Raw genomic sequence first — 72,089 nt, forward strand, 5'->3', positions numbered from 1 at the left:
TAAAATAAAATAAATAAAACAAAATGAGGCTAATAAGGACCATCACACTAAAGAAAACCCCCACATATGCAGGAAGTCACTTTCTAAACCCAGATGTGTTTTATAAACAAAGCGGATAATAATCGGCGAATGAGGAAAGTTGAAGGGAAGGGGTCAACAGGGACTAGAAGACCAATAATACAGCCAGAGAGAACAGTCTCAGACGGGGTTCGTTCCCCGAGCTGTTTCTAGAGTAAACTTTGCTGGAGGGCTTCTAAACCCCTTTCCATTTCTTAGCAACAGTTACAAAAAAGCAAACTTATTTCTAGCAATATATTTTTTTAAAGCCCTGCCTTTCCTTCTGTGTTTGCTTCTGGTTCCCCTTTTCTGTCCAACACCTTTCAGTCGTGCCCAGGCCACGAGCCGCCATCTGCCAGGGACGCGCCGTGGTTCCCACCTTCCCCGGATGCTCACTCATGGTTCCCGACGCAGTCAGGGCGATTTTAGAGTGAGTTGGTGACTGGCAAGAATCAGGGACACTTGACAACTGTAATTAAAACGGCCAGGTTCACCTCCTTCTGTCACAGAACAAACGTATTTTCCAGAGCTGCATATCACAAAATGTGCCCCCCACCCCCTACCGCCACTTGAAAATAAAATCAGAGGTCACATTCCAACACGGTATAGGCTTTCTCGTTAATAAAACCACCGGATGCACACAGCCTTTCAGACACCGTGGCGGGCTGGACACATTCTTAGGAGCAGGGCCCGGGCCAGGGCAAGTGGCAGGGGGATCCAGAAGATGGCCCTTGGCACCGCCAAATGGGGGTGGAGACTGGAATGACAGAGCCAAGCCCAAATCTGAGCCTGTGGAGCCTTTCTCGGCGGTGGAAGGGCTCCGAGGAGAGAAGAGCCAACAAGAGGTAGCCATCCCCAGGAGACATGTGGCCAAAGTGGTGACCTCATGCACCTGCCGTCCTTGGCTGGCATGCCTGGGGTGTGTGAGAAGACAAGGGGCCTGGACGCCGTGTCACTGTGACTCCATTCACCCTGTTGCGGGGATGCAGAGAGGGCAGGCAGGTTTCCAGCTGGGGACCACCAGACACAAGCACACGGGCTCCAACCAGCGGCTGTCATCTGCTTCACTGATGTGTCACCGACATTTCCTGTACCTACGTGACAGCTAAGATCTAGCTCATTATCACCCAAGTGTCAAACATCCCCCCCACCAATGGTATGGCCCTTGAGAAGATTCAACATAACTTAACTCTTAAGTAAATTGGTTTTTTTCCCCTTGTGTTGGGCTCCGTGCAGCATGGAGCTGACGTGCCCTGTCGGCATGAGGTCCCGTGCAGCACGGGGGACGTCAGCCTGTGTGGCCGGGCCACTTGCCCGAGCTGGAGAGCCACCTCTGATAGAGACTTCGGCCACAGTCAGAGCACAGTTGCTCAGGTAGTTTTCCTGATGAGGCCCTGGAAGATTCTCGTCTACTTTAGCGTGCTGCCCCATCATGGATGCCTCCGAATCCACACCGGGAGTGCTGGCTTCAGCAGTCAGCATGTGAATCACACCCCTCTCTTGTGTCCCCAGCCATTGGCAGGACTGGAGGGCCCATGTGCTAGAAAGGCAGAGGTCTGTGACCTCATGCTGCGAGGCTCTTATGCCCACATACATTGCATTGCTCGCTTTTTGTTTTTATTTATTTATTTGTTTATGTATTTATTTTACTAAACACAGTTGGTAATAGGTGCGCAGTGGCACAGATACAGTAGACAGAGCTTCAAGAGTAAAGATAATAGTAAAAGGTAGTAAAATGATTAGGAAGTGAAGAGTTTTACTATTAACTGCCTTTGTTTTTAATATAGTTTCTTTTTTTTGCATAATAATAACTATCATTTATTGCATACCTTTTAATCTTATGTGCCTAAAATTTTTTCTCAAGTTCTTTTTTTTTAAATATGATTTATTGTCCAATTGGTTCCCATACAACACCCAGTGCTCATCCCAACAGGTGCCCTCCTCGATGCCCATCACCCACCCTTCCCCTCCCTCCCACCCCCCATCCACCCTCAGTTTGTTCTCAGTATTTAAGAGTCTCTTATGGTTTGCCTCCCTCCCTCCCTGAAACTTTATTTTTCCCCTTCCCCTCCCCCCTGGTCCTCTGTCAACTTTCTCAAGATCCACATATGAGTGAAAACATATGGTATCTGTCTTTCTCTGACTGACTTATCTCACTTAGCATATCTTCCAGTTCCATCCACGTTGCTACGAATGGCCAGATTTCATTCTTTCTCATTGTCGTATTCCATTGTATACATAAACCACATCTTCTTTGTCCATTTGTCAGCTGATGGACATTTAGGCTCTTTCCATAATTTGGCTACTGTTGCAAGCGCTGCTATAAACATTGGGGTACAAGTGCCCCTATGCATCAGCCCTCCTGTATCCCTTGGGTAAATTCCTAGCAGTGCTATTGCTGGGTCATAGGGTAGTTCTACTACCCTATGTTTTGAGGAACCTCCACACTGTTTTCCAGAGCGGCTGCACCAGTTTGCATTCCCACCAAGAGTGCAAGAGGGTTCCCGTTTCTCCACATCCTCGCCAGCATCTCTAGTCTCCCGATTCGTTCATTTTAGCCACTCTGACCGGCGTGAGGTGGTATCTCGGTGTGGTTTTGATTCGTATTTCCTCTCTTTTTGTTTTTAAATTAAGACTTTTTTTTTAGGGCAGTTTTACGTTCACAGCAAAATCGAGGGGAAGGTACAGGGATTTCGCAAACACCCTCTGCCCCCCAACCTTCACCACTGTCAACATCCCCACGGGGTAGTACGTTTATCACAATCAGTGAGCCTACAGGACATCATCACCCAGAGTTCGGGGCTTACATTAGGGGTCATTGTCCGTGTTGCACATTCTACGGGTTTGGACAAATGCGTAATGATACGTATCTACCGTTAGTATCGTATGGAGTAGTTTCAATGCCCTAAAAATCCCTCCTCCACCTCCCCCCTGGCAATCACTGATCTTTTACTCTCTCCATAGTTTTGTCTTTTCCCAAATGTCTTATATTTGGAATCATATGGTATCAGAGCCTTTTCACAGTGGATCTTGCATTAGTAAGATGCATTTACGTTTCCTCCAGGCCTGCTCGTGGCCTGATAGCTCATTTCTTTTTAGTGCTGCTTTGTCTGGATGGACCACAGCTGATTTTTTCCATCCACCCACTGAAGGGCACCTTGGATGATTCCAAGCATCGGCAACTATAAACAAGCTATTATTTTTAATGAGTGAATCAAGCAATGCCTCTCAGGCTTTTCTATCAAAATGTCTTTACTGACAAAAGTGAACAGAAACCTTCAGCAGGTCATGAGGTGGTTTGGGGTCATCTGCCACAAGAGATAGGTTCTGGGAGTTTCCTATTTTATGTAAATATTTCTGGCAAACTTGTATCCTAATCTATTGTTTTACTATTAAAAATAATTATACCTTTTTATTATTAAAAAGTATACGTTTCCCAAATTTGTTTCCCAGGGGGGAAAGGATGTTTTTTCTTTCCCCAGAGTTGCAGGTTTTTGGGTAGAATCCTGTTACGCCCTGATATTCTGAAATTATCGTGATCAATCAAAGCATTAAAGTATACAGATGCCAAGTAAATATATGTACCCTGTCTCCTGCAAACAAAATGAAATCCTTAAGTTATTGAAGTTGGCTAAGTGGGCTCTTGATCTCCTATGTGTTCTATTCTAAAAGGAAAGCCCCAGAACACCATTTTGTGAAGAATTTTAGTTGATTTGACTCGAGTGGACATTTTTCTTCTGAATGAGGACTTTGGCAACAGATGAGTCAGCGTTTCATGCAATTAATTGAGGGCCACTTAGAGGCGGTGGGGTACAGAATAGCAATGTCCGGCGATCGCTCTGCTAATCCAAACTCGAAATCCATTTTGGTGAGTCTTGTACGGGAGCTCAAATCAGCAGTTCACTGTCGCCCTTCCGTTACCTTCTTCCTAATTACACCATAATTAGATCAGGATAATTACTTTGATTTCTATTATTTCTGCTCAGAATGCCTTAGACTCTTAGAACCATAATGTCATCTGGGAACTTAGAGTTTGTCCCTTTTAACTCCCATATGCAGAGGAGGCGAGGGAAACCAGAGATTTTAAGTGATCTGTCCAAGGTAGGGTCACACAGATAGCTATTCACACTATATAAATTAGCCATATTATTAAATAGTTGAAATACTTAATCACGTACCAGTATCTTGAGTGTAGAACACCCATGTGTGCCAGTATTTGGAAACAGAATGCCAGTCTTTTTCATTTCTCTGCATGTACCTTCCAATCCTTGGCTGAAGTTACTTGAGCCCTTATTCGTGTTCTAATACTGCCCTGTCACCACCGTGCTGTTGGCTCCTTTAGAAATCAGCACTTGCATTTCAGCCTTCATTCCCTGAGATCCCCACCTAGTGCCTGAACCCTGATGGGGGCACAAGAAATCGGTGCCCAATGAGTGGTGATATTCCTAACACTGGTGTGCGGAATTCTGTCACGCACATCTTTGCCCTCTGTCTTTAAATTAGACCCATCTCCTTGGTGGATCACTAACTGATCACCTGGGCTGACAACCGTAAGATTGAGTTTGGAGTCCCGTGGGCAATGTCAGCCCTCCATCAGTCCATGTACGTAGGCAGTTCTGGAAGGTTGCTCTGTCGGCCCCTCTCACGGGGCCATCGGCCACTGTTCTGTGGAAGGGAATGGCTGCAAAGCCCAGGGAAGCCCAGGATGGAGTGGTACGTCCAGAAACTGTGCTTTCTCCTTCCTCCTACTCAATAAAAGGTGCCTGAGGTTGTCAAAACACTCTCCCCTGGAGTAAGGCGGGCAGGGCAGGAATCCCATGGGTGCTAACTCTCAAGAACCATTATGTGAAGGCATCAATATGAAACTGTGGAGCACAGCACAGAATTCAAGAGCCAGGAGCAGAAGCCACGCAGCTCAGAGTCAAGCTCGGGAATTAGACCGTGAGGTGAGACACCCACACTGCACCCCGGCTGCCCTGGCCACCTCTGGGAGGGACGCGACAGCAGAGATGAGACTGTCCTTCCTCGCAGGGACCGTGGATCCCTGAGGACACCACAGTTTCCCGTGTTGGGTTTGAGGCTCTTTTTCAAAAGCAGCTTCCTCGCGGCGTCAGGGCCTCCCATGAGGCTGAGAAATCTAATAATCTTTGCAAATATGTCAGTCACTTGGATGGAATTTTAACAGCCTGTTAGTGAGGTTTAGATGGAGAGCGAAAGTCTAGTTGGTATTTTTAGAGCCGTCTTCCTCTGAGATCCCGCTCACTTGCCCGTAGAGTTGGCCTGCTCTTTTCAGCCTGCTCTAAAAATGTGGGTGGAAGCTTCTCTCCTCTTCATGTTTGGCCCTATTGCTTAAACGCGTTCAGTATCAAGGGTAAATTTTTTGGACGCATCTATAAGAAGAATAAGAGATTTCAACTCTAAGCTTAGATGCTTTAGGTAAGATTCTATACCTTTTGGCAGAGAAGGTAAAACCGCTTTGCAGGGGCAGATATGGAAGCGGGGAGGCTGGCACTGCCCTGGACTTTGTCACCTAGAGGAAGTAGCCACACGATGGCTTCTTGGCTCGACAGCCAGAAATCGCAAGTGCTGACACACGTGCCCTGAGCTCAAGGTCTTTCCCCGGAGTCCACGTTCCTGTGTATCATTTCCACCTTCCACTTCACATCTAATTAGTTTTACTGAGACATTAATATCCATCTTAGCCAGTGGGCAAACACAATTTAGTGTAGTTTAGACCTTGATTATTGAAAATATGTTAATTTTTTGAATAGCGGGCGTTTCATGGTTATTAAGATGCGATTCATTGCTCTGGCCTCCAACTTGATGGCCTCTCCCGCCGGACCGGCCAACAGCCACCTGTACGTGCTGAGGGAGGGGAGCAGAGATGTGAGGACTCTATGGAGAAGAGCTTGGCCGCCACCATTTTAACAAATTCAACCAGATTTTCAATGCTAAGTTGCTCTGGGGCGGTTCCAGAGGCTCTGTGAAGCTGCCCGGCAAATTGGGCACAGGGACCCCAGTGGGCTGGGGGGACAGGATGTGACAATGTGTCTGTTGGGGGGGGGATCTAACCATGGGAAGCACAGCGATAGCCCTGGAAAGAAGCAGGGAGAAGAGGCCAACAGCTTCCTCGGAATGGCTGGCCACCAATGGGCTCTTGTGAGGTGACGGGTGCGTAATGTGTTCTATCATTATTATTTTTTTTAATGTTTATTTATTTTTTGAGAGAGAGAGAGAGAGAGACAGAGCGTGATCAAGGGAGGGGCAGAGAGAGAGGGAGACACAGGACCCGAGGCAGGCTCCAGGCTCCGAGCTGTCAGCACAGAGCCCGACGTGGGGCTCGAACCCACGAACCGTGAGATCATGACCTGAGCCGAAGTCGGATGCTTAACCGGCTGAGACACCCAGACACCCCTAATGTGTTCTATTATGATAGTGTCTAATCACATACGCCCTAGATGTGAGACTGTACATGAAAACACATGTACCATAACATATGGACTCCAGTATAACACACTGTACATAATATATAACATATGGTATAATGTGGCATATAATATATGAGCTATATTATGATATACAGTATATACAACAGGAAATAGACATTATATCTTATATAAATTATGTAATTCAGATATTTTGTAAATTATTATATAATACATGACACATATTATGTTAAAATATGTAATACGGTAGGGGTGCCTGCGTGGCTCCGTTGGTTAAACATCTGACTCTTGGTTTCAGCTCAGGTCATGATCTCACAGTTCGTGGGATCGAGACCCATGTCAGGCTCTGTGCTGACAGTGTGGAGCCTGCTTGAGATTCTCTCTCCCCTCTCTCTCTCTGCCTCTCCCCTGTTCTCTATCTCTCCCCAAATAAATAAATTCACAATAAAAAATATATATGTATATAATATATGACATACGCATTATAATGGCATAATAAAATATAATATATATATAAATTATATAATACAGCCAATCTATATACAATATATGTTATATAGTGATTATATTAAAATATAATATAATTATCGATTATGATAAAATAATAAATTATATTAATGTAATACTATTAATTATCCGTGTCTAGTTATAATGCTATTTTAATTACATATATGATCTATGTATGTATATATCGTAAAAATTCCCCAGGAGGAAGTAGGTTTAAGTTGAGTAATGAGATATTTTTTAGGAGACACTGACAACGCAGCTGTGTTTTTGTGCTGTACATGTAACTTCTCTCTAACTAACACCCTCAGCGGTCACAAGGCCCCGAGTGCCCCGGGGGCGGACCGTGCATGCAGTCCCACCGTGCTCTGTGAGTCCTTTCTCCACCTGGCGGACTCTCCTCTCCCTGCTGGCCACCTGTCATGGTTCACTACTGGCAGAAATTGCACATATTGTATGAACAATGAACGCGCTGGTTTGGCCCATTCATTTGGAAGAAAAACATGCGGGCTTTTGTGGGAATGAGTTCCAGCTCGGAGCTCCTGGCACCATCACAAATCTCTTCAGTGCAAAGCCGGCTCTTGGCCTCTGTCCGCCCCGAAAGGGCTGTGCGTGCGCCTCGCCGAAGGGCTTCCACTTCCTCTCCTAGACACCTGCCGACCGGGAGTGTCAGCAAAATCGCTTTCACCAAAGTGTGCTGCACACTAAGAAATGGTGATTTGGGTAGTGGTCTAGAGCAGCTCCCTGATGACTCGTATGACAAAAATGAAAACCCTCTCATCATTCCTCATCATCGCTGCGCGTGAAACCGTCTCAATCCAACCCCAGTTTCATCCGTGAAGCCCGAGGAAATATAAAAGTCTGATGGTCCTATCACAGTGATACCTACGGCGGTGGTGTTTCAGGAGAGATCATCTGACCCAAAGGGTTCTGCCGCTGGCTTGTTGGATGACCCCGGGCGCACTACTCTTTGAAGCTCGCAAGGTTCTGAGAATGATGGAGTGACGTAATGTATAGAATAGTGCTTTTCCAGCCTAAATAAGCATGAACTAGGCATCGGTTACTTTCACGTTATTAGACAGTGTCATACGCTTGCTATGTGTTGAGCCGGACACCTGGGCATCGAGTAATTCACATTGTACAATATGTCTATGCACAAAACAGATGCTGAAAAACCTTTAAATATATTGAAATTGCAGGCTAAACACATATATACCCTCTTACAAACTCAGGATTATTACTGAATAGGATTTTTGTTAGACAGAAGGACACTTTTCTTCTTATTCGTTCTTTTTTTATATATATTTTACTTTTAAGAAAATTCAAGTAAAAAGATTCCACCGTATCACTTTGAAGGAGCAAACCGTGCAGTCAGTAAATAACTTCATTGTAAAATGAGTATTTTAGGGAGCACTTTGCACAGAGAAAGGCCTACGAAAAATGGTTTCTTAGCCCCGCGGACTGACTCCCTATCTTTGCTGATTTTTCCATATGGAATACTAATTTATGAGCTGATTATGGATTTGTTCAACAAATACTTAAGCTTCTACTATGTGCTTGGTAGAACTGACTGGGCACTGAACTCTGGTCTCTGAAGGCTTGTTCATGTCGTAATTTGGATGTCAGAGGAGAGGGTTCTCTCCCCATTCACTGAGCCTCAAAGTCCCCCCCCCCCCCCACGTTAGAAACAGTGTCAGGAATGTGCCAGCGAGAAGTCTTCTTCTGACGGAGCTTTGACTCAGTGCCGTGTATTTGCAAGATAAACTTGTAGGGGAGGAAGTACTTCCTTCTGCCCTCTCAGATTCTGTGGCTGAAGAATTACACTGCCATAAGGGGAGTCTTCGGAAGGAAAATGAAAATCCGAGGAAGCTAATTGGCCCCAAAGTTGCATAACTTTTGCACAAAGAACGGCCTGTTGTGGGGATGTCACAGGAAAAAGGGGCTGAGGCTGGGGCAGTCAACGGTGGGACAAAGATGGGGAGATCTCGTGGAGGATTAGGGCTCTCTTAGTAGGTGTGGTTACACGGTTTCATTTTGGCATCAGTAAGAATATGCTGCTGTTCCTGGTGCTGGGAGGGCCTTTCTCGTGGAAAATACGATGACCGGCTTTTAGCTCGAGAAAGGGAGGTCAGCCAGTCCGTCCTGTGTGTGCTGATTCTCCAGGGCTTCCATCTCCAGATAATCAATAGGCCAAAGTGTTATATCTTGGTGTGGCACGTTCTGAACCACTTCAAGCTTTAGAAACTCATACCTCAGTAATAATCGTCAAGGAGCCTTAAGAGCAGAAGCTGTCTTGCATAACTTCCCGAGATTGATGGGCAGCGGTGAGAGGTCTCTGTCTTGGAAACAGCCTCACTTGCTGGTCTCTGATGGCCAGGAGCAGAGCACAGTCGCTCATCAGCATCTGGTGATAGTGAGAAAAGCAAGACCGTTGTGGGTGAAATCTGCATCCGGGTGCATCAGCCTCCTGGGATTTATGGCCCCAGAACAGACCTACAACCAGATTCTTGTAGGAAAGCCTGCTGCCTATTTATGGGAAAGTCCACACTGAATCTTGCAGGCCTCGGAGTTTTAGATAACGAGCTATTTATTTAAAGTTGTATCCCCGAGTCTGTACTCCAATCTGCACCGCAAATATTTGGCCAGACAGTGAAATACTAGGCTTACGTTGTATCTCGATCCCCTGGAAACCTCATTTATTTTAGCTGACTCTTTCCTTCTGTAGGGGCCCCAGCACAGCAGAGAGAGCCCTTCGTAAAAGGAAAATAGAAGTTTTGAATTCGTTTTCTTCATAACTTTCAATGAGATCACCTTCCTTCTGGTAAGATGGAATGTGCTATTCAAAGCCATAAAGATAACGTGATTTTTTATATAGTCTAGGTACAAAATATTCCCCTCTTCGTGTTCAGGCAAATGACGTTAAGTACACGGAGATCCTGTGTCAAGCTTTAATTCCAAGCAGTGATGATGCGGTTATTGAATTTATTTCAGTTATTTGCCTTTTTGCTGTGCGCTTCTCTGCTTAATCATAATTGCTGCCAGTAGATAAGAGAAGCTAACAAAAAATAAGCAACAAGTTTGGCAATTTAACCATTTGATTTTCTGTACCTGTTGGGAAGGGGCAGCTTGTGATACGTACTTCCTAATTTGAAGGAAAACTCTCTCTCTCTCTCTCTCGGGGCGCCTGGGTGGCTTGGTCGGTTAAGCGTCCGACTTTGGCTCGGGTCATGATCTCACGGTCCGTGAGTTTGAGCCCCGCGTCGGGCTCTGTGCTGACCGCTCAGAGCCTGGAGCCTGCTTCAGATTCTGTGTCTCCCTCTCTCTCTGCCCCTCCCCTGTTCATGCTTTGTCTCTCTCTGTCTCAAAAATAAATAAACGTTAAAAAAAAAAAAAAAAGAAGGAAAACTCTCTTGATCTAATCCTAGTAGGCACTGGGGACAGCATTCTGCTATAAGGATAGAAGGGACGAGAATATTAAAATCACTGAAGGTAAATTATTCTTAGTTGTTTTCTAAAGGACACCATGTATCCTGATTTCCAATTCTGTGATAATGTGAAACCAGTGTCCTCCATCGATGTTTCATCTCTTCGGAAAAATGTAAAAGGGATTCAGGCTCGTAGTTCTAAGTGTGATCCTCATTTTATTTTGTCTTTTATTTCTTTTTTGACTCACGTTAATTCAAGCATCCGCATCATGACATGTCACGTGTGAACACGTCACGACTTCCTCTAACTTCTGCGCCAAGAGACATACCTACTTCTGGTAATTTCCTGGTATGGTCAGGGTAAAATCGCTCTTTTGACCTAATCACTTTCATCCTTAGAGACCTACATGTGTGAAAACGGACCCTTCCTTCACCGAGACGTGGTGTAGGTTTCCAAGAGGCCAGCGAATCAAGTTGGAGACATTAGTGTGTTGGGAATTACTACCTGCTTGAGGTCAAAACATGCCACCGTTTCCCCCTTGAAGACTTCAGGCACGTTGCTGGAATTGTGCTGCGTGTGCTTTCTACCAGGGAAGTGAATAAGCTAACTAAGCAAGGATCCACGGGGAGCTCTAGGCTTGCTGGTTCCTGTTCGGAATCGGATACTCAGTCTCAGGGAATCATATTACCAAACTTCCAGAAATCGGAGCTACACACACTTGGAGAATCTTACTTATCTGTTGCTTAAAAGGGTATCATGTCCACAAAACGTGAAAATCACAAGGACAAGAGGTAGTCCCAACAAATGCATGTGAGGCAGCCGGGCACGTCAGGGCCCAAATGTACATTATGGAGGGCACCGAGGGGTCAGAATGAGGACAAAGAGGGCAATCGTGCAGAGACAAAACAGCCCCCGAACATTTTACGTACTTTGTGATATTTATTCTCACGTGATGCAATACAGCGTGTAGGGCGGGAGGCTGTCTAATGGACCATCGTCTGCATGTCTGTCTTGAAATAGAGTATTAATAGTGATAGTAGTTATTAGGCCAGGAGTGGGCAGATGGGGCTGAATGTGACTCAAATGGGATAAAAGTCCAGGCAGGAGGGGGCAGGAGGGCTGGGCCGGCTTTGGGGACAGTTCGATGCCACCAGAAACCGTCTGCTAGCTGTCTCTACCGCTGTCTGTGCGTGGGGTTTTCTTGGGGCTAGCTAGACTCACGGTTGCCAGCACCTCTGCCTCCTTTCCACTTTTATTAGGAGTCCTGAAAGGACTTCTCAGTTTAAACCTGGGGAAAAGACAACCTAGGGAAGGAGAGAACATATTTGCAAATGACATGTCAGATAAAAGGTTGGTATCCAAAATATACAAAGAACTTATACAACGTAACACCCCACCCCCAAATGCATAATCCAAATAAAAAATGGGCAAAAGACATGAACAGACATTTCTCCGAAGAAGACATACAGATGGGCAACAGACACATGAAAAGACGCTCGTCGTCAGGGAAACACAAACCAACACCGCGATGAGATACGACCTCACACCTGTCAGAACGGCTAAAATCAACAACACAAGAAACAACAAGCGTTGGCGAGGATGTGGAGAAAGGGGAACCCTCGTGCACTGTTGTTGGGAATGCAAACTGGTACAGCCTCTGTGGAAAACAGTATGGAGTTTCCTCAGAAAGTTAAAAATAGAACTACTCTATGAACCAGTATTCATACCACTGAGTATTTAACCCCAAAATACAAAAACATTAATAGAAAGGTTGATGCACCCCTATCTTTAATTGAGAGCAGTATTACTTATAATAGCTGAATTACGGAAGCAACCCAGGTGTCCATTGACTGATGAGTGGAAAAAGACTTGAGATTTATACCTACACACACATATACATACAATGGAATATTATCCAGCCATTAAAAAGAATAAAATCTTGCCATTTCCAACAACACGGATGGAACTAGAGAGAAAAATGTCATATGATTTCATCCATATGTGGAATTTAAGAAACAAAACAAATGAGCAAAAGGAAAAAGAGAGAGAGAGAGAGAGAGAGAGGGAGAGATAACAGAGTTAACAGACTGTTAACTACAGAGATCACACTGGTGGTCACCAGAGGGGAGGTGGGGGGGGAGATGGGGGAACTAGGTGATGGGGATCAAGGATGCACCTGTCGTGATGAACACCGGGTGATGGAGGGAAGTGCTGAATCCCTATCTCGTACACCTGCAACCCATATGACCCTGTACGTTAAGAAACTGGGATTTAAATAAAAACTGAAAAAAAAACTTGGGAGGAAAAAGCGCAGGATGTTCTTATTGGGACACAGCCCCCCGTCCCCCACAGGGGACAGCTGCTGCATGAAGGCTGACCTCCTGACCAGATGCTTCAACCCCAGGACTGTGCGGGGAGAAGTGGGGCGGGGGTCACCCAGTCAAGCGCTCGGTGCCACGAAGTTGTGGGGCGCCTACTCTCCACCGGTCTCTGCAGGACCCCCGCGCCCGCCCCGTCCACACACAGCTCCGTGCTTTCTAACACTGCACCACTGCACCGCGGGTCCAGGCGGCAGGTGCTTTGTGAGCGGCGCTCCCTCGCCCTCTGACGCCTTCCCTCCCAGGCCAGCGTCTGGCCAGGAGCCGTCGCTGGGTGCGCGCACTCCGCTCCCTGTCCACTGCACGGATGCCTTCTAGTTGTACGGACGGCCCTACCGCGACGGTGCTCGTAGGGAAGGAGGGTCACGGGGGTGATGGAGCTTCGCCCAGAGCTGCAGGGCGGGGGGCTTGGAGCCTGAGAGCCGCAGCCAGGGGCTGAGAGCCCACCCGGGTCTCCGGCGCTGCCACGTCCCCGGCTGCCAAGCCAGAAACCGCCGTCCAGGGCTGACCCTTCCACGGAGTGTCTTTCCTACTTGGACTCGGGTGTAGGGAAAAACCCGCAACGCAACATGTTTCGAAACTCCGAAGCCGGCGAGGCAGGAGCCCGAGTGACAGGATCAAACTTTACACTTAGGCGAGAAGGCAGACATTCATCCCTGAAGCTGCACAGGACGTCACAGCCCGGGGTGGGTTCCCGTGGGGCGGGCACGCTGCCCTGGGGCCGCAGGCTTTGCACACAGACGACGTCGTGCTCCTGCAGGAGCGCCACCTGCCAGAGGGATAGATGGACGGGTTGGGGCAGACAAAGGAGGATTGTAGAGGGAGGTGGAAGGCTATGCAGCCTCCCCAAGAAGTGAGCGGCCCGGGGGCTGGGCCCCAATCGAGGACGGGGCCAACTCCATCCCCAGGTGTATGTAGAGCAGGGGAGGAAAATTCTCTTCCCTCTGCTTTTCCGCGTCCACGGCTGAGACCCCCCTGTGATAAAACAGAGATTAGGCAGACAAACCGAGGCAGAGATGTGTTCACATGTCCTTCTCGCATCCACTCAGGAGGTACCTAGAAAGATGGGTGCCTTAGATTCAGGCCTGAGTCCCATCCTAATGGGAGGGCATCTCAGGGGGTGGTGAACGGGGATGGCTCGGTCCTCAAAGGAACGGACGGGAGGGGGGCAGTTTGTGACCGTCTTGTCTGGGTGTGGGGCCGACTTCTCAGTTCCTCTTCTGTGACAAGAGCTCCCAGGGAGGGGACCGAGGACCCCGAGGTCCTTCCGGAGGATGTGTCCTCAGGCACACGAGGGGAGTTCAGAGAAAACCTCTCCCTGCACCTGCTGTCTTTCAAGTGCCTCCCGCTCAAATAACCAGGTGCCACAGCTGTGGCATGTCCCAGACTCCTGCGTGCACATTTTGGGGTGGGACCTTTGGCTGGCAATGTTCTCGGGGACGCCTCTCCTTCTTTACTCTGGGAACTCTGTCCTCACCCTGCTGATGAGAGGTGCCTCGTGGGCAGGGTGTGAAGGGCCAACGCTGGGCCCCCGCAGGGTGGAGGAGTGTCCGGTGTGGGAGAGACTGGGAACCACAGGGCCTAGTCCTCTGTCCTGGACCGTGTCCATAAAGCGTCCCGGTGTGCCGGTCGGGCCGGTCCCTATCCCTTATCTTCCCACCCCACCCTTTGCCTTGTTCGTCCCACTTCAAGACCGGGCCCTTTCTAAGCACTTGGCTCATCAGAAAACAAACACCTTTTGGGGTGGCCCCCATGTCATCAGCCTCGGTCCCCACTTGTCCATTTGGACCCTCCCTAACTCGACTCGAATTGTGTTTAATGAATTGTCACCCTGTTTTGAGAAACCAGCACCTTGTAAACCATTTGGGCGAGATTCTCGAAGACCTGCTCTTTCAGATTGTAGATTCACTTCTTCCCGAGCTGGACCCTGACACACCCCCAGTTCACCCCCTGACACACCCAGGAGCCTCCAGAGTGCGGGAAGTGTGCCCCACAGAGAAGCAAGAGGCGTGACTTTTTAAAAACGTTAATTTATTTTTGAGAGACAGAGTGCGAGTGGGGGAGGGCCAGAGAGAGAGGGAGACACAGAATCCGAAGCAGGCTCCAGGCTCTGACTCCAGGCTCCGAGGTGTCAGCACAGAGCCCGACGTGGGGCTCGAACCCACGAACCGCGAGATCACAACCTGAGCCAAAGTCTGACTCCCAACAGACTGAGCCAGCCAGGCGCCCCCAAGAAGCCTGATTTTTAAGTTGCGGACAAATCGTGTACATTTCTGAGTCTCCCTATGAGTGAAATCGGTGGGCCGAACGGGCTCAAAGTCCCTTTAACTCAAAACTCTCAGCCTGTGTTTTCTTTTCTCTAGATTCTCTCAAAGCGGGGATTCTAATTTTCTAAGCAGACCCCCCGCTACCCAGCCCACGTGGGTCCCCGGGTCGCTGCTTCTCCAGCCCTGGCACCGACGGTGACCCTCCCGTGTCCAGCGCGGCTCCCGGGTCTTGGGGAAGCACTTGACTTGCCTGCATCCCCGGGGCACAGAACGAGCCCCAGAAAGCAGAGCGGAAACAGACACCGTCTTGCACGAAATGAGCTCAGTGCCGACCTGGGACTACTTTTCTGCCCGGGTTACTGACGCCCCGCGGTTTTCGCCTTTCACTACTCTGGAGAGGGGCTTGCCGACAAGACGCTGCTTACTAGGCCCCCGGGAACAGAGAAGGGGTGAGGTCAGGGCGGGTCAAAGGGCAAGAAGGTGACATCTAAGTGGCAGGATCACTCAGCAAGTCACGGGCCGGGCCAGGGCAGGGTGTCCGAAGAGAGGGGCCCGTGTTCTTGGGTTTCAGAGAGAGAAGGGAAAGTGGCAGTTATCGCCAGGCACGGTTTCTGGGACGTCCCACTCTGTTTATAACTGCTGACACGTACTCTCACACACGGTCACACACGCTCACTCACGCACACTCATGTGTGCTCAGTCACACGTACACACCCACACACGCACACACATGTTCACTCACACCCAGCCATGCACATGCACCCTCACACCCACATACACGTGCACACATGCTCACTCACAGACACACACTCATGCAGGTGCACACACATGCACACACACACTCGTGTATGCTCACTCACATGTACACACCCACACACACTCATGTGTGCTCACTCACACGTACACACACACACACACACACACATGCTCACTCACACCCACCCATGCACATGCACCTTCACACCCAGTCACACATACACGTGCACACGCACTCACACACACTCGAGCAGGTGCACACACATGCACACACACACACACACACACACACCACACACATTCAGACATCCACACACACATCCACACACATGCTCACCCACACTTGCACGCACACATGCTCATTCACACACACACTCACACAAACTCACACACTCGTTCACGCTCACTCACACGCACACCCAAACACACTCATCACACCCACCCACACTCACGCACACATGCTCATTCACACCCACACCCATGCACATGCACACACACACTCACACACACTCCTCCTTTGGCCTCACTTCCAGGATTTGGAAGACATTGCCCGTATCTGAAGGGCACCCGCCACACCCAAGACAGCACCCTGCAGGGGGTAGTGTGGCCCACTCGCCTTCCAAACGCTTCGGGAATTTCTGCCTTTATGCGCCTGCTAGTTTTAGTGAATACCAGCTTGTTGCCGATCTTTCAAATGCTGCCCCTGGAAATGGTGTGTTATTTTCAGAGATTCATATCCTCCGTGTGGGCTTGGAAACATCTGTTCAGACCAGAACATATCAGTTGAAGCTATATTTTGCTCGTCTCCATATGAGCCCAGGTGGCTAATCTTTATGCCACATACTAGAAGTTTCTACTGTCTGCTGTACATTTTTATTTTATTTTGCACATCTAGTGAAACTCAGGATTTAAGACAGTAAGAACTACTACATTCCTAACGTCCTAAAAGTTAAAATCTTTTAAGTGCGTGTGGGTATGTGTGTTTCTGCTAAAATGCTGTACGTTTCTGTTAGAACACGTGTACAAATCATGTTATTGACAAAAGATTACACGTTAACTCAGTGGATTTTAAAAACCTAAACAAATGAACATCAGCAGAGACACAGCTTCACGAAAGAAAATCATTGGAAATTACGATGAAATTATTAGTTAATTTAGCAAGGTAATACATACTTCATCACACAAACATAAAACATGTTTCTCATTGATCCCTGTTTTGAGAAAAATGGCAAAGCTATTCAAATGAGTTTGAAAAAGTCAATTTTCAGATAATTTTGCTTCAGAGAGGATGTTTCATGATGCCTTAGAACAGTGGTCTCTAAACGTTTCTACATGTTATATTTTATGCTCATGTTTTTACTATTATGACATACTCTACTGCATACTAATATACTATATTTTGCAAACTGCGACCTCTCAATCATTATTAAGCTGATACGAATTTTTCTTCGTAAATGCAATAAGAGCAAGCAATGAACTCTCAGCACGCTCTGTTATGGACAGATGGAAATTAAACTAGGGAATCACTCTCTTAAATGTGGTCAGTGGACTTTTAATAACAAAACAGTTTGGTACTGACCTTTATCTATTTTTCAAAAAATTTTTATGTTGATTTATTTTTGAGAGAGAGAGAGAGACAGAGCACAAGCTGAGGAGGGGCAGAGAGAGAGGGAGACACAGAATCCGAAGCAGGCTCCAGGCCCGGAGCTGTCAGCACAGAGCCCGACGCGGGGCTCGGACTCGAACCATGAGATCGTGACCTGAGCCGAAGTCAGATGGTTACCCGACTGAGCCACCCAGGCGCCCCAACTGAGGAATTTAAAACTTCTTTTGAATTATGTGAAAAATACCGGTAATCTGTTGTAAAAAAATGTAACCCATCGGCTGACAAATCAATGACGCTGTCTTTGAAAACCAAATGATCAGAAACCACATGACTCAAAGAGGATGTGTTAACTACCCACTGGCCTCCGCTGCGTCTCTGCCTCGGGTCCTTGGCGTGTTACTTGCTTTGTGATGTTGTGGATCGTGTACCTGCCCGACCTCCTCTGTGATGCTGTGGAACCTGCAGGGACAGGATCATGGCCCACGTCTTCCCTCTCTCCCTCCCCTCTCACGCTCAGCTCTCTCTGATGGATAGTTCTCTAAAATGCTTCCCCTCGTAAGGCATTTGATAAAGCGTTGACTGTCTTAAGCATTCAATACGTTAACAAAACCACGGAAGAGAATTACTTGCACTTGACCAAAAAAAAAAAAAGAGAGTTTTTTAGAAAAACATGCATTATCTCTTGCTGATACTTTCCAACTGTGATGGTAACACCGTGTCATACTCACTTTGAAAATATTTTATTGTGTCTACTACTTAATGGGCAAATCAATTTGCTGGCCTGGATCAAAGCAGAGATTTTTGTTACATTCACAGTGTGTATGCCCTTTAATTACTATTAGAAGCCCTGCCGTGGGAATCAATCATTCAGTGAAATTCCATAGAAAGATCCATAAAAAGCATGTTATCTAAATACGTGAATCAGAGACTAAAACTGAAAGCCTGCCAGTGTCCCTGTTGATGTCATGGTACGTTCTTCCCTCTGTATCCCTGTGGGTTTGGACAGGAAATGGCATTCCAAGGCTCTTAAGGTTAGGATGTTTTCTAGCTGAGGCTTAGCTCTGCGGGGACTGAGAAAATCTTCCCAAGTCTCCTCTTTTTCTCAGGGGGCCTCTGTACCTCCGACATGACCTTACGTAGCTACTTGGGAAGTATTTTTTCCTCTCATTCTGGCAGATCTTTGTTCTTGAATTGCATACTACCTTTGAAATGAGATGACTCAGCATTTTTGTTTCTCTTCTTATTTGAAGGGATGTGAACCTTAGTGATTTTGTCTTGGTTAATTTTTTTAGTAGGGTTAACGTAATGTTATCTATTTGGGAGAATCACAATTACGTCTTTTAAAAGCCGTCAAAGAGTAAAGCAAAGGGGAGGAAATGAACATAACTCTGTCTTCCCCATCCTTCTTTTTCCTTTACTCTTGAAAGCAAGACACGTGAAAGTGATCCAGCGATGGCTGTCGTGGGTTCCCCGGCACAACGGTCCCGTGTTGTAGGGCCCGAAGCATGCATCTGGGGGGACGCTCTTTGAAAACTAAAGAACAAGTAGAAAATTCATGAGAAAGTAATGTTTTTAATCAGAAGGAGAAAAGAAACCAAACTGCAGTTTTTATAAAAGCATGCAAACATGACAAATGTTACAAAATTCAGAAACTTGCCATAATTGTCTTTTAATTAGCCGCCTGATATAACTCTGAAACCCTTAACAGATTGGTAGTATACCTGATTCAGCTGTAAAGTTTGTTCTATCATCTTGATAGAACAAAGAGACAAATTGAGCCTTTCCTCTAGAGAGGTTAACATAACAATGTTGTTTAAATTAATAGTTTAGTGGGGCGCCTGGGTGGCTCAGTCGGTTAAGCGTCTGACTTCAGCTCAGGTCACGATCTTGCGGTCCATGAGTTCGAGCCCTGCATCGGGCTCTGGGCTGATGGCTCAGAGCCTGGAGCCTGCTTCCGATTCTGTGTCTCCCTCTCTCTCTGCCCCTCCCCCGTTCATGCTCTGTCTCTCTCTGTCTCAAAAATAAATAAATGTTAAAAAAAAAATTAAAAATAAATAAATTAATTAATAGTTTAGAAAAATATCTTTCAGCTTTACCACTGATTAGGTGGTAGAGGCCTGTTCATTTATGGGATTGCTATAAAATATGTGAAGACCTCTATCTAGTTTCTTATGTAAACTGTGAGATTGCAGGGCATTTCAAGATTTTTTTTTTTATTTCGCTCGTAATTAGTTGAATAGATGGGTGATACTCGTTACACAGAAATGTTCCATTTCTAGTGGCTTGTGTGTATCCCAGGTTAACATCATCCATGCCAGGATCCTGGGTCAGATCAGCAAGAATTTTAAAACTTTTTGCAACGGGTTTGGCGGATGCACATCTCTTCATTGGTATTGTCAGAAAATTCGAAAGCCTTTCCTGGCTTCTGTTTGAGATTTATTTCTTACCCTTAATGAATGAATTACTGCTTTCGGTGTGATGTGAAAGATGTTTGTCACATTTCCACTCAATATCGGAATAAGGATTTTATTTTCAAGAGCCATCTTTCTGTTTCCATTTATTTTTCTGCCGGCACTTTTCTACTTAATAATACATTTGCAAATAATAGAAAGAGGGACACCTGGGTGGCTCAGTCGGTTAAGTATCTGACTTTGGCTCAGGTCATGACCTCACGGTTTGTGGGTTTGAGCCCCACGTCGAGCTCTCCGCTGTCGGCACGGGGCCTGCTTCGGATCCTTTGTCCCCCTCTCTCTCTGCCCCTCCCCTGCTCACACTTGTGTGCTCTCTCTCTCTCAAAAATAAATTAAAAAAAAAAAAAGAAAATAATAGAAACATACCCATTGTGTATGTATAAACGAGGAGCTTGCAATTTCTTATGTCGTTGAAACTTCTCAAACATCCTGTCACATTGCTGTTAACAATGGCGTACCAAGTTTTATCAATCTTTTAAATAAATTTATCACATCTCATTTGTCTTTGGGTGTCTCTTTGGAGTCTTCAAATATTTGCCTTGGATCCCTTCAAACATCATGGAACCCAGTTTTCGAAGGTCTCACACTAGTGGTTTGACCTTGTTGTTTCACTGATATTTTCTTAAGAAAAGTCAAACTTTACGTGTGTGTAACATTTAGGAGATAATCCTGTAAAGAAAATATATAACTTGCAGAATGAATGCCAGGGTATTTGACCTGAGGCCGGTGGTGGGGAGGACAGCGGAGTAAGCCGGCAGGGCATGCTTCTTTTAACTTACTAGATTTGACAAAGAACCACACAGCTATGTCCTAGAAAACTCAAATTAAACGTACCTCTAGCTCAGTTTCCCTTTCGCTGAATCTTCAAAATGCCTTAAGCTTTATGGCTTGCCGTAAACTTACCTCCGTTTCACGGTGTTCCCAGTTAAGACCTAGAGACTGCCAAAGTCATACGCTTCAGGAACAATGGCCTCAGAACTAATGAAAGAAGGGTAATCAAGCCAAAACATCAAAGCTTTTATCCCCAGAGATCTTAGGGTTTTAAATTAATGATACCCTGTGTCTTAGTCTGCTCTGGCTGCCATAACAAGCTACCACAGACTGGCTGGCTTAAACAGAAATTTATCTTTTTATACCTTTGGAGGCTAGAAGTCCAAGGTCGTGTTCTGGCCTGTTCAGTTCCTGGTGAGAGTTCCCTTCCTGGCTTGTAAATGGCCACCTCCTCATTGTGTCCTCACACAGTAGAGAGAGTGAGCAGGCTCTCCAGCGTCTCTGCTGAGAATGCTGATTGTGTTGGGTCAGGGTCCCACTCTCATGACCTCATTCGACATTAATTACTTCCACACTCGGAATAGTTGTGTTGGGGGCAGACCTTCAACAGATGAATTCGGAGGGGGAGGGTGGCGGGGAACTCAATGCAGTCCATATACCATGGATACCACAAATGTCTTTGAATAAAATGCTCAAGAAATCAAATTGAAGATTTGCCATTTTATGAAATTTGATTAAAATGTAGAGTGAGATCTCAGCTTGGTTAGAAAAAAAAATCGGCCTTCTCACATGGAAAATACCCTCAATGCATTCCCTTCCTATGTCACTGGTGGTGGTAGTTGAGTTCAGCTTCTTGGATTCTGAAGACTCGCGGTTACGCAAAACCCGTAACCCCGACCTATAACGGTGCGGCAAGCACCAGCTAACCACTGCGAACACTTCCATTCACAAAGGAGGCACATGGGAGTCACTGCCACATAGCAATCCTTGGTTCTCTTAGGACACGTGTGGGCTCTTCCTTCACGAGGAATCAAGGTGTGTGAGCAATTCTCCATGGCTTCGGGCTCTGGTCTCTTGACTCTTGCTTTTGCCCTGACTCATCCTTTTTCCATGAAATGTGACCTATGTGCCTAGCTATGTGGTTTTCTTAGCAGTTTCTTGCCTGTGGAAGTTTGGGGTCCAGATGCCTCATTTCCTTTTCAACAGCTTCTGCCCTTTTTGGTCTAAGTTGGTGGGTTTTCTGTTTGAAAAATTGTGTGTGTCTCCCCTGAATCTTATTGAGACATATTTCATTGGATGAAAGTCACACCTAGAAATATATTGAAAAATAGTTCATGCGTTACCTTGAGCTCCTGCTGGAACTTCTGAGGAGACACATCCGTAAGTTTCTTCCAAGTCTTATTGTTTAACCGTGTGGTTCTTGGAGACATCACTTTAGATCTTTCTGAGGTCTTACAGAGGATTTTGAAATCACACCTTGCTTCCAGCCGTATGTCATGTGTTCCCGACAGTGTTCTGGATTTTTTCTTTGCCTGAGAGCCATTTTTTTCATTTCTTCATCATCTGCCATCAGGAGACACTGGGAGATTTCGATATTAGCAAGTCCTTGCTCTTTTTTGCTTATCCTTACTTCCTTTAACTGATCTCTGTCTCCTCACATTTCACCGAAACCCTGCCTGGAAACCTCCTTGGCTGATCACCAAATTCACGAAGTATAGTTTTTATTTTCCATATTACTGCAATCAACGATATTGCTAAACTTTCTTCCAACACATAACGAGGATCTCTTTCCTTTTGTTTTCAAGAGCATTTTCTCCGCTTTACGTTAAGCTTGCCCCTCTGAGCTTCCCACAGGGCAGCAGACGTCTGTTGCCAGGCTCTTCAAGGCCCTTGGTTTTCATCTGCACCCTCCTCAATATTTTTCCAGCTTCTTCCCACTGCCTGGGTCTGCAATGGTTACGCATTGCTGCGTAAAAAATTACCTCAAAGCTCAGTGGTTAGAAGTTACAGCGGACATTTATTGTCCTTTCAGCTTCGGAGGGCCTGTTTAGCTGCAGTCTCTCAGACTTGCTGTCAGGATGCCGGTGAGGGCTGCCTCATCTGAAGGTCTGACTGGGGACGGACGATCAGTCTTCACAGTTGCTCATTCACAGATGACTCGGTGTTTCCAGTTGTTGGTGAGAGGCCTCAGCTGTTCCTCCCCACGTGAAGCTCTCCACAGGTGGCTTGAGTGTCCTTATGGCCATAGCAGCCGGCTTCACCCAGAGTGAGTCATCCAAGAGAGGACAACAGGGAAGTGGCAATATCATTGCAATGTCCCTTCAGAACTCATTCACTAGCACCTATGCCACATTCCATTCATTAGACACAAGCCACTAGGTGTGGTCCACTTTCAAGGGAAGGGGAAAGTGGACATCAAGGGACAAGCATCAAATCATTTATGTACACATTTGAAAACCACCATGTAATAGCTAACTAAGTTGTGCCATCTATGGGCTCACATAGCAGCTAAGTCCAGGGATAGAGCACCATTCAAGTGTGGTTTGAGCGGGAATCTGGCTCTGATTCTTTGTGATCCTCTTGGCTTTGCCTAACACCATGGCTCATCTTTGCCCTGTTGTTTTCCCTCATGGTGATACATGGCTCCAAATCCCCAAGAGTTGCATTTGTATCCCATGCTACTTCTCTCCTGGAGGTCCCGACTGAGACCGGAGAAATAGAGCTTGCCCAGGGGTTGGAACGATGTTCATCACCTCTGGACAGGCTTCATATATTCCTCTCCGAGGGGGGAAACATACACTCTTCACTCTTTTGTCATTCAGGGGTTCTTATGAGGTCAGAACATAACCCAGATGTTAATTTTTTGATGCAGGAAGCCGGATTATTATAAGATCTAATTTCATAAGACTACAGGGGATAGTACGCTCTGAGTAGCTTATAGGGACAGAGATTTTTGACTACTTGGCTCACTGCCTGGCCTCCAGTAGACTATGGATGGGGAGCTGTTGAAGCAAAGGAGAAAGGACAAAGTAGCTACAAGATGGTAAAAACCTCGCATGAGAACAGAAGCAGCATCTGGTATAAGCTATCGATTGTTGACGGACCTCAGCCTGTCGATCGCTGCTGGCCAAGGCACATTCAGTACGACTCACTCCATTCTCACTGTCCGCGTTGATTCTATTTACCACCGTTCCACCTCATCTCCCCCGCCCCCCACAGGCCCCCCATGCATCTTATCTTTCTGGAGCAACATGTGTTGGCACTTCCTTTTCTGCAGTAGAAGGAAGTGATTGCATATGTTGGAAGACACCACCAATTGCTAAGAACTTCTATTTCTGTCTCCCTTCATTCGTCAGTAGGAAATACAAAACGCTGCGATCCTCATCAGCATTTTTCTGGACATCCACACCCCCCCACACACACACACACACACACACACAAATCAGTGTCAGTCGATGAGGTCATGTTGATTTACTTCTATTTCATAGATAAATGCTTGACATATTTAAACTGGTAGAAATACATCGCTTGAGAGTGTATTAGTAACTGAAATATCTAGGATCCTTTTCACCATAAACAATATGTCCCTTTGCCATCTTGAGTTAAAAAAAAAAACAAAAACGATCGAGCCTTGGGTTTTGAAGGGAATGAGGAAATATGGGAAGTTCAGACAACACTAAAAACAGAAAGCAACCAATTGCTTAGATGAGCGGGGGGAAAAGAGACAAAAACTGAAAATTTCATCTGTTGATTATGATTGCGAAAGATTGATTGTAAACTGGGACATTTTTGATTTCAGAAGAGAAACCCACCCTAGTGCTAGGAAATGACACTTCAATTCTATTTATAAGGATGAAAAACTAGCATAGGACTTCCCAAGGTTTTTGTGTCTTCGAAAAACAGACAGAAGTGTCTATGTTCTTCCATAAATCAAGTTCAGTCTTTCCTTCCAGTCACTGAATTCTGATCAGTTTCATCCTAATTTTCCCAAACCATAGTATTTGCAGCCGGAGCATCTCACTCTGACAACTGTCTCTGCCCGTGGAGCACTGATGCGTGTGTGGACAGTGCGAGCCCCACTCTCTCCTCCCCCCCGCCCCGGTCTCCTGCTCTGCCTCCTCTGGTTGGTTGAGCCTCAGCACATTCTGGCAGGAAGGTGGAGGAAGTCAGACTTCAATGACTCAGCGAGCCCAGATGCTTACACCTCTGCCAGATTTGTGTCACACTGCCTGCCACTTATCAGACTCAGAATAATGAAAACCCTCTTGTTGGCAGGGTAAGTGAGTCCTGGGTGGACACACACTCGCACTAGGCGTGTTATCTCGGGGCTGCGTGGCAAATGCTGCAGGCTGGCCTGCTTCGATAGCACAGGTTGATTTCTCACGATCCTGGGAGCTGGAAGTCTGAGACCCAGCCAGGGGCAGGGTTAGTTTCGCCTGGGGCCTCTCTCCCTTTGGCTTATAAATGGCCGTCTTCTCCATGGTCTTCCTTCAGTGCGTGTCTGTGTCCTAATCCCTTCTTAGAAGGACACCGGTCAGATTGGATGAGGGCCCACCCGGTGACCTCACTCTATCTTAATCACCTCTTTAAAAACCCCATCTCCAAATACGGTCACATTCTGAGGTGCTGGGGTGAGGACTTCAACATATGAACTCAGTCCGTAATACCAGGGGTCTTTGAAACCAAGGTTCTCTGAAAAAGAAAGACAGTCTCTTGCCTGGTTGCCCTCAACACTGGAAATGGGTGTAGAGTTTTAGTCAGGGGGAGGCGTGAAATGGCTGTGAGCAGTGTTTACTCACATTGAAGTTCCGAAGTCTAGAGGGTCCGTGGGAAGGTATTACACCCCCCTCGAGCTCAGGTACCTTGGAGGAAATATCTATTTCTCCCTTTTCCCAGTTTGGAGATATGAAAGGTACTGTCCCACCTGGTCCCCTTTCCTCCAGATGTTGATGCCCTCAAATTTTAAAAGTTTTTAACTTAGCCAATGATATAAAGTCCCTTTTTTAAACGTTTATTTATTTATTTTGAGAGAGAGAGAGAGAGAGAGTGAGCAGGGGAGGGGCAGAGAGAGAGGGGGAGAGAGAGAGAGAGAGGGAGAGAGAGAGAATCCCAAGCAAGCTCCACTCTGTCAGCGCAGAGCCCGACGTGGGGCTCGAACCCATGAACCGTGAGATCATGACCTGAGCTGAACCCAAACCAAGAGTCAGACACTTAACCAACTGAGCCCCCCAGGAGTCCCTAAAGTCCCTGTTTATATAAAGAACAATGATGGCTTGTCCTTAACATTGTGTTTTGAAACCAAAAAAAAGGTTGGCTACAGGGGACAGAAACCCTCTTACCCTCTTCCCTTCCTCTCAAATCACTTGGGTGGGAAGCAGGCCCGGTATGGGGCACACAGGCTGGAGAGCAGGCCCTGGGTCTGATGCGTCTCACATATTACCAGTCCTCTGTGCAGACGAAGTCTCCGGGTGTGGTTTTCTGTGACAGCATGTGCTCTCGGATGCAATAGTTGATCTCCATTTTGTCTAGAAACTCGTCTTTGTGTTTGTTTTTCTTTCACTTTCTTCTTCTTAGGGAATGCCAAGATGGTGGTATTCTAACAAATAGGAAGCATTTTGAAAAGTGTGTATACTTTGAATCCGTGCCTCGCGGGGATGAAATAAACACATGCAGAATTTATCTTTACAGCGTAGTAGTTACGAGAGAACAGGAATGTGCATGGAGATCTAGCCATGGGAATGCAAAGCCGCTCATTTACCACGGGCTGGAATCCGTTCTGAGTGGGCAAGGTGGGCGGTCCTCCAAGCACAGAAATGATCTCCAGACCCTCCCGGACACGTAAGAAATGCCACTTCTGTGACCCCGGAGTTTCCTTCTCCTGCATCCACGGTGGGTTCTATTGCAGCTGTATCCCTGGGACCCTCCCCCACGGGATGGGAGGAGACCCCCGGCTTGGGCAGGTCAAGACAGGCTGTGCCCTCTAAAGCCCCAAGTGATGGTCAGCACGAGGAGGAGAGCCGGGATTGCCGAGAGGCGGGAATAGACTGGGATCAGGTGGAAGGGTGGCATCGTGAGTGGGCTGGTCTGATGCTGTTTGGGTGGCAGGTGGCCACACGTCATCAGCTCAGGAAAAGTCCCGGAAGAATATCGTAGGGTATTTAAGGTTTTGAATTGGTGATTAAACTCTAAATGCCATCATTTCCCTACATGTGGCAAATATCCTTTGTGTTTTAAAGCATGCTCTTTTGGAAAGTGTCAGTTAATTTAAACTTAAGCCCACAGGGCAGATTTGAAATGCAGGTTTTCAGAATAATTTATAGACATTTTGACTTAGAAAAGACCATTGCTTTCACTGAAATTTAAGTCTTTCTGTGGAATGGGTCCTTCTACACTATTCAAATAAACCATCTCAACAGAAGAGGAAACTTTAATCCAAGCAACCTTTCTGCAGATTTTCATACTATGTTTTAGAGTGTCTCTTAACGTTTTGTTTTTAAGAAATAAATTGGTGTAGAGTCTCACTAAGACATTTGAACTTGCTCCTCCAAACACGTACGTAAGAGTTCACCAAATTGAGAATTTATAGGGAGAGATCCCAGATTAGAAGCCTTCAACATTTAAGTTACCGAACAAGAATAGCCAGAAAAGCAAAATTACAACCAAAACTATGTCCCTTTTTTTTCTTTTCCTAGTTTCAGTCTCTACGTTTGTTTTCATTCCTCCATTTTAATTAAGGGAGGTGTAGCTGTGGATAATTAATTGTCCTGTCGTTCCTCACACGGCCCCAAAACAATGGTCTAGCATTTGGCTTATGAGCGTAGCCTGCCATGTTCCCAGGATTTACCCATTGGAAGCAGAAGCGGAGCCTTTCTAGAAAGTGCCATTAACTAGGATCCCAAGAATTGGCTCAGCAGATGAATACGTTATAAGGCCCCAAACTGCACCAAAGCTGAAAGGTCTCCATTCATTTAAAAAAAAAAAATCATTTATGATTATTTTCATTAGAAAGACATTTAAATTTTTTTCTAATATTTTATTTATTTTTGAGAGAGAGAGAGAGAGACAGACTATGAGCAGAGGAGGAACAGAGAGCCAGGGAGACACAGAGTATGAAGCAGGCTCCAGGCTCCGAGCTGTCAGCACAGAGCCCGACGTGGGGCTTGAACTCATGAACCATGAGGTCATGACCTGAGCCGAAGTCAGATGCCCAACCAACTGAGCCACCCAGGCTCCCCAGAAAAACATTTTAGATACATGAGTGAACCAGGTTCTGAGTACTCACTAGCCCACACTGTAAAAAGTGCGTTTTCCAAGCAAAAAAGAGATATCTTTACCCTTGTGTGGACCACTAAGTCCTGATATTTTCTCTCAAAGCTTTTTCTAGGTGTGCCTTTCAGTAGAGTTTGTGACTGTCACCCCCAAGCTCACAACGGCCTCCCAGATGAAAGGCAGAACCCGGCCTGCCTCTCGGTGTCCTCCGGGGCTCACCCTGGCGCTCAGGAGATTGAGACCCCTGTTCTAGGCCAGCTGCTTCCCAGGTGCCGTCATTCATTCTGAGGGTCCCCCCCACCAACGCTGGCCAGGGCAGCTGGAGCTCAGGGCACTCCGTGCGCCCTCTTCTCATCCAGGCAGGTCTGGCCGGTGTGGACGCCCGCCCAGGACTCTGTCCGAGCCCAGCGGCTCTGGGGGTACTCCTCCTCGGGTTCTCAATCTTGAAACGGTCGTGCGGCCCTCGACCATCTTCACTTCTCCACCAACTCGGCAGATAACGGTCCCCTGCTCTCTTTGAATGACAAACGCTTGGGAGCAAGTGTCACTGACACAAATGAAAAACAAAGGCCCCAACGCGGCGTTCCTTGGGCCCTCGGCTTGACGCTTGGAAACGATGACTTCCTCAGTCGGCCTCATCGTCTCAGGAACTGTAACCTTTCAAAGTCAACGGCAGGGAGACCACCAAAATGAAGGGGGAAGCTTGTCCATTATACAGCCTTGTTTAGGATTTTTGTAGAGGTAATAGGATATCACATCTCAATACTGTGGAATGTGGGGCTAGAGATAAGCCAGCAGTTAGGCTGAGTGGTGAGCATTATCCCGTCATATTACTTACTAAGCACAGCTGTTAGCAGATCACAGGCCCGGCCTGTGGCTTGCCATTCACAGGAGAGAGGGAAAGCGTTCTCCGTTCTCTTATTTTTACATGCCAGCATCTAATTCTTAGAACACTGGCGTTGAACTCTATAGAAATCTTCAGCCTTATTTTATTCCCTAGGGGTTGGTAACATGTGAAACGGTATAACAGCGTGGAATCAACGAGAACCCTGTTGCACAGAGTAAGGGCTGCGTTCTGCTCAGGGCATCTTTGACGGGGGCTGGGCAAGAAATCCGTGCTCATTACGCCTTCGCCCATCGTCCACTGTTTTTATAACATTTCACACACACAGACACACACGCATTAGTGTGGCTGTAGCAGTGAACCACCCGTGAGTTCAGGCTTGAAAGCTTTCACTAGGTGCATACTAAGTGCGTTTCCCCGAGTGGTTTGGACCAGGAAAGATGAGCGAGGACCCGGGAAGAGGGCGTCCCTGAAGGAGGAAAGATGGGCCGTGTGCTTTAATTGGATCAGGTCTCCTTAGCGGCTCATTGGTCAGTTTGGTTAGATTTTATGCACTGGGTCGGACTTCTCTCTCCCGAATCCGCTGAGCTGGCTAATGAGGAGGGCAGATGATGAACACAGTTGATGAGGGTCAGCAAATCTGCTTCTTCGGTTTCATTCACACTAATCCTCAATGCGGTTGGCAGGACTTTGTTTTCGCCCTTACTTTGTGGTAGAGAAAAAATCCATTATTAGGGTCCTAATCCCGGCCGGCTGTCTGTGTGTGCTTCCTCTGGCGGCCTGGCAGGGGCGTGCGTGTGCACAGGGGAGCTCCTGGTCTCTGGGAACCGAGGGGATTTGCTCAGACTCTTGCTTGAGCTGGACTTGTACCCGCTACCCGCTTCTGTTTAATGGGCCACACGGAACGCATAATAGCCTGCCGTTGATTACAAACGGCAACTGTGGCCTCCTCCGCAGTGGATACTTGTGAAAGCACCAAGTGAAGCGTTGTTAAGAGTGGAGGGAAGTGACACCTGCCAGGCCATTCAGAAACTCGCGCGTGGTTTCTACGCGGTGAGGGGACTTTGTGGGGAACTTTATCGGGACGTAACATTTTGCCCTCGCTTTACCTGGCGAGTGCCTCGTCCCGCGTTAAGCATCCTGCCACCCCCGAGGCGTCCCAGCCTCTGTTCCGCTCACTCGAGAGCGTGGTGCACAGATCAGACCGGCCTGACGCGGGTTCTGTTTCCATCTCGGTTTTATAGACGAAGAGGTGAGGCACAGAGAACTTAAGCCACCTGCCCAGGGTCACACAGCGGATAATTGGATGCTCGCTGTTCCTCAGAGTGTCTGCTCTCGGCAGCTCTGTTGAACTCTGACTCCGGTGCTGTCATCTCGGCACCTGACGCTGAATTAACACTCGTCTGTTTCCGTACCCGCCGCCCTCCCCAGAGGGCGAGCTTCTGGAAGGAGATCGCTTGTTTCATTCGGATCGTCAAACGTTCTGGTGCCCACACAGCGTCCTGGCGCTAAGCTGGTGTTCGGGACACGATTACGGAGCTGCCCCAGCGCTCTGAGGTTGCTCGAGGCTTCTGGACTATTAAGTGTCGGGTGTGACAAGTGGAAGTCAGCCTTTGGACTTTCACTTCTTTTGAAATGCGGCTTCCAAGTTTACTTTCCGTCTAAAACAGGTCAACTTGTTTTCTGAATGACAGATCCCTCTTGTCTCGATTCCAAGTATGAGTGTGGGTCAGGCTGCTAGAATGGTCAATCACTTTGAGCGCATACAGCCTCTTCGCTCCACAAGGCTTCCTTTTGTGGCATCACCCGTGGCATCGCCAGTTCTAATCCTGCTCTTTCCTTCTGCCCTCACTGCGCCCCAACTTCCAACTCTCATTCTGGAGTTTCCGAGCCCCAAAGAACTTGGGTGTTACTTATCCCCTCTAAGGATCTGTTAATGCTTGAAAGGTTTCTGAAATGTTACATTTTTTCTATTGCTTAATTGGCTTACGAATGCACTGGCAAGAATAGGGGGGCGCCTGGGTGGCTCAGTCAGTTAAGCACCCAATTCTTGATTTGGGCTCAGGTCATGATTTCGTGGTTCATGGATTCGAGCCCCGAGGAGGGCTCTGTGCTGACAGCATGGAGCCTGCTTGGGATTCTTACACTCTCTCTCTCTCTCTCTCTCAAAATAAATAAATTAAAAAAAAAATTAAAAACAAAAGAACCAGAAGTCACTTCACTTGGCATTTCAATTTCACTCTCTGTGGTTCTTTCCTGTCACTAATATTTCCAACACTCAGGACCGCAGTTAATATCACTGATGTAGAATCATGCTTTTCTATCACTGAGGAACAGACGAATACCCAAAGTAAAAAAAAAATGGAGAAAAGATATATGTAAATAGGACACTCTCAGAGCCAGAATTCCAAAATGCCAGAAAACATGTGAAGCTCTCAGTGACACTAGTTGAACTGTTAGGTTTTACCAGCTTGTGGGTTCTTTTTTTTTTTGGTTCCTCAGCAAATTGCTCAAGTGTCAACATGCCCTCATGCACAGAAACTATGGCGTGGCCTTCCCTCCCTCTTGAGACTTGCTTTCAATTATCCAGGGATCTTGGGCCCTCCGTGGTCCAAAGAGCAGCTGTCCTGCTTCCAAATATCAGGCGAAGAGAGGAAGCACGGTGATGATGGGTGAGTCATGGCAAAGCTCTGGTGACCCATGTGTTCGTGGGGTTGGAGTTCCTTTCCTGGTCGCGGTGTTACCAGTCCTGCCCTGCCTGAGGCTCTGTAACCCTTTGAGTTCACAATCATGGCTCAGACCCTGTGGCGGCTGCCTTGGAGGGTGTCCCAGCGTCAGCCACATACTCTGCCACACAGTCCTCCCTGTGTGCCTGGCTCTGCGTCCTGACCCACTCACCCCCATGTCTGTTCCACCGTGAGTAGGCTTTCTTCTCTCTGAATACTGGTCGGAGATGTGTTCTCAGGACTTGTGTCTTTCAGAAGGTTTTTGTCTTCCTTACGCAAGGTGCTCCAAGCCATAGGGCCGTGCACGCCACGGTGTTTAGAGAGGAAAAGCTGCTCCAGGGAACATGGAGAATCGCTGGGTGTCTGTCACGTGCCTTGCTGTCTCCCACGCTATCAAGAACCCGCTGACGTCATTCTGTGAACGTGGCCTCCGCACCTCTTCCACCAGCAATCAAGGCGACACGGATTATCGCAATGAAGAGATTAAATTTTTGTCATCAGATCAACAAAGGTTGAAAAACTTGGGGGAACAGATGCTCTCACGCTTTATTTGTGGGGGTGAAAATCGTCTTGTGGGAGTGTAAATCGTCACAGCAGGTCTGGACTGCAATTTGGCAGCAACAACACAAAACCTTAGCAAAGGGGGCCGTTTGATTGTTCACTTCTACTTCTTGGGATTCTCCCTACAGAAATAAAAAAGGTCAAGGCCACAAAAACTGAAAAGCAAGGATGGTCATTACAGAAAAAGAAAAGAAAAGGAAATAAGAACCATTAAGGCCTATCAATAGGAGGATGGCCAGATAAATCCCGTCATATCCATGGAGTGAGGTATTATGCCCAATAAAAATGATCACCCAGTCAAGATCCATATTTATTGACATATAATAACATCCACACCATAGTGTTACGTGATAAAAAGAGGCAATAAATCTTAGGTGATATAGCCCATTCCTACAGCCAAAACTACCCCCCCCACAACATGAATGCCAGAGAAAGTGATGTTTGGGGGAAGGCAAGAAGCCTGGGGTGCAGTGAGAGAAACTATTTCCAACTACAAATTATTGGTGGTTCCACTTGTTTGTATCTTTCTTGATCAATTTAATATTTTTTTAACCAGAGATCACTTCAACTGTTTGTGTGCTTGTGGTTCCTAAGCGCCAGCCTCCACAGGAAGTTTTATGGACATTTACCATCGATGTTTCTCAAGACCTCCTGAGGTAGGTATTGCCATGATACCTAGTCTATAAATGAGTCTAGCCAAGTTGGAGCAATTTTCCAAGTTCACAGGACTAGTGACCTGTGCAGCCGGCCCTTGATCTCTGGTCATTTTGCCTAACCACAGGTGGGTCTTCATAATGAAAAAGGGATGGTAACTATATATATAATATATATATAATATAATATATATACTATATATATTATATTATATATATTTAGTATATATATTATGTACTAAATATATTTATTTATATTATATATAATATTTAATATATAAATATAATATAAATATATTATATATATTTAGTATTTATATGTATGAAGTTTCTCTGTAATCTTCATGAGTATTGGATAGTACTTAACCTCTTTATTCACAAAATATTGAAAACAAACACAAGGAAGATGAAGCGGGGGATGGCCATGGGCTTCCTTTATATTTCTCCCTCCTATTCATAGTCAGGCATGTTCCCAGTTAATTTTCTGGTTATTAAAGACATCTTGAGGCTGAAGTCTTCCATTACAACAATGATCAGCTGATTTCTATATTTTTCTGCTCTATTGGAAACACATTCACAGTACCTGTTTTTTCCTGATCCACCCATGACCACTTTGAAAAAAAGGCCTGATACCCTTATGACATCATAGAATGGCCTGGTAGGCACATGGCAGCGTGTGTTAGGTGTGGCAGGGCACCGTGGCTACGATAACATTCCAGTGGTTTCCCAGATCATGTAGATCACATGGATGGACAGTGTTGATGAACCGCATGACAACTCCACATCAGAACGTTTACTATGAGAACCAGATATCTACAGCGTTACCAACAACGTGGAACCTGTTGGCAGGTGCGGGGAAAAAATCAGTTTCCTGCCACTCATCAGCTTTCCACCACTCCTGAAAGAATTACTACACACACGTGCACACACACACACACACACACACACACAGAGATACACACAAAACACCACTTCATCTTTCCTCCCAGGAATCGGAAGGCCCAAAGGCCATGTCCATTCATGAACAGACTAGGCCAGGTGACTTGTTAGTTAATGATGGAGCTGGGGTTTAAAGCCAGGCCTATCTCCTGCCAACTCACCAGGGTGAACCCCTGTCATGTAAACAACACAAAATGATCTGAAGACTCAGAGTTAAAGTGTGGCCAATGTGAGTTGGATGTACCCAGGGAGGAAGTGAAATGCGACTGTGTCAAAACTGTGGAGGGGATCGCTGGGGAGCCTGTGCTGGGCGATTGGAAAGATTAAAAGACCACCTGGGGGGAGAGGTCACCTGGGGGATCCCCCCTGATGTTCATGGTGGCTCATGAAATTACTGGGACCTAACAAAGCCTGAGTAAGACTTGTCCAGAGATTGGCCATTTAGAAAGCTCAGTGGTCGTGTGGGAAAGAGCCCCAGATTTATCTTTGCTTCATACAAAATTGCAAGATTTGAGTTTAATATGAACAGCAACCAGGAGCCAGATGCACACAATGGTGGAAAACATGAGATTTAGCTTCTTTTTTTGGAGGTAGGCTAGAAATCCTAAACAATCATCCAGCTCAGAACACACAATGCTACACCAAAAATGTGTGTGCATGTGTGCATGCGTGCACGTGCGCGCGCACGCACGCACACACACACACACACACTGTTAGATCCTGATGAGGCACTCTTCAACCTGAGAGTTAAAGAAAAATAAACTCATTTCAGAGAAAGAAACAGCAAGGAAAAGTGTATGCCACAATCCTGGTCCTAAGCATAAGGAGACCTAAACAAAATGCTTCCATATGTAACCAGAAGCTGGCCCTCACATCCGTCTGTAACACTATCTGAATCAACTAGCCACATATTTGGGCCGAACGACCTTCGGCAATCATCAAGAAGCAAATGTTTTGTGTTTGACAGAAGCAAACACAAATTATATTTAGAGAAATATACCTTCAACATAAGCCTCAGATAATTCCTACACAGGAAACTTTCATGGGAGGTGAGCTCATAGCTACCAGTCACAAGCCCTCGAGAAAGGGGAGCACGGTGAGTAAGAGACAGCAGGAAGACCACAGAGTCAACCCAGCACACTGACATCCCATGTAATCTGATCTAATGTATTATATGTGTCTACATTAATTAATTAATCAATCATTTGGTTATATTTATTATACATAAATATAGGAGGTGACTAAAAACTGTAAGCAAACAATAAGAATCCTGAAAAACAGAAAGGCAACCATGGGAGAAAAAATAGGATTTCTAGAAATAAGAAATCAAAAGCTAATGTTAAAAAAATTGAATTTAATTCAATTTCAATTGCGACTTACAGAGCTGAAGAGGCAATTAGTGAATTAGAAAATAGATCTGAAGCAATAATACCAATTTCAGTAATAGAAAAAAATGAAATAGAATAAAGAAAATTCAAGGGGTATGATGAAGAAAGTGTTCTGCAATTCATCTGCTCAGAATTCTAGAAGATAAGAGAAATTTTGAGGAGTTAACTTGTGTGAATTTTCCAGATTTGTTGAAAGACACCACTCCTCAATTCTAAAAGTCCAATGTCAGGCAGGATAGGGTAAAAAATCCACATCAGGACTAATCAAAATGAAATTTCAAAGAAAGAGAAGTTACTGGAACCCTTAGCAAGAGAGGAATATCAAAAAGACCCGGAGTTACTTCTTAACTGCAAAGATGGGAATCAGAAAACAGTGGAGATTATTTTTTATTTGCAGTGAAAACAAATCAATAATCAGCCTAACTGTATCTTCACTAAAGCTATGTGTTTTTTTTCAAAACTGAGTGTAAATGAGAGACAAAAGCTGAACGCATTTGCTACGACCAGAACTGAAATAACGAAAAATTTTGATTCATAGAATTTTAACAATTAGGCTTAAAATACTGGATAAAAAATATTACAGATGCCCATTGTTTCCAGGCCTTTGTATCATGCTGGAGGCTAAAGACATTGATTATCTTCGGACTTCTTTACGAAAACCATGAAATGACACTACAACAATAGAAATCGGCGTTGTAGATCACACTTGGTGGAAATTTAAATACCAGACTGGAGTCACAAACCTCAATGCATTTAAAAGAATTCAAGAAAGAGGAAAGGCAGACAAGAGCTATAGCATAAATGGTGCTAACTGGAGAGCACAGACGGAGGAGTGTGTCTGTCTCCGTCCTGGCAGTCCTGCGTGAGGGGCCAGGCTGGTGGGATGCCCTGTCCTCCTCTTCTCTTGGTTGGCATCACCAGCTCCAAGGGACACTCAGCCATCAGTATTTCAGAGTCAACAACAACAGCGGGGGCGGGGGTGGGGGGTGGGACCGTGGCTTCCTTTCTGAGGTTATGACCCAGTCTCCTGGGAGCTGGCTGTGTTCCTCCACTCACCTCCTGATTTCCTACACTCGGTTCCATTTAGCTGGGACATTCAGCTCTATGAGGGAATGACAGACGGTCCCGTGGGCCAGAGGAAAAAGTGGGAAAGGATATTGCAGGCAATTAGCACTCTCCGCTGTCATGTTCAGTGTCAACGGACCAAACGTTCTGGTTAAAATGTAAATATTTTAACACAGTATTTAAAAACATCTAACTAATTGCTGCTTATTAGAGGCACGTCCAAATTGTAAGAATTTAGAAAATGTGGGCGGTTGAAAATGTTTCTTCCTGTAAACTGATAAATATATATGAACTTGTAAATAAGCTTACACATGCACATATATATGCACATGTGTATGTGTACATATATATATATATATATGTTTGCTTTTACTTTAAGTGTCTGCACACACACTCGTGTTACACAGATCTCAACAAAAGAAAGCTGGTGTAATATTATTTTATCAAGCTAAAGAGACTTAAGGGGAGAGACCACTACTAAAGATAAAAGGGTTATCATATGACATGAAAGTGTCCATTTTCCAAGGAATATGTAACTAATTTAGGGGCACCTAATAATGAAGTGTTAAAAGCAAACATTGTCAAAGCTACAGACAGAAACGGACCGATTTCGACATTTTGTTAGGAGGTTTTTAATAAAACGGCTGAGCTCTGCGTCCTGGCTGTGTGATATTTGGCTGTCCCTTAAGCTGTCTGTGATCCTTGATGGTAAAATGGTACCATAAAGTAATAAGGGCTTCCTAATGCTGAGTAAAATAAATAGCCTGGGTAATATACTTAGCAAAGTAGGGGCAGGAAATATGCCATAAAACGAAGTGTTACTATTATTATCATCATCGTTATTATTATAATGTTCTTAGTGAAGGGAGCAACCCAAGAAGGTCCTATTAGAGAAACGCAACTCTAATTACACTGCATGACAATGAATAGGAGACAGGACACCCGAGGAAAGGGTGACGAGGTCTGTCCGGAAGCGATTTTGAGTGGTTCCCAAGTAGGAAATAATAACCTTTTCATTTCGGGTTGCTCTGAAGACCACAAAAAAAATTAAAGCAGGCAGTGAAGAACTGTGGCCAACACACAGAAAGCCATTGGATAGTGGAGTCTGTCAATCTGTTTGCCTTGGGGGTGAAACATATTGCAAAAAATTACGGATGCCCTGAGAAGACTAAGAATGTTCCAGATTCTTCGAATTTTGCCTGGAAGTCTATTTGCCGCTATGAAATCCATTTTTTTCCTCCTGAGCGAGATGTTGGCGCGCGGCTCAGCGCCTGGTACCGACCCACTGCTCTGAAGTTCTGCGAGCCTGTGTGCACACGCATGGAACAGACGCGAAAACCGGAAGCATAGCCGCGCACAGGCGAGCACACGCCGCTCCCGCCACATAGCATCGCCACGGGATCAGAGATGTGTCACCGACTTAGCGTGGAAACGGTCCCTCTGGTCACGGGCTTCCTAAATCCTGTGTGAGCAGATAATTCCACACTGACCCCTTTGGCCACATCCACAGGAGGGCCTGTGCGGTCCTGCCGACGTGTGCGTTTGCTTTCAACGTCTGGGACAATTGGGCTCAAGATGAGCTCAGCCGCCTATGATTCAGCTCCGGGCAATCGCCTGGCTTAGGAGCTGGTGTCGTCAGTGTCACTTAACGTCAGGTGTGTCTAAGGGTGTTTGAAAAACGTGGGGCGCATAGAAAACCCCTCCTTCCCCCTTGAAGTGGGTCCGCTGATACCCCGACGCCATACAAACAGAAGGTGGCTAAACAGGTGTTTTTCTAAAAGGCGTATCTGGTTGCTCTAAAACAGAGCAATAAAAATTGCACCATCTAGAGGAAGGAACAGTTTGTTTTGCCCCGTTTATTGCCAGTTAAATGCCAGAAGACTTTTTTTTCTTAATTAATTTATTTTTTTCAGAAGACTTTTAAAGTAACAGCAGCCAGCGTAGAGGAGGGGGGGAAATCAAACAAAAGTGTTACGATCTTAAAAGAAATCTATTACTCTCTCCCCCTCCGTGGTTTCACAGAACTTTCTACACCTTTTGGCACCAGAAACTGCATATAATGTTTTTGCTCTGCAAATGCCAGGAAGGCATCATATAAAATTATAACCATAGCAATAGAGGTGCCGTAAAACTGAGTAGGAAAACAGAATTTCCGTAGAGAGTCAAGCGGTTGATGTTGCCTTCACTCCAATAAAGCAAAGCGTGCTTCTCCGGGCCTGACTGTCCTGGTCACAGCTAGCCTCCCGAGGTCCCAAGGGGCTCTGGTGTAGCTGGTGTGGGATACCTCCCGATTCCTTCTGCTGAGACTTTCCAGAGTTTCCCAGGTGACTCGAACAGGCAGCCCTGGCGGGGGACCACAGCTGTAGAGCGAGGCCACTTGTGATGAATCCACTTGGATGAGAAGGGAGGGTACGGAATCGATCAAACCACGAAGCGGACCGTCTCCCAGAGGAAGCCTACTTCCTGCCGGTGCCTGGCCAGCATGGATCCCGCTGCCCTGAATGTGACGAGCTCCTGAGCGGTTCCTGAGCACCTGGCCTGGGGACACGCTCCTCTGACCGAACCCACCTGCCCTGAAGTGAACAGGGCAAACAGTGAGTTGGGCAAGAGTACGGCAAGACGAGGAGACAGAGACGGTTTGGTGTCCATCCTCCTCCTGCATCTTGAATGCTGACAGATCCCCAAGGCTCTGCGTTAGTGTCCAAACGCCAGCCGGGGGTTCACTTAGCTCAGACTCTTTTGCAGTTTTCTCCTGTGCACCCGTCTACGGTATCTTCTTCCCTGCCTCCACACGTCTGCACCGCTTGTGCTGTTCAAGCCTGGGTGGTCGAAGGGACGGACCCGTGTGTGCCTCGGGAGGCTGGGGGAAGCCGGGGAGAGAGGGTGCGGGGAAGGGGTGCAGGAGCCCCCGGGGGTGGCGAGCAGGAGGGGGTTAGGAACGGCACCACGAGACGTTCATCGGGCCCCGGACCAAGGAAACAGCACCAAGTTGGAAGCTAATGCATATTTATGCTTTACTCTGAGCCTAATGTTAAACACGGTTCTCAACATCCAGCGTAGCTGGGAACATCAGACTGACGAGAGATTGAAAATATTCTTAGCTAAAATCGAATGGAATACAGAATGTGTCCCTGCATACATCTAGAGAAATGTCATGTACAAACCAGAAGCTTCCTTGGAATAGGAAGAAATGATCCTTTCAGTTTAGAAACTTTACTAATATAGAATTCGAGCTGCTGTTTGCTGTTCTATTTAGAGAGTGCCATTTGTAAGTTATTAACGAAAACTGAACCCAAAATTGGAATACCAGTGATAAAAGCAGTAACAGGGACAATCACAACATTTTCTAGGCTATATGGGATCGTTTATTTACTCACTCTCACTCACTCAGGCATTCATCCAACAAATATACGTAAGCTGACTCCTGGGTCCTGAGCACCGTGATTTGTGTAGATAAATGACAATGAAGAAAGAGAAACTGTCCTGTCCTCAGGGAGGTTACAGACTAGAGGAGGTCAGGCATCAAACAAGTAAAAACCCCAATGGATATATTTTCGTTAAGTGTGTTAAACCTTGTGAAGGAAAAGGCCAGGTACAATGAGATAGTTTACCAAAAAGTCCAACTTTGATGTGAGCTCTCTGAGGACACTCTTTAGGGATGTGGCATTTACATTGAGTCTTGAATGATGAGTAGGAATGAACTTGCTCTGGACTGGAGAAAGCTCAGCTTGCACACCGAGAAGGATGTGCAACCAGCTGAGTGCCGAGGACCACAAGTCTGAAGATCCTTCCCCAGCAACCCCCGCCGCCCCGGGAAACAGCCTCTTCTGTGATGTGGACGAGCTTGTGAATTCATTTCAGAACATTTGCCTGGAGCATCTCCTTGTGTTCCCATAGTCTTGCCTGAACTGACATGTGCTAAGTGGAGATGTCCTTCTTGCTTTCTAGGAGGCAGCCTGACAGAGCTGGGGTGGGGGGAGGGGTGGGGGGGAGAGGGTCCACAAAGGACAGGGCTCAACGGAGGTGGGTGTGGTATGGCGGGGCACGGCTCTTGCCCTAGAAAGGGTCGATACTGGAACAACAGAGTCGCCTTGAGTATGTGCTTAGGTACTGGTGATGGAGAGAAACATATGTTGACTCTCAGCAAATAACCTTTCTGCTTTTAATGACAGGTAGAGAAATATCTGTCTGGTCGTGGAGCCATTGGGTTGGTTGCAGGTGGTTTTGTTGAAGCATCTTGAAAATCCTCCTAAGGATCCTGAGCTGTGCTACTGTCCCGCAAGGGAAGGTTCGGTCATCCCAACATCCCTAAAATGTGTTATTTACATCTGGATAATGCAGGTCCTCTGGCTGGAAGCAAGGGTGCGAGGTGTCGCCAGCGACCTGACGTAAAGCTGAGCTGTTAGCTCCGTGGATCACTTCATCTACTTTGTGTTCTTTTCCTTGTTGGCATATACTTCATTGTCCTTTCCAGTGCAGTCAGTCCTTGTCCAAATGCTAACTCATTCTCATCCCAAATCGACAAGGAACCCAACGTCGTGAATACCCAACCCCTTACCCATTCTCCGCTCCTTCCCCAAGTCCCTCCTGGTGAATTTATCCCCCACCCTTAGTTTCGTATCCTTCTTCTCGGCGACCCCTAGGTCATGTCTGGTTGGGATTACTGGGATTATTTCCAAACGTGCTGGAGATCCTCCTTGTGCTGAGTCAGTCTCAGGGATGATTACGTCCCGGTTTTAATGCCAGAACAAACAGCTTCTAACACTTCCATCTTGCATGCCTGCTTCTTTCCCCTCCCAGAGCCTAGAATGCCTTGATTTTCGGCAGCTGACTGGTACACTTTTCTCTTGAGAATGAATAAGGTCCTGGGCCAGTTCTCATCGGATGAGCTGTATGGTGAGAACACATCTTATTTGGGGATAGAAACTAGCTGGTGTAGAAAAAAAGCCTTTAATTGTAATTGTCTTCGTGCAAGCAAGTCTCGGGCTATAGCTCATTTGTGCACATAAAATAATATTCCCAGTCTTTGCTTAACAAGTGAACGTGCCTGAAAAAATGGGACACATAATTACAGTTGAATGACCTCCCACTTGGGTGGTCCATGGACCGACAGTCCCGGCATTATCTGGGGGCTTATTAGAGATGCAGAGTTTCAGACCCGTCCCTCCTACTAAATCAGACACCATTTTAACAAGATCGCTCCGTGATTTATATGCACAATAAAATTTGAGGCCCTCTGGCTTCATGCAAATTAAGGAATCTTTATTTCCTTCTGAATTCCTGGTACTGAGCAGAATGATTCTCCTTGACTGTGATCATGGTGGGGTGGGTTGCACAAAGGCACACGGGTCTCGTATGAATCATGTTTTTTTATTTTTTATTTTATTTTATTTTATTTTATTTCATTTTACTTTTATTTTCTGGATTTTCCAGCCCGTTGACCTCCGGGCCTCGCTCCTGTTCACCTGGGAGAGAGACTGCCCTTTCAGGGTCAGCTCATTCCCAAAGGTGGCAAAACTCTCCCCTTCAAGCAAGTGCACCTTTCACAGGCACACTCCCCAATTCATCCCTTTCTTCTATGGGGCCCTCACACTCAGGGCCCCTCTCGCCCCTGCCGATCCCCTCCTCTGGGAACGCTATCTTTTCCTGACCCGGTGGTCTCACCGGCCCTGATTAATAATAAGACCTGCATTTTAAAGCAGGCATTCTCCCGAGATGCTCTGTCCCACAGCAGGAAGATCAGCAGGTTGTGTAGAGGAAGGGACTGCTTCAGAAGGGAGAGCTCTCCATCAGCTTTTCTCTGCTCAGCCACCAGGCAGCTGCGGGGCTGAGGATTCGGGGGAGGCCACTCTCACCCGTCGGGTCCCCCCACTAGGCCTCTGTGACTGCAGCACACAGGCAGGGGGCTCCTTCCTTTGATTTCTGCCGCGTGAAGTATCGGAAGGCAGTGACAGCTGTCAGAGAAACTTTTTCCTGGTATTAAACCAAATCTCTTCAATGGGCCTTTGATATCCGTACATATACGTGCGAGTGTGTGTGCACATTTGACTTAGGGAAAGGAAAAAAAAAACCCTAGCGAAGAGTAGAGAATTTTAAAATAGAGACATTTTACTTGAAAGGGTTATCATCTGATCCCAGAACAACGGTGGCTCAGAACCACGGAATAATGTTTGTTTCTGTCCCGGACCATGTGCTTGTTGCCGGCATCCGATGAAACGCATCAGTCCTGGGGGTGTCCTGCCTCCCCTCGCCCGTCAGCTGTTTTGATCTAGTTTCCTTGTCCTCTGGGGATCTGGCTGAAATTGGAAGGCAGACCGGGGACTGTGAATTATCACATACACATCTCCGAGCTAGGAAAGAGTGTGTCCTTCTTCAACTTTTTAAAATACCACACGTATTTTTTAATCAGAAAGGTTGCTTACTTAAGAACACAAATAGGCCAGTCTTAGATATTCCTTCTAATGGAACGCAAGTCTGAAGGGGCCAAGAAAGTTGTTTCTCTGAGACGTTTACCGTATGTCTCCTGCGGCCAGATCCCAGTCGCGCTGCCTCCTGCGTGATCCCACTACGGAGCGTGGCTGCGAGAGCGGAGAAGAAGCTGGAACAGAAGCTGTGTCTGGAAACCAGCTCTCGTGGAGAGGCACTGCCTTCAGGAACGGCCCATTTTCTGTGGGGAAGTACTCTGTCCGTCCGTCGAGAAGGCCTGCAGGCGTGGCTCTGACCGCCCCGGACATTCACGCCCCAGGTTTGGTTCCCACCGTGGACGTGGACGCTGAGTGGTCTGGGCAACTCACATTCTGTGAGACGGTGATCAACGTGTCCCCCGTGGACACACGCTGGGCCTTCGTGAGACGATTCTCCCTCTTGCTTTTTGCCGGTAACCTCCCCTCTCCCTCCCGGGCCACAGCCTCCGCTCCTGCCATCTCCAGTGGCCCACGTGGCATTACTACCCAGGTGGGGTCACGTCAGCATCTGACCACCTCCTGCGGGCCCAGCGCCTCAGCCGCCTTGGGAGAGAATCCCAGAGAAAACCAGGCTCCTTGCCCTCCACGCACGTCTAGCAGGGCAGCCGCCCACGGACAGGCTGGCATCTGAGAAAATGCCAAGGTCCTGGGGCACGTCCGCGAACTGAGCGGACGGTGGGTTCCATCAGCATCCGAGTGGAGTCGCCACATAGAGTGTTAGCTTTATTTCTATGTGAATGCTCCTTACGTTATTTTACAAAAGGCAGAGCACAGGAAAATGAGCACCAGAGACCGTCTTTGTGGATTTGTCACCGAAGCTTTCACATCTGCGTGTGACTCATGGGTAAACATTAGACGCGAGTCTGAGTTAGGCTGGTTTCAGTTAACTATAAAGGAGAACGGTTTTCAGCTAAAAGAGCAGAGAGCATTTTATTATTTAATTTCCCCACTAATTTGAACTTGGAAGTTGCGATGACCGCATTCTGAATTTCCAGCGTGCAGGAACCCAGCACCACAGGGCTTTTCCTATTTCCTTTGGTGGCTTGAGCGTCTGTATTCGCGTGACTAGACCGAGCAATGAGGTGCACTTACACGATACTGGACCGTAACTGATGAAAGGAAGTACCATCTGGTCCAAAGCCCACAGGCCACGGATTGAAGAACATCCAGGTTCACGTTCACATTCTGCCATTTACTAGCTACATGAGCGTCAGTGGATCGATTTTCCTCCTGTAGCCCCTGAAACCGGGACTCAGGAAAAGATCGACCTCACAGGTAGTTGTGGGGTCGACTGAGATACGGAAGTGAGAACTCAGCATAATGCGGAAAACGTCATCATCAGACACTAGTGCAAACCTTTACGTGCCAGAGAGAGCACAACATTCGGGGGATTACGAGCAAAGCAGGCGCACTGCCACTGAGATCGTTTATCCGCACTGGTTTGTAGCGTCTTTGTAGCATTGCGACGGAATTGACCGCAACAGAGCAAATTCCTACACACGGGGACATCTTGAACATTTTCCTGCGTTCAGCGTTCATGCTGCTCCGTGCCTCAGGTAGACCAAGCACGCCCAAACGTTCATGTGCCCAGACATCATGGGTCAGCTTTCTGTTTCTGGGCAGTCGTCTCTACCCCATTTCCCTTGCCCGGAGGCCCTGGGACTCTTAGGGACGCTTGTAGCAGGAATCCGCCCTGCAAAGGAAGGCCTCCTTACTAACGATGGGCAGGGAGGGGGCAGGGCGGGGATATATGCACTCACTCCTTCCCTCTGAGCCCCTTTCGCAGGGCTCACAGAGAAAGAACACTCTCGGAGCCTTGAAGAGAAGGGAGGCCACCTGGCCTGCCCCGTGTGGCCCTGAGCAGCCTGAGGCAGTGGGCTCTGGGCAGGTGGTGGCCCGAGTGCCGTCCCTGGACACGAGGCCCCTTTGAGAGGGTGCTGTGGAGTCTGAAGAGTGACCCCCATTTCTGAGTTAGGTTCCTGACTCTTCTGGATTCTTTCTTTAAAAAAAAATTTTTTTTTTTAATGTTTATTAACTTTTGAGAAAGAGAGAGAGAGAGACAGCACGAGCAGGGGAGGGGCAGAGAGAGGGGGAGACAGAGAATCCGAAGCAGGCTCCAGGCTCCGAGCTGTCAGCACAGAGCCTGATGAGGGGCTCGAACCCACGAGCTCAAGAGCATGACCTGAGCCAAAGTCGGACGTTTAACCCTCTGAGCCCCACAGGAGCCAGTCTTCTGGATCCTTCAGTCTGGAATCGCCTTAGTGGCGAAGACAGCAGGGCGCACAGACTCCCTAGCCAGGGAAGCCCCGTGCTGTTGTCACACGGCGTGAGCTGGCACCGTGTCTCTGAGCTTCCTGTTGGTCTCGCCTGCACATGAGACACACAGGCCACAGGTCTCCGTGAGAGTGAGCTCCACCAGGGGCACGCAGAAGGCGCCACGTCCTGGCCGTGCTTTCTTGCCGTGGCCACGTTATCCTGCACTTCTTTGATTTTCCCTCTCTCCAAGTCCACACCTTTCTCCCACCCTTATTGCCGCCACTTTCTCCTTTTGGGGTCACCCCTCTGAGGCCCCGGCAGACTTTGAGACCTTGGTTTTCCTCCAACACCCAGTCCGCCACTATTATCCCTTACCCACCACCGTGGGCGTCGACTGCCCTCCCAACACCCTAATTCAGGGTTTATGGATTTCCTCCACTCCCTCAACCTTAACCTTTGTCTCACGTCTAGAATCCTCCCAAGTGACACACCCGGGAGCCGCTGGCCATTACCAGGAACTGCTCACTCCCCGAAACGCCCCATCCACGGACACACCCCCTGCTCTCCTCCCACTTCCTCGCCCTCCCCAAGCGGGGCAGTGTGCCTCTCCTCGTGGCACGTCCGGGGTCTCGATCACTCTCTGTTCTCGCGGGTCCTGCTTGCCCGTCTCTGTCCCTCCGGGCCTGGACACAGGACCGGAATAAAAATCCACTCGTGCCGCTCCTCTCGGTGTTGTGACCCCACTCACTCAGCAAAGGTTTACTGAACACCAATGCTGTTCATGGTGCTCTCTCTCCATGTGCTCTCTTGCGCCCGTCCATCCACTTACATCGCTTCCCCTCCTGGGCTCAGACATTCATTATATGCCCATATTTTATGAAACTTACGGCCATAGCGATCGTAAAACATACCATTACATTATGCACTGCATAGAATGAAAAAATGCTGCCAATTAACGCTGAAGAATGCCATCAATTATAAGAGGCATTCTGCTTTCAGAGCTGTTAAAATATGAAAAAATATGCGTCTTATAATATAAAAAGTAATGGTATTTGTGAGATCAATGCCAAAACTTTCTAATCTTCCTTTCCCTTTAGATATTAAATTTCTTGAAATAGACTGAGCAGTGGGTTTCTGCCTTCCTACGTCCCAGATAGTCCTTATCTCTCTACAATCTGCCTCCCTTGTCTCATGAAATCGTTCTCTTAAATGTCACCAGTCCTTGGGGCGCCTGGGTGGCGCAGTCGGTTAAGCGTCCGACTTCAGCCAGGTCACGATCTCGCGGTCTGTGAGTTCGAGCCCCGCGTCAGGCTCTGGGCTGATGGCTCGGAGCCTGGAGCCTGTTTCCGATTCTGTGTCTCCCTCTCTCTCTGCCCCTCCCCTGTTCATGCTCTGTCTCTCTCTGTCCCAAAAATAAATAAAAAACGTTGAAAAAAAAAAATTAAAAAAAAAAAAAATGTCACCAGTCCTGTTACAATGGCCAAGTCCAAGGATGGCATCTTAGACCACACCTTGCGAGGCCACAGCACAGGTGACTCTGCTGACAGCTCCACCTTCCCTCCTTCCTTTATGCCGAGACTCCTGGTTCTTTCTAACAGTTCAGCTGAACTTTCTCAGTTTTTCAAACTATTTAATTCTCTTTCACGGGCCGTTCGTCTGTCTTGTTCTTCATGGTCACACCTGCTATCCTAGCCTCCTGTGATTCTTCTCTTTCTGTAGAATCTTTCAGAAGGGCTCCCCAACAGCTCTCGCTCAGGTCACCTCTCGTGTCCCTTGCTAACCCAGCGAACACCTCCATTTTCATTTTGACCGATATCGGCATCGCGCACAGACAGTCACTTCTTCCTCTGAAGACACGTCCCTCCCGGCCGTGGAAGAGGTGACCTCCTGGTCTTCCTCCTTCCTCCTGTGCTGCTTCCTATCCCTGGTCCCTCTCATCTCCAGCACCCCCGGGCTCCATCCCTGGGGGGGCGGTCCTTTCTCCGGGCGACCTCTCCAGCCCCTCTGCTTTGAGTAATGTCCACGTCTGGTCTAGAGCCCCTAAACTGCTATCTCAGCCCAGACATGCTGAGATGTCATGCCTCACTGTCCGCTTGCTTATCCGATCGGTGTCTGAAACCTGTGATGTCCAAAGATGAAGTCCCAGTTTTCCAAACCTCTTCCTTCCATGTTCTTCTCCATCTCAGAAAACCTCACCCTTCCCCTTCTTGTTCCTCAGGCCGAAATGCAGGGGATTCTCCGTGGTTCCTGCCCCCATACTGCCCCTGCTCCTGGCTGCAATTGTGCACATACACGCAGGCCCCCAGAGGCCACATGGGGCTGAGGGGTCCCAATCAGCGTGTTTGCAGCCTGCACCCCACGCTCAGTGCACCCCAACTGTCGACTGAGATCTGGGTGACCTGGTGCCAGAACTGCCCTCCTCCTGGTGGCCCACACCTCCCAGTCCCATCCCCTCCCCTCCCCCCCTCCACTCCCGCACCTCCCCGCCCTTGGCCATGCCCAGACCCTGCCTTCAGGCTCCTGTTGGGGTTGCTTGCTGGCCACTCCAACTGTGTCTATATTTTTGGTGTAACATTTCTTAGTTCTTGTTTTAACGTTTGCCATCTTTAACTTTCCCTGACAGTTGCCTATAATCTTTTTTTTAAAGTGGGGATAGCACTTCTAAGAGCAAATAAAGATTCCGAATTATGTCCATCATTGGACAAAGTCAGCATACGGCCAGGATTGATAATTTGAGAGTGTATACATTTTTCAAAAATAAAATTCCATAAAGAATTCTCCCTTTCAACTTGCGAGATTTCAAACCCTGGACCTTATCCAAGGTCCTAAGTAGTGAACGTGGGAAAATATCCATTGAGTTTTTCTCTCCAATGACTAAAAATGTCTCACTTATTCCATGGAGACCTCGCTTAATGTTTTTATTAAAACAAATGATTTGTGAATAAAAACTTGTGGTACAATACATACTTCAAGAGTGGGGCAATTTAAAATAAAAAATACTGACTAATCAAATACTGCTAAGTGGAAACTTTAAGTATTCTGTAGATGGTTCAGAATAGGAAAACCCGCCCAGAAAGAAAAGTCTCCTTGGAGAATACCTCTTGTTTTCCAGTTAGTGGAGGTGATTTAAGAACCTTTTCCCTCTCAATTTATCTGCTCTTGATGTAAAACAGATTTGGACATAGATGGTGTGAGCAGTAGCAGACAGCTGTATTGATCCAGAGGTCACGCCAAGTGGCCCCGGTGGTGTTCCTCTGGAAAAATGCCCCTGTCTTCCCAGTATAAACACCGTAGAGGCTCATAGATGTTTCTGCGGACAGCCCAGGGCCTTACATGTGCCTCACTCGGGTTCTGTCCCATGACCTTTCACCCTTCGCCGTGTTCAAAGACCAAGTTAATGAAATTCTTAAGTATGAACACGGTCTTTACTCAGAGTAGACGAGGCTGCCCCCAGCAAGCTCTTGGTGGGAGTCTAGAGCAAGAGGAGATCCATCTGAACAACCCCTGAAGCTGAGTCATGGTCACGTGACTAACCGCCCCCACCCCCAGTTCCTGTGTGAGTGGTAGCAATGACCATATCCCTTTACGTGACATTCCCATCTCTCTCTCTGGGCTTCTCTGGCTGACAGGAAGTTAGATATTCAGACATTCCAGTGCTCTTTTCATCTGACTGTCAAAAGGCGACAGGAGATTGGAAGGGTTACATGACACACCTACATCCGTACTTCTGACGGTGTCTGCGAAGGAGGTGGTGCAGTAAGGGATTCAGTTGTCGGGGGAATTCTTAAGGTCTTAGTAGAAGTCCAACAACAGAAAGCATCTTGTTGAGAAATTCCAGAGGCACAAATTTCTTTTCCCATGTTTGCTCTATAGATTTTTCTTATGTATACTCTGTGTGTGTGTGTGTGTGTGTGTGTGCTTTAAGCTCCTTTGGATTACTTTATTTTCTATGCCCTGATGGAGTGCTCCAATGGAATGTCAGCCACTTATCTGCGATGTGTCCCCTGCTTTACAAAGTACAGTAGAGTGACAAAATGGGGAAGCTCTCCACTCATGAGAAGGTTTCCTTATCGCGATGTGTGAGTTGCAAAAGCTCGTGTGTGGCCTTTCATCTTGCCCTCTATGGATCATGCCAATAGCATATTCTGTTCCTGGTCTTTAAGATTCGACACCAATCCTTAACTTTTTGTAGAACTAGAAACACAAACCTCTCTCCAAAGACACCGCTGTTGGAGTTCTCAATTTTCACATGCTGCATTCTGAAATGCTGCCATCGAAGTCTACAGTTGTGGATCATACTTGAAACGGTTTTCTTCCCCAACCCAAGAATGACCAACCAGGAGTGTCCAAGAAGCAACTGGAACACAAGCATCCAAAGCAACTGGGACAGACCACAAGTGTGTGTGTGGCTGAAAAAAACCCTAGAAATAACAAAGCAATCTGTCCCACTTTCTAAAATCACAGGCGTATACACACCCGCTGAATATGTGGGTCCATGCGCCCCTCATGTCGGAAAAGCACCATCACAGGGATCCAAGCCCGTCCTCTCATCTCCTATCCCTCCTCCTCTCCTTTAAAAGGGCACCTGGGCATCTGGGCATAAGCCTGATGATGCCTGTTGCCCGCCGTCTTGTTGTTTTTTTTTTAAGTGTATTTATTTTTGGGAGAGAGAGAGAGAGAGCACGTGTGTGGAGTACATGAGCAGAGGAGGAGTGGAGGGAGGAAGAGAGAGAGAATCTCACAGACTCCATGCTGTCAGTGTGTAGCCCGACTCAGGGCTCGAACTCACGAACTGTGAGATCCTGAGCTGAAATCAAGGGTCGGTCACTTAACCAACTGAGCCACCCAGGCACCCCCTGTCTTGCTTTTTCTGATTGACTTCTTATCCATTTTTCTGGCACTGGTAACTTTTCCAAAATTTAGGGGGCTCTTTTAGGTAAATATCATGGAATAATAATTGACTTGTCTTATTAGTTCCATAATTTCAATCTAAGAAGAATGCAGATAACGGAGACAGTATGTGTTTGTGATGATATCTTCTATCAAGATACAACATAATACAAATATTAGCAGAAATTATTTAATTTTCACTCCCCAAAATTTGAAAATGATTCTTATTATACATTTATAATTATAAATATAAATAAACAGCAATAGTTTACCCATCGAGTGTTCACAGTTTAGCAAAGATAATTAAATGGAGGTTCCAGTTGTCCTTTTGTTTTTTCATCAGGGACAGATTAGGGGTTAGAATTAGGGGTATGAACTCTCTAGGTTGAGAAGAGCCAGGTAAGCGTCCCCAGTAGGAGGAGACAGGAGAACGCAGTCACGTCCCTCACAGCAGGGGATGTGTTCTCATCCTTGCCCCCACGGTGGGGGGGGGGGGGGGGGAGGGACTATAAATACACACTCATATTTGGTCTTACCTTAGCTTCCCTGGGAAACAAAGCTTGAGAGGTGGAGGTTTGTCTAGGGCCTCCCCCTCCGCCCTCCGTGGCTTCAGGGGTAGGGCTGAGGGGGTTCAGGGAGTAGGGGGAGGAAGTAAATGAGCCAAGGGTAACCGGGATTCAGGGCTGGCAGGTCCCAGCTGGGACTCAGGCTGGATGCCCTTTAGGGGAGTTCTCACTTTACGCCTTTGTACCTAGCGCTGACCAGTTGTTGGTACTAAGTAGGGGGCACATCCTTGGGCAACGGGTCTCTCTGCAGCTGAGGGGGATTTTCGGTGCCCTCGGGCAAGTCTTTGGTGCACAGGGATGTGGAGGGTGGGCATCTTGGTAACACACCCTTCTCTGCTTGGTAACTGAATTCCCGGCCTCTTGGGGAAAGACAGGTCCAGTCGATACGACTCTCCAGGAAGAAGGATGTTTTCACCCCACACGAAGAATATTAATGCTATTTCACAGTGTAGTATTCCTCGGCCACAGAGGCTGTCTGGGGTGTGGCTTTGACCTACTTTGGGCTTCTCTCTGCACTTTGATGATGCCATGGGCCCTCGACTCGTGCATTTGACTCGCCATGACTCATATTGCACAGTGTAATCATTTCTCTCACTTTTATTCTAGAAGGATGGGCTCGCCTCAGCAGACCACAATGGGCAATTCAGTCCTATTCCATCACTGACAGATAATTTAATTTGCTTTACCGAAATCCTTTTGTTTTACCTCTAACTCTTTCTAGATGACCTCTTCAGCAATAACTGTATCTTTGCAGTCTCCAGACATGCTTTGTTCCCGTCACAAAGACCGCATAAAAATATGTAGGTTAGGGAGATTCTTTTTGTCCCGTGGAAGGTCAAAATCAACTCCTTTATTGGAACCTTCCATAGTATTTATAATCAGGAGAACTTCGTCAATGACAAATGGAAATACAAATGCCCTACAACGAAAGTAGATACTTACTATAATTGAATTATAATTTATGAAGCACCAGAAGCAATTTTGATATAGTCGTGATTTTTTTAAAAAGATAAAAACAATTTGAAATAAATTAAGTAGTCAGTCTCAAGAAAGCATTAAGTCGTGCTGAGGAGCTTAGACTCTGAAGCCCGATTGCCTGCATTTGAATCCCAGCTCTGTCCCTACGGGCTGTGTGACCTTGGGCAGGTTACTTCATTGTCTGGGCTTCCGTTTCTTCAGGTGCAAAATGAGAGAACAAGCTGGGGAGAGGCAGAGAAAGAGGGAGAGAGAGAATCCCAAGCAGACCCTACAGTGTCAGTGCAGAGCCTGACTCGGGGCTCGAACCCACAAACTGTGAGATCATGATGTGAGCCGAAACCAAGAGTCTGCTCCTCAACTGACTGAGCCACCCAGGCGTCCCTTGTATGGAATGTTCTAAAGCAAAATTAACCACCCCTTCTTATAGAAGCTTTTGGGTCTTGCTGTACTTATGTATCTGTTCGAATGTCTTACTGCCTTGAGTATCACACTGACAGCAAGGATAAAACAGATGGGGAAGGAAGGCAACTGGGATTTCTCCAGGGCCCAGAACGTGCTGATCACATATCCGTCATAATCCACCACTCACATATTCCTGCAGACGAGGAACAAGAAAATGAGATGAAGTGGCTTCCCTGAAATCACAGGCTTCTAATGGCACACGCAGATTGGCGACTACCTCGTCTGCCTCTGATGTCACTTTGTCAGATGACCTTGAATACACAGAGGCTCAATAAAAGAACACCTTACAGGCCAGAGATTGCTGGGCCAGTCCTGGTCTCTCCTCCCTCATGCTACTTCTGCAGCCCCATCCAAGAAACTGACACCAAAAGAGCAAGGAATAAAGCCAATAACTTTGAGCTAGCTGTGCCTCTGGGTTCAAGGTGTTATAACATTTGGCAGATTCAATCATCTGTCTCCTCTGCTCTGTCTCCAAACAGTATGAGACCAAGCTCAGAGGCATGGTGATGGTGTGGGAGCTTCCAAAGCTTCCGTATCTATGTTCTCTCACTGCTGCTGCTTTTGAAATTAACAAAAGGTGAGTTAACCTTTTCGCACGGTAAATACAGGGGTAACGATAGCCCGTGTCCAAGCTTATCTAGAGGGTTTGGGTTTTGTTTGTTCTTAGTCCGTGCATTTTGCTGAAGTTGTCCTCCAGATCAGGTGGGAGGCACCTGGGTCCTAACAACCAGAGCTGTCTGTCCTCACTCTGGTCTCCTGCTTCCGGACATGCACATGCCTCCACTGGCCATTCAGGGCCAGTCCTGTGACTGTGGCTGAATTATGGGGACAAGGAACATGGTTTTACTGGAATTTCTAACTGTGAGAATCAAGACTAGCCTTGCCAGTGATCATCTATGTCACCCCATGGGGAGAACATTTAGGTTGAGAGTAAGACGGAAGCATTTCCTGTTCGGAATCTACCAAGTCCCAAGACACTGAGCTTTCCGGGTGTGTGAGCGACAAAGGGTCTGCTCTTGTCTCTTTTCACATAAGCTTGGTTGAGTTAGATTTCCATTCCTTGCAGGCCACAGCTGTGGCTGTATATCTTACCATACCTCACATTTTTCTCACTTTGAGTCCCTTCTTCATTTATGGGTTGAGGCCCTGACACGTTTGCCTCACGAATTCACAAAGGTACATCACCATTACAACTGGGCTTCCGAGTTCTTAGTTGGTGAATAATGTCATGATATGCATTTCTGCTTCATTCTTCCTTTAAAAATGATTACGAGAGATTCTTTGTAGGAGGTATGTCCACTTCATAAATGCCTGGCAATGGACTGGGACTGAGCAAGTTAACAGGGCACGGTCTTCCTCTAAAAATCTCTGTGTGTTAAAGGGTCGTTTAAACCTTCCCATTGATGTGGCTTAAAATGGTGAGGGTTCTGTGTTGGCTGTAGGACCTAAGCTTATTGCTAGTATTTGTTTATTTATCTTGTTTTCTTTTCCTTTTTTTATAATTTTTATTTGAGAGAGAGGAGGGGGTAGGGAAAGAGAAAGAGAGAGAGAGAGACAGAATCCCAAGCAGGCTCTGCACTCTCAGCCCAAAGCCTGACGTGGGGCCTCATCTCCTAAACCGTGAGATCAAGACTTGAGACAAAGGCAAGAGTCAGATGCTTAACCAAGTGAGCCACCCAGGTGCCCCATCTTGTTTTCTTATAGTGCTTTGGGAGACTATGCAATACCAAGCATTCTTCCCTGGTGCCATTACACTTATGAGTCACAGTGCTTTGCTGAGGAATGGGGAGAAGGAGGCACTAAGGAGAACTGGAATTTTCACATCACTCTCTCTCTATGTAAGTGTCTTTCTTTTTTTAAATGTGTATTTATTTTTGAGAGACAGAGAGAGAAAGAGCATGAATGGGGGAGGGGCAGAGAGAGAGGGAGACACAGAATCCAAAGCAGGCTCCAGGCTCCGAGCCGTCAGCACAGAGCCCGACGCGGGGCTCAAACCCATGGACTGTGACGCGAGATCATGACCTGAGCCGAAGTTGGAAGCTTAAGCTACTGAGCCACCCAGGTGCCCCTGTCTAAGTATCTTTCTACCTCTTACCTTCCTTCCATCCCTCCATCCTTCCATGTTTGGATTTAACCACAATCAGGCTAGGAGAGACAGGCCATCTATACTCAGTGAACGTCCTCGTGGAGAATAAGTATTTAATAAGAGGCCACAGAGAAGATCAGACAGGAGAGATAAAGAGCAATTCAGAGATGCCACTGGTGGATAATAACCGCCCAATTATTTCTCAAGTGTAGTTAAGTAGGAAGTGGGATCATTTCTTTAAAAAGCACTAGAATTCACTGTCTCCCCAAAATACGGTGAGAGTAAAGCTGTGTTGGCCAGTAGGCAACTCGGGTATTATTTGAATATGACGTGTGTCTCAGTCCATGTGGGCTGCTGTCACAGGTACCACAGACTGGATGCCTCCAACAGCCCACACACCTCTCATTGTTCTGGAGGCTGGATATGCAAGATTAATACCATCACAGGGTGTCTGGGCAGCTCAGCTGGTTGAGCGTCCAACTCTTGATTTCGCTTCACGTCGTGATCCCAGGGTCCTTGGATCGAGCCCCATGTCAGGCTCTGCACTGGCATGGAACCTGCTTGAGATGGTCTCTCTTCCTCTCTCTCTGTCCCTCCCCTGCTCTCTCTCTCAAAAAGAAAAAAAAAAGAATTGATATGGTCACATTAGAGGTTAGGTTTCAACATAAGAATTTTCGAGGACACAGACGTTCAGTCTGTAGCAATGCAGGTGAGCTTTGGAACCCCGGTGGGGATTAACGGCCCCAGAGCTGCCACCAGAAGTCTAACCAAGAAGGGCAGTGTAGGAGCACATTGCTGAGAAGAGGTCCTTGCAAAAGCCAGAGCTACAGGTCACTTCTAGAAGCCTCCACCGTGGGCAAATGCATTATTGGGCTGAGGGATACACACACGCACAAAAACGAGTATAGTAAAAATCAATATTAAATCTTTTTTTTGTTGTTTAGGGTCCAATTATATGAGTTGTGACAAACTGAATATATTCTTGTAACTGACTAAAGCCCCAAATGAGAAAAAAGCTAGTTTTCTTTCCCCCAAAAAGCTCTCTCATGAGCCCCTTCCAAACACTTCCACCGTAAGCCCTCAGACTCTGATTTGTATCACATTAGTGTTGCCTGCATTTGGATTTCATATAAAAAGAATAGATGTGTATAAATATATTCCAGCTCTTTAAAAAAAATATAGTTGAGATTCATCAAGATGGTTGCATGTGTAGGTAGTTTAAATTTTTTTGATTGCTGAGTTGTGTCCCAGCAAATGGCTCTCCCACAGTTGTTCACCTAGGAACAAGTTGATGGACATGGGGTTGTTTGGGGCAATGATGCCTGAGCTTATGTCTAGTCTGGTCCTGTCCAGAAAACATCCGAAGCTATCATTGTTCACCAGAGACGTACCGAGCCCAGTCCACGGGTAGGATGAGAAATCCTAGCACATTTCCTTTGTTAAGAAAAGTTCAGGCTGCAGCCTAAAGGGACGGGGATGCTCTGGGTGCAGAGAGGGTGGGGGAAACGTGTTCCAGGCAGAGGCTCTTGTGCTCTGAGTCCTGAGACTCCACAGGTCAAGGCACATTCTGGAAACCAAAACAGTCAGTAAGCCAGAGGTTACTTGTGTGCAGAGGGGGGCTTGGGAGAGACAAATGGGAACAGCTCATGAAAACCCTGGGAGCATGAGGCATTTAAGACATTTGAACTATATTCTGAGGGACATGGGAAGTAACCAAAGGGTTTGAAGCCAGCACACCAAGTGGATTTTCCATTACAAGAGCTCTCTGGTGCTGGTGTTACCTTCTAATAAACAAAGAATTGTTTATTCTCCTTCTGCTTGCTCTGGGTGTAGGAGAAAGGTGTCTTGTTTTGTTTTCCTCTTCCCTCTTCCCCCTAGTTTTCTGCCTTTCCCTTCCCTTTGTTTATTTCCGACGACTTAAGAAGAAACTACGCTCACTAATGCCAAGTCTCCAAAATGATGGCCCTTTACGACAGTTCTTGCCTGGGCCCCTGCTGTGTTCTTGGGACAAGACCATGCTTGTCGGTTTTATGTGTGAGAAAGATAGCCTTTATGCTTTCATATTTTGAGCTGCATTAGGGAAAACATAACATTTCAGAGAAGTGACTAGGTGTAGTACTTAGACGCTGTGAGTGTTCTTCCAGAAGATACAGATCCAGGGGACCACAGACCTGGAAGTGGTATTAGGGTGCTTAGTCTTTATACACATGAGTCTGAGGCAAGAGTCGATTGACTATCCATCCCAGGTGAAGTGTTCTTAAGAAGCTGAAGTCTTCCTGATGAGTTTCACTTCATCTCCGGTAATTGTAGCCACTACAGAAAGTCCTCCCTCATATTTAGAAAATCTGTTTTTGTTCAACCTGAGTCCTCACTCCCAGACCTGTTTGGTGGTCCCCAGAACAAACGTGGCCCATCATTGTCATGACGACCTGTCCGTTGTCTTAAGGAGCATAGCTTGTGCTTCTAACTCCTCTCGTCTCCAGATTGAAAACTTAGATCTCCAGCCATCCTGGGGAACACAGCTCCCTGTCCTCCCTCATCCTGTCTCTTTGGATGTGCTTCAGAGTCAGGGCTCTGATCAGACTCTGCTGTTGAGAATGAACATTTCTCCCCTGGTGATGGAACAGCTCTCAATGGAGCAGGGGGACGCTCTCTCCTCATCTAGTTCCCATAAGCTCTGGCTTGTAGACAGTACTTTGGTATATGCTTTTCAAAGTCAACTTGAACTGAACTTCAAGTGGCTGTAATATAATTCAAGCAGATTCGTAGCCACAACCATCGAGCACAAATTCCCTAGCTAGCCTCTAAAAAGCAAGCCACAATAGTTCAGGGGCTAGCTCAGCCACTTGTATATAGTAAAAGCAACTTCCTCATTTCATGTTCGACCTACAATTTCTATTCCTACCGAAAAGCCCAAACAGGCTAGAACAGGGCTGTCTCATTGATCTTTGTGCACAGATGGGAATTTTCCATATCTGCACTTTCCAGTATGGTGGCCACCAGCCATGTGTCTATGGAACACTGCACATGAAACTGGATATTTAAGTTGTTTAATTTAAATTTAAATAGCCACATATGTCTAGTGGTTAGTGAACCGAACAATGCAGGTTCATAAGACCACTCTCTCACCAAAAGGGAAGCAGAGGTGGGGATGATGAGAATGTTTCTGGGATAATTGACTGTGAGCCAGTTTTGTAGAACAAACATTGGAGAGCAATGAATTCCTTACTTTCTAATATTAAATAGATCTTATGGGCAGATTTTTAAAAATCACTGTAGCTACACAGATAAAATTATTTTTTACAAATGCACTTGAGTTAAGCTGTATTAATTATCGTTTTACAGATGAGGGTGTGAGCCAATTGTCTAAATGCATGTATGTGTGTATTATTGTGTGTAATATAAGTTATTTTACCATTACATCTAGGACGTCTGTGATAACACCAGTCTTAACTAGTAACATGATGTGTATGTGCACACATACACGTTTATACACATACATGCATAACGTAGACATTTGTGTGTATATTGTATGTATTTGATAGGAAAAACTTCCCTGGTCAGGAATAGCATGTCTAAACGAGAAATGCTCATTTCTATCTCAGAAAAATGACGGTGAATAGTCATCTGATAAACCTTGAAAAATGTCTTAAAAACAGCTATAGAAATTAAAACACTATATGTTATCTTTTTCATGTCAGAAACTGCTTGGTCATTAATGAACACATTTTTGTCGCACAGAACTTGAGCACCAGAACATTCCACAGGAAGATGTTTCCCATTTGCTGATTTCCAAGTTTCCACGATTTCCTCCTTATTCAGTCTTTGAATTTCCTCTCCAGACAATGGCTCCAGCCAAGGGTCATCTGGTACCGCCACCACGAGAACAGCAGAAGTATTGGCTGAGGGGCACCTCGGTGGCTCGGCCTGTTAAGGGTCTGACTCTTGGTTTCAGCTTACATCATGATCTCACAGTTCATGAGTTCGAGCCCCACATGGGGCTCTGTGCTGACAGCATAAAGCCTGTTTAGAATTCTCTCTCTCTCTCTATCAAAATAAACATTTTTTAAAAAGAAGCATTCGTTGATATTTTTATTTAGGGAGATCTGAAATACTGAGGCATGGAATCAGAGCTTGAAGAGATTTTAGAGACTGAACCTAACTCCATAATTCAGAGACGAGGAAGCCAGAGTTCATTACAGTAAAATGAATTACTAAGGTCTTGGAATTACTCTGTGATAGCTCTGAGTTAGATCACGATGGCTCACATGCTGAGTTTATGCTTTTATGATATAGTTGATTTGTTTATCTCTTGGCTCAGACTCCTATATAATTTGTGATTGATATTGGTCTTCCTGGTTCAATTTTATTTCCTTCCTCTCTAAAAAGAGAAAACGAAAAGCTGAAGAAAAATACCTCCGTAGATGATAATACTAAAATTTCTGCAAAAACAGGAAACTTGAAAATGCGACACCCTTTGCAACGGGATAAACAGGAAGTGAATAAAATAAGTTAACGACGTGACTTGGATACATCTCTCGGCTCCGCTCATTAAACATGTATGTCAGAGATGACGTTCTTCCATACTGCTGTAGAGTTAGTGGCGATAATTACGAAGATGATACCTATAATTTGTTGAGCACTTACTCTGCTTAGGGCTATGTGTTAGTTTTCTAGGGCTGCCACAGCAAAGCACCCCAGATGGGGCCTTAAACAACAGACATTTATTTTGTCACAGTTCTAGAGGCCAGAAGTCCGAGATCCAAGCGTGGGCAGGGCTGGTTCCTCCCGAGGGCTCTCTCCTGGCCGTGCAGATGCCGCCTTCTCCCCTTGTCCTCACATGGTCATCTCTCTGTGCGTGGCTGTGTCCCGATCTCCCCTTCCTATGAGGACACCTGTCAGATTGGATTAGAGCCACCCCAAAGTCCTCATTTTAACTTAATTACCTCTTTAAAGACTCTATCTCTGGCTATGGTCCCATCCTGAGGTATTGGGGTTTTAACATATGAATTTTAGGGGACACAATTCAGCCCAAACAGGCTATATTTATATCTTATGTATATTTTTTTACAATAAAACCATGAGATAAATAATATTGTTCTCCTTCTGGAGGCACTTTGGTTGAGAGGTGCCATGTTCATGAGCACACAGCTCTGGATGGAGCCAGGCTTGAATCCCACGTTGATCCAGTTTCTGGAGTGTTCTCCACCCCATCAGACAGCCCACCAGGAGAGTAGTGTGTACGTATGTATTTATTTACTTTTAAAGTGTATTTATTTTGAGAGAGAGAACGAGCAGGGGAGGGGCAAAGAGAGAGGAAGAGAGAGAGAATCCCAAGCAGGCTTCCTACTGTCAGTGCAGAGCCTGATGCGGGGCTCAAACGCACGAACCGTGAGATCACGGCCTGAGCTGAGATCAAGAGCCAGATGCTTAACCAACTCAGCCCCCCAAGCACCCTGGCAGTGTGTATTTAGCAGCTTACTGGGCAGAAGAGAGACAGAGCTGAAATCTTAAAAGTGGTCCTAGTGGACTCTGACCTATCTCCATGCTCCCTGCAACTTTAAGGGCCTGTTTCCCTGCAGGGAAGCTACATCTTTGGAAATGTCGTATTTACCTCCGTTTTCCAAATATATGTGTGGTCTTAAGGATGAGTTCTTGAAGGACGTGTGGTGAAGGTGTCTGTGTGCATTGTGTCTGTGTGGGTCCACGTGCCCATTAGTCACGGTGTTTTAAGGAGCATCTAACGGTCAGGCCCACCCTGTCGTGTCTCAAAGCTTTGGGATCTCACCCAGTGACTGTTGCCCAAAAAGAAGCCTCGAGATCTGGGGCCAGAAGTGTGGCATGGCTGATGTCAGGAGCTACAGATTCAACTGTGGACTTGGTGTTGCCAGATCACGCACCCTTCTGGGCCTCGGCATCTTAGTTTTTACGTTAAGGAAGTTATGCGATGCAATTTCTGTCTTTAAGATTTGATGTGTCTCTATTTTCTAAGCATGTCTGAATGCCTTTGTGAGACAGAAGTCGAACCCACCACAGACAGGGCAAAGGATGTTAAGTGTCAGTAGTAATATTTACCTTATTGTTCCCATTCGGGAAAAATGCATGTGGAATTTCGGTAGCAGTCACCGGCTTGAAAACCGACGTGTGTGTCTAATCGGGGCGTATGGTTCACAGCGGAAAGACTTCGACGGTGCGCTATTCCACAGTGGAGGTGCCGCGCAAAGCACGGATCCGAGGAAATGGCTGGCGGTCCAGATTTTGTCATTGACTCTGGGATCTTGGTTTTAGGAGCTGCCACTGTCATTGGCCGTTGACAGCCGGATGAGGAACTAGCACGGCTAGTGACAGCTGACAAAATAACAGATGCCTTCAGAGGAGCAAGTTCTGATGTCTTGTGTTAATATAGCTTTATGGGAACTCACAAAGTTCTCTAGGCCGGGGGCCAGGACGTGCGCACCCGAGCTTTGAAATGAGAGCGGAAACCGTGTTTCTCTCAAAGTGCCTTTTCCTGGCAGGCTGGAGGGGGCCCTCCTCCCCAGTGCCGAAGGGAGTTCTAAGAGCTGAACGTGTACAGGAGGATTGTGTCTTGTGTCTTGGATGTGTCTGAGGGTGTGGACTGAGGTAAGCTTAGCTCCCACCCAAGGATTCCGAAGTAACTGACTTGCTCTCCACAGGTCACGCTGCATTTTGGCATCGTTCACGGAGCCAGAGCGACGAGCTTAAACAGATTTCCTCATACACAGGTGCTTCTGTCAGTGAGATGCCCAACGATCATCTTTCTCTCCCAGCTTTTCCCTGGGTATTGCCTTGATCATTTCAAGAGCTTTCTTAAATGCGGACCGGGCTGACATCTCACAGTGTCAGTCGGCAATTACGAGATTTTATAGGAATGAAAGAAAATTCACCCAAGGCAACTAAGTGTCACCAGTTGCTTACAACACGACAGTTTTGTAGTGTTTCATCACCAAATATTTGGTTGCTTGAGAAGTTTTTTATTAAACAACAAAACAACAAAGATGTACTCTTGAATTTCCTTGCCTTTCATATTTGTTGGTTGAGTTCCCCTAATTCATTTGCCAGCCAGTTAGCTCATTTGTTGAAGATTTAATAATGGAAGTAAAAATTTGGATGTTAATAAGTTGAGGGCTTATGTGTTTCAAAGCCAATCATTCTTTACTGTTATATTTTTTATTATTCTGTTAGCACCGTGTCGTGACTCAAGGAAGAACAGAAAAGCCCATAGGCTTAAAGAAGAAATTATGCTGATTAAAATGTGTCTCATTGGCCAGATGTCCCTGAAGGGAATATAGGCTTTGGATGTGTCCTGAGAATAATCCAGTTTCTTCCATTACCTACAGCAGAAGAGATCTTTATACATTCTTGCGTTGAAGACCCAAAGTACAGGTTGACCAGAATTTTCATATATGCCATAAATTCTAGAAGGAGGCCATAGTCCTAAAGAGGTAATCCAGCATTCAGAGTTTTTTTTTTTAATTTATCAGTCTTATTCATGTCATAAATTCACCGGCATATGTAAATGTATTTTCTTGTAACTTGAAGGATGCAACATTCAGGTTAAATGTTATGAATATGCATGAGAATTAATGACCTAAGAAAGAACCTGTTAAATGATGCCTTCACTCCCATGATATATGTTCCTCCTGGAGGATCTTCCCGTTATCTGATGCTTGTTTATGTTGTCGTGTTACATTGTTAAAGCTGCGGTGTGTTCTGTATGCCTGATATTGAGCTAAATACTGTCCATGTTTTCTTGCTTTAAAAACAAAACATGCAAAAATGAAGTCTAGGAAGATGATATTTTAAGAATCTGGTTAATTTTGAACATTTGGCATAAATTAGAAGTTTTATTATGCATTTTTTAATAGATCTCACACTGTTTCTAGAAAATAGGCTAAAGTAAATGGCAAAAATTCCATGGGTTTGATGCTATTTACTCCTTTTTCAACTTTATAAACACCGAAACCAGTTTCAGGGCATTAAATCATGTCCCCATCCTTATGCAGAAGTGGACGTAGCTGGGGTTGGACTCCTGCCCTAGGTCAACCCCGAGCCCCTGTCCCCTGTCCCTCCTGTGCTCGGCCTCCCTGACCACGAATCTGAGGTGGGAGAGCTGTCATGCTGGCCGCCCCACACAGGTCTAGCAGCGAACCCAGTCTAACCTGAGATGAAGTTTCACTTGCGGTTTTGACTTTCACGCAGCGTGATGCCCGAACTTGACGTACAGAAATAAGTGGTTTGAAATATTCCTTCGCGGACTCCCGCCCCTTCAGCTTCTCATAACCAAGGCCCATTATGTCACTTACTTCATTAGCTGTACTTATGATGTAGACAAAATCATACCCATTCATGTCGGGTATAGATCCATGTGCCTGATAGGTATGTAAACATACATGATAGATATATAGGCACACAGATATGTAGCTAGATGTATCTGTCTATATGTAGAGAGATGTCTACACATCCGTATCTCTACAGATACATCTAGCTACATATTTGTGTATCCATGGATCTATTATATGTCTATTACATATCTTTATATATGGGTCTAGATCTAAAGGTATAGAGAGATCATACAAGAGATATCGAGATACCTGTATGTATATATCTAACTCATATATGTATATACATCTAATGTGTATATCATCTATGCACATGAGAGACGGAGAGAATAAAGCAAATCTTGTTTTCGGGAAATCTGATACATTTTAAATATCCAGTAGGGAAACAGGACAGGTTAATGGGGCTAAGTGAGTTTTGCACAAGTGTTATGTACATTTGAAGTTGCTGAGATGGTGAGTAGAGATGCTGAGCAGGAGAAGCAGAGAGAAGAAACGCTGAGGCCCCGACAGCTCGGGGGAGCAAGTGTCCTGGGCTTGGACAGCCCCTCTGCTCATGAGCTCTGAGACCCGATCTAATCCTATTTCCTTCTGAACAAGTCAGAGTTTGTCTCTGCTGCTTGTAAACAAGAGGCGTAGTGGGACAGAAATCACCCTCAGCGAAAAATCACAACACAAATCTATTTTCGTACAGTGCAACTTTATAAAAGATGAGCAGATAAGGAATAATGTTCAGAAATGATAGCATCGGTCGTGTTAGAGTAGAGGATATTGGGAGTTATCTATATTATCCAAACTTACTATATATTACTTTATAAATAATGTAAGTCATTCTTGAAAGAACAATGATATGGGGGCATCTGGTGGCTCAGTCGGTTGGGCGTCCGACTTCAGCTCAGGTCATGATCTCACAGTTTGTGAGTTCGAGCCCCGCGTCAGGCTCTGTGCTGATGGCTCGGAGCCTGGAGCCTGCTTTGGATTCTGTGTCTCCCTCTCTCTCTGTGTCCCTCTCCCACTCACACTCTGTCTCTATCTCTCTCTCTCTCAAAAATAAATAAACATTAAGAAAACATTAAAAAAAAAAAGAACAATGATATGAGCATCTTAAGAAACACAACAGTGGAAGTCATTTTCATACTGAAATACAGCCCCTCATTTTGTAGGTCAGATAAGAGATCCCTTGGAGCACTGAGGGGTTCTACAAGCCCTTTGTACTTGAACGTTCAGGGCTGCAAAAAAAATGTTAACAAATACTGTTAATTGAGGCTCAGCTGACTGTAAAACTGAAACAGACCAAACAGCAAATGTGATCTTAATTTTTAAAAACTCAATTTACCTGCAAGGAGTATTTCATTGCACCCAAGCAAAGTGTGTCTGTATTCCTGCATTGGTGCTCTGTCTTAGATTCTATCTGTATGGTGCTCAAAATAGCGGGCAATTCATGGGGAGGAAGAGTCAATTTCTTTATTTGGTTTTAATGTTTTGGCTTTGTTTTGTTTTGTTTTACTCTTTGGACCCCTTTTTTTGCTGTGGATTTGACTTGTGAAACATGTTCTGAGATGATGAAAGGGGGCTCAGTAACTTGTGTAGGTGCTTACTGGAAATGAGCTTGGATGTTCATCCGATACATGCCATTTGGTAGCCTGGGAGCACTGCCACGATGTGCCCCCGCCTCCATCTCGTCAACTGGAGGACATTCTTTCCTTTCCAGGGGCCACCGCCTCCCCGAGACCCCAGTGTGCTTTCGGTGCCTGCTCCAAGGGGGCTGGGACACAGACTCTACTATGAAGCCGGAGGGCATTCCCAGTCCTGCTAGAAACGGATGCTTCTCAGTAGCACCTGCTGGTCATTGACTGCAAGGCCCCAGAGTCCCTGACGGCATCCAGAATAAGCGTCCTCCCTGGTCTCGGCCGCTGACACCAGAGAGAGGTGAGCCCTGGACAAGTTACCTCTCCTCGTCGTCAAGCCTGCTTTCTCATGGGACGTGAGATTGGGCTCCCGATGGCTAAGCTTGCACGCCTTGAGGCTGTGTTGGGGGAGGCCCCGTGTGCCCACACAGGGTCCCAGAGGGGTCCTCCGTGGCCCCCAGACTCACAGTGGGCCGTCCTCACTGCCCCTGTGTCTTTCCACCCCACGGCGGCTCTATCTGAGAAGCTTTTCTGGACCTGGTCCTTGTGCGGGCCTGCAGCATCCACTCTGCAGGCTTCCAGAACTCTGAATCGGAGGGAAGGGTTTGGGCCCTCAGGCTTTTCCTCTCAAAAAGCCTTGAGTCTCCTCATGAGAATTTGCTCGCCACCATCCCCGGGACCAGGATTCGAGCATTTCTCTCGCAGAATAAAAGCTGTCGGAAGTCACTCCATGTTCCGGTGAAAGTCAGAGGTGGGAAAACCCTGTACCAGCACGATGTGCTTTCCCTGGGCAATCTGCTCACGCGCTCTCGAGCTGACAGCGCCCCATTACTCTTGGGCATGGAGAGCCCGAGGGTCTGGGCTTACAGGTGCCTTTCATCTCCATGGTGTTAAACAGCTGTTAGCTTAGGATTCAGAAAAGCATAGGGCTTGTAGGGACCTCTTACGTGGACCTAGAAGTGAAGTGCCTGGGGGTCACTGGGCCCCCAGAAAGTCCCTTGCTCCCTCTCTGCCACTGGGGCTCACTCGGGGTCCTGTTTGTCACTGTGCTCCAGGCGTTTTTCCCCTGGGAAGCATGGGATAGATGTCATTAAACTTGTGCTATAGCCCAGATAACTGTGTTTTTTATATTAAAAAAATTTTTTTTTATTTTAGTCTTCATTTATTTTTGAGAGAGACACAGTGTGTGAACAGGGGAGGAGCAGAGAGAGAGGGAGACACAGAATCGGAAGCAGGCTCCGGGCTCTGAGCTGTCAGCACAGAGCCTGACACAGGGCTCGAAACCATGAACCATGAAATCATGATTTAGGCTGAAGTCTGACCCTTAACCAACTGAGCCACCCAGGCACCCCCTGGATAACTGTGGTTTAAACAAGCCTTCAGTTTAACTCTGTTTCAAAATAAAAGGAACAGACTAAATACAGAGAAACCGTGAGAACGTAATCCGACGCTAAGTGGGGACCGACCGTGCGCTCTATATTAATCACAGAAGTGTTCACTTACTAGATCGTCTCACCGCGGATGACCCCTGCCAGACGCGTCCGACTTCACAGCCCTTGTTCCACGTGGTCCATCAGAAGGTTGTTTGAGGCCGTCACCAGTACGTAGAGGCTATGTTTCTCGCAGAACGAACCGGGCTGTGACCCAGCACGAGCACACACAGTATGATTAGAGAGCAGAGCAGTGTATCTACTGTTCTTTCATAGCCCAAATTTACGCCCACTAGAAAAATGGGCATGACTTTAGAAGACACCCATCAAGGCTGGACAAGCATGATGCTCAGTTCCAGTTTATATCATATCCTGTTACCGTAATGGCATGGATCAACCATGTAGTAACCCAAAGGTGTCCAGTCACTGTCACATGTATTTGTCTTGAAATTCTCGGGTAGCCTCGTATATATATTCTGTGCACACACATATACAAATGCATAGACACATACACACCCCCTGAGAGACTTGAGATTTCACCAGAAAAAGAGTTGTAGAAACATGTTTATGACAGATATGTTTAGTCATCATGGACCTTATTCCTTCAAATGTGGGGAAAGTTAAGGACATTTGATGACCACATACTTGCAAAGAAGACATTAGTTTTGTTTTGTTTTGTTTTGTTTTGTTTTAAATACAACTAGCCTGTTGTCTTTTGGTCTTTGAAATAAAAATCAATCTTACTGCGGTGCAAGAATACGTTTGGGAGAAATCTAGGCTTTTAAAGTTGAGCTTTGCTGACATCCATGGGCAGACAAAGCTTCCCTCTTGAGCAGTGGTCTGCCGGACCAGAGACAGAATTACCACAGCCAATGGTTTTGAAGGAGAATTGCTCCCTGTGTGGTCTGTGAACTTTTAGAAAGCAGGAATTATCTTATTCATCTCCAGTGCCAGAAGGAATGCCAAGCATTTAATAGGCACTCTGCAAGTTCTTCTAGAAGGAATGAAAAACCGCAAAATGTCACGTATGTGCGTGGTCCTATCAGTCCCTGTGCCCGACTCAGACCGTATTTATCTTAGTTCCCGAATATAATGTTTAATGATAGATACCAACAAACTGCAAACCTTGGAAAAATCTGAAGAACAATGTAAAAAATGACCTAGGAGGCCTATCATAGGAGAAATGGCTCAGAGTATCCAAAGTGAAGGCTATTGACAAGATGACAGCCTTCTTCATACGCCAGAAGAGTGCATATCTGTGCAGCTCTAGACCGTAGAGCTGACTGAGGATTAGCAGAAATTATAAGGAAGCTCAATTTTACTAGGTCTTTCGCGCTGGCAGCTTCGGTGCGTCCCGCCGAGTCTGAGTCGCTGGCACGTGGGGGTTCCCGGGTGCACGGAGGGAAGGGGGCCGGTTTCAGGCACGTGCTTTCCTTTAAGTTGGAGATGACCTCAGCATTTCCCCGTGTCTTCTGTTCACATTTCCCTCACACAGACCTCCCTACCTACACAGTTCCTTTCAAGGGATGTCCCCTTGTTTAATCTCTAGATGGGGAGCCCATTGTCCCATTAAAACCACATTACTGTGGAAGAAAGGGAGACTGGCGTCGGGGTTGGGGGGAAACCTGGGAAGCTCTCTGCTACTATAAAAGCAAGTAGGCCTCTTAACTCTATTGTGTGTTCCCTCATCCTTTAATGTGTTATTTTATTTTTGAGAGAGAGAGCATGCTGGGGCGGGACAGAGAGAGAGGGAGACACAGACTCTGAAGCAGGCTCCAGGCTCCCAGCTGTCAGCCCAGAGCCCAATGTGGGGCTCGAACCCATGAACCATGAGATCATGACCTGAGCCAAAGTTGGACGCTTAACCGACTGAGCCGCCCAGGCGCCCCACTCATTCTTTAAATAAATATTTATGGATTATCTACTATGAACCAGGTACTGTGTTAGGCATTGACATATAAATACAGATAAAATTGGTTCCTGCTTTGAATAAGTTCACATTCTAGGAAAGGAAACAAACTTCCAGAAAATAGTCATGATACACAGAAGTGTAATCTATAAACAAGTTTGAGATATGACGAGCACGAAAGAACCTCATTTCTTTTTTTTTTTAATTTTTTTTAACGTTTATTTATTTTTCACTTTAAAAAAAAAAATTTTTTTTAACATTTATTTATTTTTGAGACAGAGAGAGACAGAGCATGAACGGAGGAGGGGCAGAGAGAGAGGGAGACACAGAATCTGAAGCAGGCTCCAGGCTCTGAGCCATCAGCCCAGAGCCCGACGCGGGGCTCGAACCCGCGGACCGCGAGATCGTGACCTGAGCTGAAATCGGACGCTTAACCGACTGAGCCACCCAGGCGCCCCGAAAGAACCTCATTTCAAAAGGGTCCTGGAAGAGCCAAGGATGCGGACGTTTCCACTGTCTAGAAGGTTGAGAGAAAGACCCTCCCTCCTCCAGCCTGTAAGGGGGAAATAGGAACACTGTGGGCAGAGAAGAAGTGTTTGCAAAGCCCGGAGACCTGAGACACCGCATCGCATTTCCAGAAGGGAGAAGTGAACAGAGAGAGGGGCGGACGCTGAGCGTGTCAGCGATGGGAGGAAACTGAATGGTTTGGTTTGTTATGTCACATGAATCAGTTTTAACTTTATTCTCAAGGTGACAAAGGGACATTAAAAGGGTTTCTTTTGTTGTTTTTTTTAAGCTTTTATTTATTTACTTTTGGGAAGCCGAGAGGGAAGGAGAGAGGGAGGGAGAGAGAAAAAGAATCCCAAGCAGTTTCCTCCCTGTCAGCGCAGAGCCTGATTCGGGTCTCTAATCCACGAACTGTGAGACCCTGACCTGAGCCAAAGTCAGTCGCTTAACCGACCGAGCCACCCAGGCGCGCCAGAAAGGTTTCTAAGCTGGATAAGTGACAATTTGTGCTAAATAGAAGTGGTAAAGCTGAGTGATGTGGTCAGAGATAACGTCTCTCAGGTAAGGACTGAGGTCGGTGTGCCGGAGACCAGAAAAGGGGCACATCTCTGAGGGGGTTGGGGGCACTATTGGCTCCTATTATAATCTGTTGTTTTACTCCCCCCATGGCCTTTGTGCCTGTATGTAAACACAAAGCAGGCGAGGGTTTTGAGGCAGTCACATGCTTTATAATGCACTTAGTACGTTGTAAACTCTTAATAAATACTTGTGGAATGAATACGTACACCAATTTGTACATCTTGTGTCCCTCAAAACCAGCCTAAAATGGCTTAAAGTAATCACTCTATAAGGAGGTGAAGACAATCCATACGAAGTCATGGAATATGGGCAAAGTTCAGTTTCAGAAAAACTCCGTGTTTAAATGAGTAGAATCAGCTTAAACACGGGCATACCTCCCTCTCACAAAGTAAAATACCAGTTCAGCTCACCAAACATTGTTGAGCTCCCTTCACATCCATGCCAAGTACATCCATTACCCTGAATTCCTACAACTTTTTGTGACCCTGTTGATTGTGCCTTAGCTGAAAGCCGTGTTAGACAAACCGAGTGGACCTGGCCCCGCTCTTGTTGGCCAGAATGGCTGCTGGAGTCGGAGATTTTCCAGAAGCCAGGGTAGGAGTCAGGGCGGGTTTGTGGGGAGCGACCTCTGTACGTCTTCACATGTAGGCAGCGATAGCAATGGCCTTAGATTGATTCACTTTTCGGAGAGCAAAGATGGACACCTCCTTTGTCTCCCCAGACAAGATCTGCTTCCATTCCTAACTCTCAAGGAGAATGTGTCTCTGGAGGGGAAAATGGGGCGTTGGGTATAAGACTGGGTGTTGCCAAATTCAGGCTCCTTCACAGTAATTCAGACCTCGTGACACTGATTCAGACGCCCCTTGCGATCCCTTCATGGGAACCGAGGGCGAGGAGAACCCGTGTGAGCAGGGAGATTTGCCGCCTGCCGTGTGGACTCATGGCCCTTCATCAGTTGACTGGCTGGACGCGGATAGAGCCACCCCGGTCACTGCCTCCCGGAATCTCAGGACCTGCCTGACCGCGATGGCGGCTCCCACACTTACTCAATCTGCCACTCGGCACAAGCCAGCCTTGGGCGGCCACTGAGGGACTCAGCCTTGTCATCTGTCACATAGAGGAGTGGTTCTTCATTTCTGAAGTGAGGCATTCTGCCCCTTCTCCCCGTGGGAACTGTCCTTTCTCTGCCACTGCCCGAAACTGTTAAATCCCTGGTCTGAAGCACCTCACGGCCATCTGTACTACAAGATTCCTTCACTCTAAAGGCTGGTGTTCATCTCAGGTACAAAAAAAAGGGTGTCCTGCTACTATAGACTGAATATATGTGTCCCCCGCAAACGCAGATGTTGAAACTTAACCCCCAAGATGATGGTGTTAGGAGTTAGGGCCTGTGGGAGGTGAGAGGGCCAAGAGGCAGAGGCCCCATGATGTGATCATCGACCTCACAGAGAAGACCCCAGGCCCCCTGTGCTTTCCCCTGTGAGGTCTATGAACCAGGAGGCAGCTCTCACCAGACTCTGGATCTGTCGCGACCTTGGACTTCCAGCCTCCAGAGACATGAGAGGTGAATGTCCGCTGTTTATACGCCACCCAGTCTACGTATTATTATTTTTTTACAGGAGCCCATACGGGCTAAGATACCTGTAGTTATTCTCTTGCGACCCAATCCTCACGAGTTAACTGCAATCCTTCTTCTTCCGTGCAATTCCGCTCTACATTTCAATATTTACCTATTATGCATTAGTGTCAGCCTCCTCACTATGAGAGAAATCGATGCGTGTGATTTCATTTTTTTCTAAAATACAGACAGCATCCGTTTACTTGGAGGCTCAGCTGGAAAATTCAGCCTTGTCGGACACAGAAAAACCCGCCGCGTGTCGACTTTGATGTGGAAACCCTGCTCCTGTCGCCTAATTTGTCCTCAAAGGGCAGTTATTATCTCTGTGTTGGCTCCTGTTGGGGACCGCCTGAATTCCTGCTTCGAGTGACATAAGCCTAAAGCTGCCTGGAGAGAACGCTGTTACGGCAGAGCGGATGCCCAGTGGCTCCGAATGAAATCCGGCCTTCTTTGCCTATTTATGCAGTGGTGATGAAACCACAGCCGTCCTGGGGGTGGGGTGGAGACGGCCAGATTTTAGCTGGCATTGCGCAGAACCGAAGACCTTCGTGGCTTGCCTGCTGGCGATTTTGTTTTTGTGATTTGATAGACTGTTCTACAAACATGACATCCGCTCACACCTCCCTCCCTCGCCAAGCGCTCATGTTTCCAAGTCTTTCTCCGCTCTAAGTTCTTCCTTCCGCCTTAGCACTTAGCACCTGACACACCGGACAATTTACCTGTTTACTGTGTTTTCCGATCCACGTCTGTCTCTGTCGCCAGGAAGGAAGTTCGGCAGTGGGAGGGATCTGTGTCTGTCGGGTTCACGGCATACGAGAGGCGCTTCTTCTCTGTTTGCTGGATGGATAGGTGACTCCCGTTTCGATTCCGGGAGGCATGTAAAGTCCCCCGCCGGAGCGATAGAGTCGATTAGTTGTGCCGAATGATCACCGGAAGACGGTATCAGCACAAAACGAGCAGCTCGGTCACTACTCTCCGAGGCCTCCGACCGTGGCTCTGGGGCTGGCGTTTCCCGGTCCTGGACGTCCTCCCCCACAGACTGGGTCACAGACTGGATGGAACCCAGCGGTGAGGCCTTGGAGGCGCCCCACGCACTCAGCAGTGAAATAAGCCAGTGCCTCTGACAAGCCAGGGTGGTCGGACAGCGTGTTGCACCGTCGGTGACCGCAGCCTCCTCCGTGGGCCTGGAACTTCCGCTGATTTATTTGCAAGGGACGTCGCCGGCAGGGCCGTGCTGACAAGAGGCAGCCCACAGGGGGGTCCTGGGGGGAAGGCCCACGAGGAGAGGATGGCAGCCGAGAGCTCGAGTCCCCCAAGGCCTTTCGCGGCACCTGCTTAGAGTTCATGCGTGGAGGGAACGAAGACTCTGTGCTTTATTTTGAAGGGGAATGTGGACGCTCTGGGTATGGTGCTTCCAAAGTCCCGGGGCGGGGGGACACGCTTAGGATCACTCAAGTAATTGCCAAATGCGGCCACTAATCAGGGTTCGAGGGAGGCATTTTGCAAACAATTTAACTTGGATAAGGTCTGCAGTGACCCAGTCGTGGGTGGGTTCTCGGTGAGAACGTCTGCCTCTCCTGCAAGCCCCTCTAGCTAGTCTGCCTGCTGCTTGTTAGATCGCTAATTCAGTTGTGTTTTTGCCTTACATGGTTTTGCTTTCAAATCCAATTCAGTAAATTCGTAATTCAATGATCCACATTTTGAGAACGGACTGCAATTGAGAAATAAAATGTAGCAAAGCAGCACTGCCAAAGTCAAGGCTCTAATGGGATCTCATTTAAACTAGAAAAAAAAAAAAAAGGCGTTCCCCAGAACTTGTCATCTGATTTAAGAGGACTTTCTGTCATTGTCTTATCAATTTTCTGGGTTTCCATATTTGTTCCTTATCTTGACTTGAAGACTGGACTGAGGCCATTTCGTGTTGTTTCGGTGCCTTGGTTACATCTAGCCACAGCGATTTGAGACGGATGAGCTAATTTAGATAATTTTTAAGGCTGTAACTGGAATTCGAGGACAGGAAAATGTAAGTCTCTCAGGGGCTTTTGATTCTGGTTTATGGCCTCAGAATGTTCTAATCTGTTTCAGAGAAGTATTTGAAAAATATTAGAATAAGATTTCATGTACTTGGATTTTTTTTTCGCCATACATAACTAATGTTCAACCATATGAAAAAAAAATCCAGTAAATAAAATAGTCCTTTGTTATCTTTTGAAACAACTTATTCTGGTCACT

General features: G+C 46.6%; 3 long non-coding RNA genes across 3 annotated transcripts; all 3 read left to right on the forward strand.

Annotated features, from left to right (window-relative positions):
- Positions 1-24,822: 24,822 nt before the first annotated feature.
- On the forward strand, positions 24,823-29,294 carry LOC132695153 (uncharacterized). The gene is made up of 3 exons (XR_009617764.3): positions 24,823-24,958; positions 26,371-26,571; positions 28,057-29,294. It is a non-coding gene; the product is annotated as an uncharacterized LOC132695153 (long non-coding RNA).
- A 2,009-nt stretch (positions 29,295-31,303) lies between these two features.
- On the forward strand, positions 31,304-33,902 carry LOC132695152 (uncharacterized). Its single transcript, XR_013556991.2, has 3 exons — positions 31,304-32,349; positions 32,641-32,738; positions 33,466-33,902. It is a non-coding gene; the product is annotated as an uncharacterized LOC132695152 (long non-coding RNA).
- Positions 33,903-69,750: 35,848 nt separating this feature from the next.
- LOC132660402 (uncharacterized) lies at positions 69,751-70,493 on the forward strand. Its single transcript, XR_009601760.2, has 2 exons — positions 69,751-69,803; positions 70,046-70,493. It is a non-coding gene; the product is annotated as an uncharacterized LOC132660402 (long non-coding RNA).
- Positions 70,494-72,089: the final 1,596 nt, after the last annotated feature.

The sequence above is a fragment of the Panthera onca genome, chromosome B4 (genome assembly GCF_046562875.1).
Source record: "Panthera onca isolate mPanOnc1 chromosome B4, mPanOnc1 haplotype 2, whole genome shotgun sequence".
NCBI classification, from domain to species: Eukaryota; Metazoa; Chordata; class Mammalia; order Carnivora; family Felidae; genus Panthera; species Panthera onca.